Here is a 60,948-nt window from a genome sequence, read left to right as displayed (position 1 = left end):
TCTCTCCTACCCCTTACTGTGCGTCCCTGTGACTGCAGCATCCGCCAATCAGAGCTCGCGGGCCAGCAGCTAATCAGGAGCAGGCCCGCAAGCTTTGATTGGCGGACGGCGCAGTCACAAGGAAGTGAGGGGAAGGAGAGATGCGCAGTGCGACCCAGGACACCGCCGGACACAGACAACGCCAGCTGCAGCAGCACTACAGTGGCACCGGATGACCAAACCATTTTCTCCCTGGCAGCAGCAACAATTTTGAGTGTGCTTCTGCTGGTGAACACCTGGCACTGTGGGGGCATACTTGCTGGCATCATGGGGGGTATTCCTGTTTCTGGCACTGTGGGGGCATACCTGGCACTATATGTGTATCTGGTACTATTTGGGCATATGTATATCTGACACTGCACTGCATATGTGTATCACACCCCCATTTTCATTGGACACACCCCATGTGGCTACACCCAATTTTTGGCGCGCGCAAGCAATTGTGTATATGGCATAGTGTGTCAGGGGCATTACAGTGTGTGCCATAATGTGTAAAGGGCATTATTTGGTTATTAAGCAGATTTTTTTATTTTTTATTTTAGTACCTCTTCGGGTAGTTTACTTTGCCGCGAGTGCTCACACCCCAAAAAAGGGTGGAGACCACTGGCTTAATATATCGTTAAGTCAATTAGGACTTCTGCAGGCATGTCTAAACTATGGCCCTCCAGCTGTTGTGAAACTACACATCCCAGCATGCCTTGCCATAGTTTTAGCATTCCCTAATAGCAAAACTGTGGCAAGGAATGATGGGATTTGTAGTTTGACAACAGCTGGAGGGCCATAGTTTGGACATGCCAGCTCTATGGGTTTGTGCAGCAATTTATCTATCCACTGTTCAATCTCTAAAACCCAAATTTAGCTTTTAAAGCTTTTCTGTAGCGTGTGATAGGATTTAACAATAACATACAAATACCATTTAACCTCTGAATTTTATTTGTAACCATTGCATTACAAACAATTTCTCAGTGTCAGTTTGCATTTAAAGTGACAACCTGCTTTCAGAACCATGGCAATTTTGTTTTCAGCCGGAGAGCCCACATATACTGAAGAATGGGTAAAATAAAAAAAAAGGTGCAAGGAAAGTGACTTGCCACAAGTTCAATACCTCAATGACACAGTAAATCCTCTCGTAAGAACCTTGTCCTATTACAATAATTGATAACGGCTAAATATTTCTCAGCACTATAATATGAAAGATCTGGGTAACAGGTATATTATACAAGATCACCGACTATCTGAAATACTAGTTATTTACAGTTAAATAACAAAGATTTAGAAAATGATCATTTCCTCCACATTACTAATCAATGCGAGGCCAGAAGAGGTACACATTACAAATGCAAAACAGTCATCAATGATGTACTATTTTATTGAGCATTACACAAGTTTGTCATGTCTGTGTAGCCCCTTTAAATTCATAACATTCCTGCAGAAAGCCAAGTGAGCCTACACAGAAAAATCCTGCACAAATGTTCCAGATGTAGAGGACACAGCATCAGTACAGACAGATAGGAGCTTGGCACTTTTCTGGAGACAAGGGAGGCTGTAGTGTAATGCATGTTTTTTATTTTATTTATTTAAAAAAACATATCCTTCTGGAATAATGGCTGGTGTGTCCTTTTCTCGTACTTCATACAGCCGCACAGCACATCACTTTTTATTAAGACTTACCAGGACTAAGCGTTTAGCCCCACATTTACCCTTCACTAAAAAAGGCATCTTTGCATAAAAACCACAACATACTGCAACTTGTGGTCCCACAATGTACGGAGCCATTCCTTTGCCAAACCTGGTAACAGTAGCTAGTGGTAATGAGAAATATAGAATTTGCTAAAAAGATTTTGTTAAACAAAAAAAAAGTAAATTCTCTTCATCTTTCAGTGTTACATAATATATTATTCCCTGGTACAATTTTATCTGGGTGGAATATGTTAACTACTTAAATAGATGATTCTTACTAAATATTACGCAAAACGTAACCTCTGAGGATGGACGAAAAGCAAAAAGGTTGAATGAAGGCGTTTGTTTTTTCGGGAGGAAACAAACTCGACTTAGAGATGGCATGAACATAAAATGAAACCCTGGGTGATTGCAGAAGGCCGTGCCTACTACACATAGAACTCCTGTAGGACAAGGATAACCAGTTTGGACTGTAGAGCTTTTGCATTAGAAACTTTTAATTTTTAAATGATTAAATGCAGCACTCTGCTCTGATTGGCTCTAGCAGCCACTTGCACATGGCAAGGGCAGGTTTTATCTCCAAAGCCAAACACAGAACACACAGAACTGTTAAGAGCAACACAAAGAAGGAGGGTGGTGGGAGGGGTGTTCGTATCAACTTCCTCAAAAACTTCTACACTGCAGCTCTGGCGAACGGAATAGCTCCAATATCACATCGACGTCCATGTGCAAATATTTAAGTTCTTTTTGTCTTGTTAAATTAATCCTCCTCCTCATCTTCTTCCTCCTCTTCATAGCTTTCTTCAAAGCCCTCACTGTCCCCTTGGTCATCATCACCTTCTATGGTAGTATCCCATTGTGGATGGTTTTCAGGTATTGGTTTGGCTTCATGAACTTCCAACTATAGAGAGCAAAAAAAATATATATATGTTATGTTGCATGGGAACAAAGTCAATTTATTTTGCATTTATTTTTAAATCAATTTTTATAAATATATCAAATTGGTTTTGAGTACTACTTTTGTTGTGTTTCAACAGCAAGGGAGTATGGTTTAAATGTAACATGACACCATTTTAAAATTAAAGTTTCTATCAAAAACTTACTAAATTAAGCTTGGAGCTATAAGATATAGAACCCTAAAAGAGTAAAACGTTAAACTATTTGTGCATACTGTGTAAATAAAGGAGTGTATACTTAGTAAACATAGTTAGGTATGAGATTATATTACCTTTAATGGTTTTATTTGATCCAAACCCATGTACGAATCAGACCTTAAAAAGAGCGTGTATTGATAATTTCCAGGCTTACTGGGTGCTGGGAATTTTAGCTCCACCTACAATAAATAAAAAAATTCAATGTAAGCAAGCAATAGGGTTCACATGTGGTCAAATAATTAGTTTTAGGGGGGGGTTATGCAATCTGGGATCACAGCTGTCGATCCCCGCAGAACGAAAGGCGGGATTCAATGTCCCGACTGCTGCTCAGCGCAAAGGGGGCGTGGCCGTGAAATCAGCCACGGATTGTCGATCTGCAGCTGGGATCGTGACAATCCACAGCTGTTATCGGCAGAACGGGCCCCGACAGCTTCCAAAGTCGGACCGTGATCCTGCTTCAATGCGGTCTCTAAAGACAGCACTGAATAGGGAACCGCTGCTATTTCCCCCATCGGAAATAACGGCGGCACATTGCATACCCCCATTAATTGTAACATTAAAAATCAGAACACAGTTTAACAAAAAAAATAAAAAATTCATTTTGCTGAATAGTTTGACTTTTCAGCAGTTACAATTAAAATGTCCCATTCCCTTATGCTAGATCAGGGGTGGCCAACCCGTGGCTCGCGAGCCGCATGCGGCTCTCCTCGCATTGATCGGCAGCTCCGGCACACACAGTACCGCGGGGACACATAAGCAGTGACCCGGCGCATATAGTGGCAGTCGCAAGGACCATGGAGGCCCTGGCGACCACACTCGGAAGCAGGCTACTTGCCGGCATACGTGGTATATGGTGCGCGCGCCGCGCAGAGAGAAACAGTAGAGACAATCTTCCCTAGCCCACCACCAGCGCTGTGACGTCACAGCATCGCACGCTGGCGCAGGGGACGCACTGATCGTGATGTCTATAATGTGGGTGGAAGTGCGGTCGGTAAGGTGCTGCTGTGCTCGAGGGAGTTATGAGGACGCCAGCTGTGACCGCCAGGTAAACTGCTTGTGTGGCATTGGCTGGCTGGGTTTTTCATGCTGCGGCCTCCAGCAGTGTGGGTAGATGAGCAATACATAACATTATGTTTTATAGACATTATTGGGTCCATATGCTCACATCCATGTGCCCTTCTTCACTTACTGCCCTCATCCGTTCAGCCATGTACACCTACTTGATCAACTAATACGCCCTGTACCATTCATGACCAAATGCCCCATGCCCTGCCTAACCAACTACTTCTAACGTCTATGTGCAGTTGGTTGACCAAGTGCCCCATGCATGTACACCTATGCCATGTCTAATGGCTTCCATATGTGAGCCCTGCCTGACTAGTTGTCCCCATACAGTATGTACCCTCCCTTATCAACTGTCACAATGTATGTACCCCTGTGCCCTGCCTGACTGCTCCCACCTATGCCTTGCCTGACCCACTGCTCCCACCTGTGCCTTGCCTGACCTACTGCTCCCACCTGTGCCTTGCCTGACCCACTGCTCCCACCTGTGCCTTGCCTGACCCACTGCTCCCACCTGTGCCTTGCCTGACCCACTGCTCCCACCTGTGCCTTGCCTGACCCACTGCTCCCACCTGTGCCTTGCCTGACCCACTGCTCCCACCTGTGCCGCGATTTGCGTCTGAACCATACTTCCACCAGTCAGCTGTGTCCGCAACTGCATCTCCCCTCCCGACCACTGGCAGCATCTGCCAAAAGGGGGATGACATAAGGCAGCACTATGGAGAAAGCTGGGGACAGTGAGAGTACCCATCTTAACTAAAAACTAGGTTTGACACAAGGTCATTCTACAAACGTCATTCCAAAGGTGTGAACACATAAATGAGATATGGCCTTGTGCCAGCTAGGCCAAAACCCATTTAAAAATTGGGCATAGCCTTTTGTGATCTAGGCCACGCCCATTTTTCATGGTGTCGGCTCTTTGTCTTACCAGAACATACTTTTTGGCTCTCTGCCTCTGATTGGTTGGCCACCCCTGTGCTAGATGTTTAATTGCTGCATTTATGCATATGTTTACCACAAGTAAAACAAACCAAAATATAGGTTTTAAATACTGAAATCGAGGCTCATTTCCAGAGCAAAAAAATAATCAAAATCATAAGGGGAAATTTACGAAGATGGAAATTCTATTTCCGATGGGATGTTGCTATGGGCAACCAATCAGATTCTATTATCCTTTAGAAGGTGCAAAATTAAGTAGCTTCTGATTGGTTGCCCATAGCAACATCCAATACGAAATAGAACTCACAAAATGGATGAGTATATTTTCAACCTCTTAAAAATCAACCAATCCTACAAGTAAATGTATATACTTTTGGGTGATCATGCTGCCAAAACATACTCTAGTACAGCTAGCTGACTTTGTTCCAACACATCCACAGTAGTTATTAAAACTGTTATACCCCTCATTGTCAGGTTAATAATCGCAAGAGTCCTGAGCTGGTGCTTGGAGAGGCGATCTTAAGTGCTGGATCTGCCTACAGCAGGAACGGGTGCCAGAACACATCAAGCAGACTTACCAGCTCACACTGCGGGACAGTTTAAACAAGTGGTCAAACCTGTTTGCTACCCAGGTCCCTCGATCCACCTAATTTTACCTGCGTGCTTTCAAGTTGCACAGTAACCTGGTTATTGATGGCCATGTGAAAGAAGTAGAATTGTAGTAATTTTAATGGAGAGGAGTACTTTCTCAATAGGGGAACATATTTTCATCAGGACAAAAAGTTACACAATTTTATTTTTAACCCCTTCCCGACATTTGACGTATATATACGTCATGGCCGGGAAGTACTTCCCGACACATGACGTATATATACGTCATGGCTTCAAACTGTCACTGCGTCTAGAGACGCAGCGACAGAGGGACGATGTCTGCTGTCCCTGACAGCAGACATGTCCCTGCATGCCCAGGGGGGGCTGCGATGCCGCCCCCCCGTCGGCGATCGCTGTGATTGGCTGTTCAGTGTGAACAGCCATTCACAGCGTTTTCCTGTGTCACCGGCGAATAACGTTCGCCGGTGACACGGGATCGGAGGTGATTGGTGCTGTAAAGTACAGCACCAATCACCGCGGGGTGTAAGGGTGACACTGGTGTCACCCCACCTCACCCCGCCCGCCCCCAAAGGCCGTGATTGGTTCGTCGGACCGACGGACCAATCACAGCCATGGAGGGGGGTTTAAACTAACGGTGACTGCACTGCAGACGCCATTCCAGTCTGGAATAGCGTGCAGTGCGGTCACCGTGCCCAGCTGCCGCCATTTACTGACCAGAACCTTGCTAAATACTTACCTGATCACTGCCTGGATCTTGCTTCTTCTTGTGACATCCTGTGACATCCTGCTGTGTTGTGCTGCTGCGAGTTATTAGATAGAGAGATAGAGAGAGAGAGATAGAGAGGCCTAGTGACAGAGAGTGCTATATTTTGTGCTGCTGCAGTGTAATAGAGTTATAGATAGAGAGATAGAGAGAGAGAGATAGAGAGAGATAGAGAGAGATAGATAGAGAGAGATAGAGAGAGATAGAGAGAGATAGTGACAGATTGTGCTATATATTTTTTATATAACTGACTGCTGCCCCCCCTTTTGTGCTGATCAGTATAAATTAACTGATCAGCAACTTTTTGGGGGCGCAGGTTTTTTTATATATATATATATATATATATATATATATACCTGTCAGTGCTGCTGCTGCAGTGTTATAGAGTGATAGTGAGAGATAGAGAGATAGAGAGAGATAGTGACAGAGTGATAGAGACTGCTATATTTTGTGTCTGCTGCCCCCATTTTGTGCACCCCCAGCAACTTTTTGGGGGTGCAGGGGTTATTTTTCATATATATAACTGTCAGTGCTGCTGCTGCAGTGTCATAGAGTGATAGATAGTGAGAGATAGAGAGAGATAGTGACAGAGAGTGATAGAGAGTGCTAAATTTTGTGTCTGCTGCCCCCGCCTTTTGTGCTGATCACTATATCTGAGGTGATCAGCAACTTTTTGGGGGTGCAGAGGTTTTTTTTTTTTTATATATACCTGCCAGTTGCACTGTCAGTTGCACCAAAGGTTGTGCACCTGCTGCCCCTCACTGGTAATCAGTGTCGCATCACTGATCGCCTTTTTTTTTTTTTGTGGGTGCTGTGGGGTCTTTTAATTTTTTTTTTTTTTACACACACTGTGATTTTGTGGGTGTCCTGTGGCCACTGTGCGCTGATCAGTGACGTACATCACTGATCATCTTTTTCGGCACAGGGTTGATCTATTTTTTTTTTTTTTGATCAAATTCCTGTTGCCTTTGAGCGCTGTTCAGTGACGGACGTTACTGACCAACATCTGTGCTCAATTTTTGGCGCAGGATCTTTTTTTTTTTTTTTTTAACCCCTTCAATTTTTTTTTTTAACCCCTTCAATTTTTTTTTTTTTTAACCCCTTCAATTTTTTTTTTTGTATAAAGTATTTTTTTTTTTTCTGCACTACATACACACTACACACTACATACCCCCCGGGTTGAAATAAAGTTTGTACCCCCCCCTACACTATACACGTGTTGAAACATTTCACTACCAGTAACACAAAAATAAAAATGGCATCCCAAATGTCATCCCAGTCATCCAGAAGAATGTATTCAGTGGAGGAGGCATATGCCATGCTTGCCTCTGACTCTGACACAGCCAGTGAGGCAAGCGGGGAATTTGAAGGATTCGTCTTAAGCTCCTCTTCCTCCTCTGGTGATGAGGGACCCCCTCAAAGACGCCCCCGTAGAGCAGCTGAGACCCCCCCCCCCCCAATAATTGATCTCGTATGGACCCCACCACCAGACAATTTTGAGCCCCAGGTTCCTGAGTTTTTGGCCATGCCAGGAATCCAATTTGATTCCACAGGTCTCAGAGAAATTGACTTTTTCAAATTATTTTTCTCTGATGATTTTATAAATTTAATGGTGGACCAAACTAATTTATATGCCCAGCAGTTTATTGCTCAAAACCCCACGTCATCATTTGCTAGGTGGACCCCTGTAGATGCAGTAGAGATGATGACGTTTTGGGGTCTGGTGTTTCATATGGGCATAGTAAAAAAGCCAGAAATTAGGCAATATTGGAGTACAGATGTTCTGTACAGCACCCCATTTTACCGTATGGCCATGCCCCGGGCTCGATTTGAGACGATCCTTAAATTTTTGCATTACAACGATAATGCACAGTGCCCACCCAGAGATGATCCCACCTTTGACCGGCTATTCAAAGTCAGGCCGGTCATTGATCATTTCAGTGCCAAATTTGAAGAGATGTACATCCCAGATAAATTCATTTGCATAGACGAGTCCCTTATACATTTTAAAGGAAGGGTTAAATTCCGCCAGTACCTTCCCAGTAAGAGGGCAAGGTATGGCAGAAAAATGTATAAGCTGTGTGAAAGCACCTCAGGGTACACTCACAGGTTTAGGGTATATGAAGGGAAGGATTCAAGAATTGAACCGCCAGAATGCCCCCCCTCCCTCGTAGGTGTTAGTGGAAAAATTGTCTGGGATTTAGTGCACCCCTTCCTGGATAAAGGTTATCACCTCTATGTGGATAACTTTTACACTAGCATCCCCCTGTTTAAGGCCCTTGGTTCAAGAGGTACAGCAGCTTGCGGTACTGTGCGCAAGAACCAAAGAGGCCTCCCAAAAACGCACATTGCCCAAGTAATGAGAAGGGGTGAAAGCAGGGGAATATGCACAGAAAATATGTTGTTGGTCAAATATAAGGACAAGAGGGATGTCCTTATACTGACAACAATTCACGGAGACAGTACCACCTCCGTCCCTGTACGAGGTACCAGTACCCACACCTCAAAACCTAATTGTATCCTGGATTACAATAGGTACATGGGCGGAGTGGATCTTTCAGATCAGGTACTGAAGCCGTACAGTGCCCTGCGGAAAACAAAAATCTGGTACAAGAAGCTGGCCGTGTATATCATCCAGATGGCACTGTATAACGCTTACGTGCTATTCCGTTCTACCGGCCAGAGGGGGACATTTATGCACTTTCAAGAGGAAGTCATAAAGGGCCTAGTATTTGGGAACCAGCAGGCAGAGGGCCCCAGTACTTCTAGTACTGGCCCCCGTATTGTACCAGGGCAGCATTTTCCGAACGAAATCCCCTCCACTGCAAGAAAGGGCAGGACACAAAAAAGGTGCAAAGTTTGCTATAAAAAGGGAATAAGAAAGGAAACTATTTTCCACTGTGAAACTTGCCCCGACAAACCCGGCCTATGTATAAAGGAGTGTTTTAAAATATACCACACATCTATGGATTATTAGGTTCATCATTTCACCGTGCTTCGGGGGTCTTGCTAATGCCACATAGCACCCACCAACATTCCACCAGAATCTGAGCTGCAAAATCCAAAAATCACTCCTTCCCTTCTGAGTCCTGCCATGCACCCAACTGGTATTTTTTGGTCACATATGAGGCATTGCCATACTCGGGAGAAATTGGGGCACAGATTTTGGGGTGCTTTTTCTCCTTCATACCTTCTGAAAATGAAAAATTTTGAGCCAGAACTGCATTTTTGTGTAAAAAATGTAATTTTTCATTTGCACAGCCCAGTTGTATCAAAATTGGTGAAACCCCTGGGGGTTTGAAATGTACACTATACCCCTAGATGAATTCCCTGAGGGGTGTTGTTTGCAAAATGGGGTCACTTGTGGGGTGGTTCCACTGTATTGGTGCTTTGGGTGTCTTGCTAATGCGACATAGCACCCACCAACATTCCACCACCAAAAATCACTCCTTCCCTTCTGAGTCCTGCCATGCACCCAACTGGTATTTTTTGGTCACATATGAGGCATTGCCATACTCGGGAGAAATTGGGGCACAGATTTTGGGGTGCTTTTTCTCCTTCATACCTTATGAAAATGAAAAGTTTTGAGCCAGAACTGCATTTTTGTGTAAAAAAATGTAATTTTTCATTTTCACTGCCCAGTTGTATCAAAATTGGTGAAACCCCTGGGGGTTTGAAATGTACACTATACCCCTAGATGAATTCCCTGAGGGGTGTAGTTTGCAAAATGGGGTCACTTGTGGGGGGGGTTCCTACATTTTAGCATCTTATGGTGCCTAGAAACCTACATGGTGCCTAAAAAATAATCTCATAAAAAGGAGGCTCCAAAATCAAGTAGGTGCTCCTTCTATTATGAAGCCTGTGGTTTGGTCAACGTGCACACTAGGGCCACATATAGGATATTTATGAAAACAAAAGAATTGGGGGAATCAATTTTTAGTCACATTTATCTAGTAAAATGTACTGTGTTCCTTAGAAAAATGTATTAAAATTGCAAATCTGCAAAAAAAATGAAATTTTGAAATTTCACCTACACTTTGTTTTAATTCCTGTGAAACACCTAAAGGGTTAACAAACTTCCAAAATGCTGTTTTGAATACTGTGAGGGGTGCAGTTTTAGAAATGGTATCATTTATGGGGGTGTCTCACATACAAGTCCCTCAAAGTCACATCAGAACTGAACTGGTCCCTAAAAAAATCAGTGTTTGAAATTTTCTTGAAAATTTGAGAATTTGCTATTCATATTGTAAGCCTCCTAGTGTCCAAAAAAATTAAAAGGAAGTTGAAATAATGATGGAAACATAAAGTAGACATATGGTCTATGTTAGTTATTAACTATTTTGAGTGGTATGATTATTTGTCTCACAAGCAGAAAATTTAACATTTTGCAAATTGCTAAATTTTCCATTTTTTTACGACATTTTGGTATTTTTCACAAAAAAACACAGACTGTATCGACCCAAATTTACCACTAATTTGAAGTACAATGTGTCACGAAAAAACAATCTCAAAATCACTGGGATAAGTAAAAGCAAAAAAAAGTTATCCCCACTTAAGTGATACATGTCAGATTTGAAAAAAAGGGCTCTGTCAGGAACGCAAAAACTGGCTCTGTCAGGAAGGGGTTAATTTAACATAAAATGCACCGTATGTTTTGGACCATAAGACACACTTTTTCTCCCCCAAAAAGTGGTGGGAATAGTGTGTGCATCTTATGGAACTAATACTGAAAAACCTGCAAAAACACTCCTGGATGCTGGTGCACCAGGAGCTGCAGCAGAGCCCGCTCCCCCACCACTTGTCAGGAACTTAGAAGTGGGGATCATGCAGTGTGCTGTGGGGTCCGCTCAGCGAATGGGATATCATCGGCGGGGCCCCTGCGGCAGATTGGAACTAGTAGCGCAGGGACCCCACCGATGATACCCCATTCGCGGAACTGACCCCACAGCACACTGCATCAGTGGTGTAACGGAGGAGTTGGGAGATCATTACCACGGCCATGGTTGCTGCTCCTGGCCCCAGGTTCCCCCCCCCCCCCCCCTGGGTCCTTGTGGCAGGCGCATCACTCTGCTGCGCCGCATCTCTCCTGCAGGTGCCAGCTGACTAAATAATAAATAGCTAGAAAGCTTAACTTGCGTCCTCTGCTAGGCCACCAGGACATAGTATAAAACGGGCAGCAGGGACATGTTAAGCTGGTTAAGCCCTGGAGAGAAATGTCAGCATAAGGGAGTTTTGGCTCCCCTGTTAGCCCTTCCCCCAGCCGTTATAGACCATTTCATACCCTTCTTCTGAGATACTCAGCAGTGAGTGTTATAAAAAGTCTGCCACAGCGAGTCTCAGGAGCCAGGTTCAGTCTCATTGTACACCTCTCCCAAGGGTGAGGTATACAGCACTTTTCTTACCAGCCTATCAGTGCCCAATTACTGTATGTATGCATTGCATGAGACTTTTTGCTAGCTTCTGCTGCTACTGTTCTTAATTCTGCCGTTATGTTTATTTCTAGGGGTCACAAATCAAATGAAGTGACCCCTAATATGACAGGGAGGGTAATAGGGGATGAAAGAGGTAGTGGGTGTTTAATGTTAAGTTTTCCCCTGGTCCCCCCAACTCCTTCCCCCTTAGTTTTAGGGGGGGTTATGCAATCTGGGATCACACCTGGGGGGGGGGGGGGCGCGCAGACATACAAGTACAAGGGGAGGAGGGGGAGCGGGCATTACACTATTTAGTTCAGAATATTTTTTTTTCTGTTTTCCTCCTCTAAAACTAGGTGCATCTTATGGTCAGGTGCGTCTTATAGAGCAAAGAATATGGTATTTAATTTACTTTTCAAACGCAGGCAGAATCTTACCCCACCTTAACAGAAGCAGCACTGCACTCACCTCTTCTTGATCCCTAAGTGTACACACATGATACGGCATAGAAATTAATGTTTGATCTTTTCTGTCTGCAATGTAAATCCACCACCATTCTTGCTTCTCCTACAAGAGAGAAAATGGTCAGTTCTTTCACAATCCATTTTCTGACAATACAACATAAACCTACTAGAACATGAATAATAAAACAAAAATGTACCTAGCAATACAGCCATAGTTGTTTTTGTGCTTCATTTCTCTTAAGAGTAGCTATGGTTTGTGAAGACTCATCTCATCAAATATTCATGAGAAATATTATGCACCCTTACTGCAACAGTAGCAAGTGTAACAGATTGTACACACTTATGCATTTTCCCACTTTACATTTACCAAATAAAATGGATGTGCAAGTTCCAGGCACGAGGGATCATTGCCCTTATGCAACGTATTGAACAGCATGCTACTTTCACATTTTCTCCACCAGATTGCATTTGCTATAAAACTGCATAAGTTGTTGAGGCTCCTGGGTGGCATTGAATAAACATATTTCTCAACTAGCAGAGTCTAACAGAATTAGTAAGACTCATACTTGTTCACTCAATGCTATTTGCATTTTGTCAAAAGTTACCATAAAAAAAAAAAAAAAAAAAAAAAAAAAGTCAACCCCCCTTCCCCCCCCCCCCCCCCCCCCAAAAAAAAAAAAAAAAAAAAAAAAAAAAATCACAAAAAACACACACAAAACAACCTATAACAAAAAATAGTATAAACGTAACAGAGCATAAAATTCTGGCACGTTATCAATTACAAGTGAGACAAGTTTCGAAAGTGAATAAACAAAAAAAAATTAAATAATTTGTGGGGCTTAGGAACAAGTTTATGAACATGGAGACAAGACCATAGAATTAGCCCATAACACAACAACTACAATGAGCTGATACGTGTGATTAAATAGTGTTCATTCTAGCACCCGCCATCTTTGAAAACCAATGCAGTTCCTGTTCCCTGCCTGGGGTGTCACTGTCTGCTGTGGCGTTTCTAGCACAGGTCTGGTTTGCATATCAGTGCTGATATACAGAGCACACTGTGCTAGAAGCACTACAGCAGACCGCAACGCCCCAGGCAGGGAAGAAGAACCGCATGGGTTTTCAAAGATGGCGGTTGCTAGAATGAACACTATTAAAGACATTAAAAAACAGCTCCATGTAAGAGTCTGTTAAGGTAAACAAAGGGAAATGGCACAGCCACCAAACCACCCCAATGCCAACCATGAAGAGAGGATGTGCAAGAGATGGTCAAGAGTAGTATGCCAATGAGCCTTAGACAACATACCAATAATGCAACGAATAGGGTTTTTAAACTTCTGAGATGCCTCTAAAATAAGCAAGGGCATTATGGGTTTGGGTGTTCCCCAGAAGGGGTGAGCAGCTATGAAATACATAAAACCATGGTTTCACAACAGGATTTTTCACATTATTGCACTCTTTCAACTGTTCTGCATGGAAATCAATTGTGCGATAAGCGCTTTATAGAACATATGCTTATAGTGATGTTCTAAATAGCACATTCTGTGTATTTGAAACTGCAGAGAGCACAAAGGTGCCAGTGCAGTGAGATTAAGCAGACATAGGAAATGTGTAGTTTTACTGTTAATGGCATGGATTGTGAATTCCAACCACACTGTATCTGGTTGCTAGCAAAGAAAGAAAGCAAGCTTCTTTCTGTAATTTTCTATTGCTTCAAACATTTTGGGTAGGCCGACTTGTGTGTTTATGGTCATTCTCTTACTATACATTACCTACTTCATTATAACACTGGAGGCTTTTAATACTGGCAGTGTAGATAAAAGAGACCAGATAATTTGTGTTTCTTTACATCACAGGTAAGACCACACAATCAGACCTGACTCCCACCGCCTTTACTAGTTTCTCCCAAAATCTCATGACACACATCCTCTTAGGCCCTTATTCTGGTTGGTGCGGTAATATCCGCGTGCGTTCGTGCCGCCGATGTTTTGTGTCTGCGCATGTGCAGAGGCGTCTCTGCGCATGTGCGAGCAGGGCGTACGGCCAAATCCCGCATGAAATTTGAACACGCCGAACAGGGGGTGGAGAGGGGCGTGAAGGGCTATTTGGGCTCATTACCATATGCATACGCCCCGCGTTTCATGGGCGTTCCCATGCAAACGCTGGGCGTACGTATGGTAATGCGGCCGTGACGCACGTGTAGGGGGCGGACATATGACATCGCCGGATGTCAGCTGCCCGCCCATATCCCTGCTTTTGCACGGAAAAATGTCCGTGTGGTCTGAGGTTGCGGGAGCTGGTGGACCACTTGGTCCTGCATTCGAATGATGGGGGAGGTTCCCTGAGATGGAGGAGGCGTATTCCGTGAAAAATACACGTGCGGACCGTTCGGCCAGCTTCTTACCGCGTACGGACGGAATTGGCGATCCGTATGGAAGGCGGGGTTTCGCACGCACGGTCCTGGCCGCATATTCGGATCCGGCCTCACCGATCAGAATAAGGGCCTTAGTGACAGGTGGCATAAAATACATAGCAGAAAATAGCAAGACCTCTTCATTCTATGCTATTTTGTATGAAAATCTAGCCTTATCATATTGTGATCTTCATCTAAATGTCATTGTTTATTATTATTTTATTTCCATCTATTGGATTATACAACATTTCTGTGATAGTAAGAGCAGTATATGATGTTACTATTTGAATACATTTCTCTTGACATTTCCTAATTTAAAAAAAAAAATGGTTGTGTGTCACTCCATTTAATAAATACAATTTTAGTTTTATTTGCATCATTAAGTTGGACATTCCCGATTTACATTTAGATCCATCTACAAGAGTAAGGGGTCTGTAACTTTGAAAATGACTGCCAAAGAACTTTTCATATAAAGCTCATATTTATAAGAGTAATGGATATCTTCCAAACCCATTGGCGATTCAATTGTAGTCCACCACTGCTTTCACTAGGGGTGCAAAACTGAGCAATTCCAACTGCCGGCCTGTTGAGACGTCCAGTTGCCAAGGGAATGATATTCCTTTACTGCTGCCTCCTGAGGTGGCGAAAAGAAATATGCACAAAAGTCCGTTTTAGGAGCCCAAACCAGGGCTTAGACAGGCTCAGACGCTATTCGCGGCTAAACAGAGTCTGTAATGGTTGTCCGATCAAAGCAATAATTGAATTGTTCTAATCGGAGCCCATTATTGTAGGTGACCAAAGAAGCATCTAAATAACACCTACTGAGTGTTTTAGACACCATACCTACTGGATCTCAGTGGCGTGCAGTGACGTTAGTGTTTGGGGAGGCACTGGCTTGGTAGAGCCAACACTGACAGGCTCTGTGGGGAGTGCTGGGTCCAGGTTGCTTTTGCGCTGACAGGCAGGTGTGGGAGCTGCCGCCTGCATAAGCAGCAGAGCAGCTCTTGTCTGTCAGCACAGAAGCAACATGGACCCAGCGTTCCCCCCCACAGACCTAGTCAGCGCTGGCCCCACCAAGCCACCATGGGGTCTGTCCATTGTTCTGTCACTATGCCAAAACTAATCTTCCCTCAGTGACAGGGGTGTGCTTTCATATAGGCAGACAGCACATCCCTGTCACTGAGACACTTCTATATGTATACTGTTACAGCCTGCTGCTTGGCCACGCCCACTGCCACCCTTGACTGCACGTCCCTGCTGGATCTGGAATGGGATCATTGGATAGACAGCAACAAGGTCTTCAAGCATTAGGTCGACACCACTAGGTCGACATGACTGAAGGCCAACATGGGTTGGGTCGACAAAAGCATTAGGTCGACAGCCAAAAGGTTGACATGGGGCTCGTCACAGTTTTTTGTCCCGAATGTCGACACCGTTGACATGGACACTGAAACGTAGCACCATGTCCCTCGCATGGCTCGGGCTATTTTATTCTTCCATCACACCCTAGTGCAGGGGTTTCCAAATTCTTTCCAATCACGGCACCCTAGAGTATCAACATTTTTGCACGGCACCCCTAGGCCAAAAATAAAAGTATATAAAATTAAGTAGATTTTGTTTATGTGAATTTTAGGTTCAGTTATTTGTTAAAAGGCATGAGTCGCTTCTGTTTGTACACATATTCTATGATTGGCAGCCACCAGCACTGGTTTTGTCCATAAATAATTGATCATAAATAATTTGAATTGGTCCTGGACCCGTGGCACCCCTTCAAGTGTCCCAAAGCACCCCAGGGAGCCACGGCACACAATTTGGGAACCACTGCCCTAGTGGATAGTAGGGCATGAAATACCGCCTGTCGGCACATGTCTGTTCCAAAAAAAAAATTGAAAAACCCCACGTTGACCTTTTGCTTGTGTCGACCTAATGATCTAATCCCCCTGGATCCTAACACTTTTTCAAAGTTAATGCCAAGATACCCTGATATTCTTCAATAGAATGTATGGTACTTGTTTCCTAGCACGGCGCCCATCGCATACCGTACTTAGTGGTGTGCGATGCGATATTCCCTTTAAATTATCAGGAGTGCTTGTACAATGAACAATGAAATATTTTTTATTTGTACAAGCATCCTGATGGGTGCTTACAATGTGAAATGCACCCCCATTGTCAACGCCACCCCGAAGCGTGGCAAGTGCGGCAGTACGCTTCCTCCGACCTTTTCATACCCCCACGATCCACGTCGGCGTGGAGTTGATATTAGATAGTGTGGCAAGCACAGCGAGCCACAGAGCCCGAAGCGTGGTGAGCACAGCGAGCCCCACGAGGGGACGCGGAATACATGTAAAGTAATCCGCTGCGCTCGCTCACTATCTAAAATCAACTCCACGCCAATGTGGATAGTGGGGGTATGGAATGTTCAGAGGACGCGTACCGCCGTCCCTAGTGGGCTCACTGCGGCCACCACGCTTTGGGTTGGCGTTGATAGTGGGGGGGCGTTGACAATAGGGGTGCATTTAACATTGTAAGCACCCATCAGGGTGCTTGTACAATTAAAAATCGAATCCCATCGCATGCCGCTATATTGCATGCGATGCGATTGTATTAGATGTACTACGATCAAAATCGGGGGCGCAGTGCTAGGAAACAAGTTCTGAATGTACAATCCAGCAAGGATAGCAAACCTTCCTAGTCCGAAGACAGGAAAACAGCCCAAAACCATTCTACTGCCTCCATCACTTCTATTATGGGATTCTGTTGTTGGAATTCCATGTTTAGTTTACGATGTAACCATTTCTCTTTTAAAGCCGCATAGTATTATTTTAGACTCCAGTTGGTCTTTAGCAAATTGTCAATAGGCAGAAATCCTACATGCACAACATTAATGATGCCCTGTGTTTAATGGTTTTAAACAAACAAATTGTTTATTATGTTAATACTAACATTAGTCAGGGCAAAAAAAAAAAAAGAAGAGGCATACCTTTCATTCGCTGGTTACATAGCGGCTGTTTTTTATGACTTCCCAGAAAATTGCTTTTCTTGCTGTTAAATATTTGTTTGATGACTATTCAATTTGTACACTATCTTCCCAACAGTTTATTGGTAATGGCCAAAGCCTTTACCAATATTTTAAAGCCTTTTAAACAAATAAGTTTTTAAAAAAAAATTCTTATGGTCATCCCACATATGGAGACTCTTGACTCAGATTATTTTTTGGATATGGTATGACCCGTGTCTTCCTCATACAACATAAAAAAGGAATATGACTGCAAATGTAAAATGATCCTCCTATACATCCCACGTAAGAAAAATCCAGAGTTACAGATGACACGCACATAGAGCTCTGCGGGTGATGCCAAACTATTGGCTGCCAGTCTCCGAGGACACCATTACCTATAGTGCTTTCAACAGCTGGAAGGGTGTGCAGGGAGGAGTAGGTCCTAAGCAGAAAACTACACCTCCTCCAGGACCTCCAAGGAATGAGAAACGCAGTAAAAGCAACATGCTACAAGAACATATTATTCTGCTTTATGAGTGTTAATTGAATCTGAACCAGACTGATCCAACTGAAACACCATTCGGTACTTGTGTAGTTCCATGTCAGCGCAGCCCAACGGCAGCCTAGCGCAGTCAGCATAGCGTCACCGTATTGTCCCTGCGAGCTGTAGCTCTGTTCCCGGCAAGCCTAGTGAGCGCCTCTCACACAGCGCCGGTAACCGCCAGATCCCCTTCGCTGGCGGAGGCACGCGCCATCTGCCTGAGACGCACAAGAGTTTCATATGCTTGTGCATCTTAGTCATTCATGCGGCAGGGTACGGGGTTCGGTAGCCTGTGGGTCTCATGCACAAAGGGAGGGTGCGGTGCGCAAGTGCCTCTCATGCACAATAATGGATGCATTTGCCACTGATCCATGTTACTTACTGGCAAATGCCTCCATTTCAATCGCCTACTATCCACACTAGCCCGAAGCGTGGCGAGAGTACATGGTACGTGTCCTCCGGACCTGTTCATACCCCCACTATCCACGTCGGCGTGGAGTTTATTTTATAAAGTGTGGTGAGCGCAGTGAGCCACCGAGCCGAAGCGTGGCGAGCCCAGAGAGGGGACGCGGAATACATGTCAAGTAATACGCGTCCCCTCGCTACACTTTATAAAATCAACTCCACGCCGATGTGGATAGTGGGGGTATGAACAGGTTAAGAGGAGGCATACCGCGTCCGCTCACCACGCTTCAGGCTGGCATGGATAGTGGGGGAGTTTCAGGAACACATTCACACCTGTCAGGTCATCCATCTGAAACAATGATGACACATGTTTACGGTCAAATGGATTTTACACTGACTGCGTAAGCGCCGGTTAGCCGTGAACGTACACACAGTCCCAGGGACGCGGACTACGCTGGCTGCGGGAACACGACGCTGATACTGACAGGGACACTACGCTGACGATGTAACTGCCGCCATGAAACTACACAAGTACCCACCATTGTACTTCCAGTGCCATGGGAGGGATCTCAATGACTTTAACCCTATGAGCACCATTAAAAATGCAAACCTCGCTCACCGTGAATTGCTGGGGTTTTTTTTGCGGGGGGAAGCGCAATAGTTAACTAAACTTCAATTAATTGACTTCAGATGATTTGCCGGCAATGTCTACAATGATTCACAACTCTCGACTATGGCCCTGGCATTTTTTAGCGGATATTTTGCACATCTCTCATAGAAACATTGGAACTCTGGGGTAGATGTATGAAGCAGTGATAAGGGAGGAAAAGTGATAAAGTACCTGGTACTTTATCACTGGTGAATCAGCTCTTGACTGTTAAATTAAAAAAAGGGACAGTTAGAAGCTGAATGGCCGATGATAAAGAACCAGGCACTTTATCACTGCTTCATACATCTACCCCTTAAAGAGTTAAGAAGCGGGCATCTTCCTGTGGTGATCCCACATTGGAAGCAGATCTGCTTAGAAGGTGCAGTGGACGGCATCTCCTCAAGTCTATTCTCTCTAGTCGCTAATGAGGAAAAATGAAGAACACCTAAAGATAAAGATTTAGCCCTAACTAAGACCATTTAGCAGCCCCACCAACAATGTAAGGCTCACTTGAGCAAAATTAGGAGGCAATCAAAAGAATATAGAAAAAGGAGGAGTTCAAGTTAAAAACGGTTTATTTGAAAGCTGTGCATGCTCCTGGCACCACTTCTTATGCCTAAAATCTACATTTCCCTCCATGGCTAAATAAACAATAAAAACTCACTACTTTCATTTTTCATATAACACTAGTTGTGGCTCAAAATATAAGCTGGAACTATGAAGATAATATTATGCAGATACATTCATACACATCAATCAGCTCTTTGGAACAAAACATTCATGCTAAATCTAAAAATATGGACATGCAGATATTGTCTTTCATTTTTAATATTAGCTTAAATAATATTAAATACTGTATGACAAGTGATTCCAAGTAACGAAACACAGTGTAATTGAATTGAACTCATTCCTGCTCATCTATAATAGTCATGCGGACTTTAATCAGTCTTGTAATCTATATACTATGATACATTCTTCTATTACCCAAAGGAGCAAAAACAATGAATAAATCAGTCAACTTTATTTTTACTGAACCACAAATGCATTATTAATTGATGTCTCCAGTGACAAGAGACTGTGATAAATTGTTTTGTGAAGTTGTCAACCGTGTTAAAAGGGAAACCCTCTAAGTGGAAAGAACACTGAATAGAGAACGCAAACTTGCTACAAAATTGATCTGAAAAAGCCCATCTCCCTAGAGAATGAAGAAAAAAAAAAAAAAAAAAAAAAGAGCCCCCCCCGACTCAACCTGAAATTACCATATTACCATTTACACACAACAAGCTATTTTCTCAGCTTCGATCCCTCCTATTATGCAAGAGCATTAGTTAACACATTTCTGTCCATTTAAGTTAGTAACCATAACGTAAAAACTCATACAAAGAGAAATTACCTCCCTATAGTCATTAGCAATATAAATAGCATACAATACTGATGCTACAGGGGAAGGTGTGCTAAACCTTGGAGAAGATTATAAAATAAAAAACAGACACCACCATTTTACAAACGGTATCTACAAAATGAAAGGAGACGATTGGTTGATACTTTATCTCTCTCCAGCTTTGATACATCTCCCACTAAGATCCTTTTAATATTCCAGCAAAAAACAGACATTATGAATTCTTAAATCCATATTTAAAATAATGAAAGTAACTTACCTCTGGGAAATATAAACTATATACAGGATGTGTAACCTTTGATTTGGTTTCCAGTAAGGCTCGATCTTTTCTCTGAATGCTTTGCTGTAATTCTTGCCACTCCTAAAATAGAATGATTTCAGCATTAACAAAAATGGCAAACACACAAATTATGATTCACAACAAAACAGTTCAAGAACTGGTATACGGTATTTGATCATTATCAACCAAACTGGATGACCAGTGATCGTGAAAACCTAAAAAAAAAAAAAAATTGAGGGTCACTGGGACTCCTCACATATAAAAATCGGGGTCATACCTGAACTTTTCTGGGGGCCAATGGAATAAAGCCTCCTCTACTCTTCCCTAGCATGGCACATACAGAAGCCTACTCTCCCTCACATGGCATATATCCTGAGCCAAGGGCAGGCCCGAGCCGGTTTTATACATCACACACCATTACTTATTATACCACATGCCATAGGGGTTAACAGGCTGCCTGCCATAGGGGTTAACAGTCCTCCGTGCCGGGCGCTACCCCCTCCCTACCAGCGTCACTGGCCCACGCGCCCGCTATCAAATGCTGCCTGTCCATTCAGAGTGGAGCGTGTCACTCATGTTATATTTATGTGTCATTTATTGAAAGTTACCCAGATCTCAACAGGTTTTGTTTATTCAGACAGATCTTTAACCTCCTATACTAGCAAATTAGTGAATTACATTGTGTTTCTCAAAAAAAAATTGTACTCTTAATATTTTACAGATTGCAAATGGACACATGGGCTCCAAACAGAGTGTGGCAGTCACATATATACATTCTGATGGCTGTCTCCCTGCTGCTTTTACACATTACCGTTTCATCATCTTTTCCCTGTTTTTCATCTGTCTCCCGATCAGACTCCTTGTCACTCCCATCACTCTGGGAATCCCGATTTGTATCTTCATCTTCAGAATCACTACCTTTATCAGAAACATCCTCTTCATCCTCCTTTACCGTGACATCCTTAGAAGAAGAAAAAAATATATATATATAAATATTATATGTCATAAAACAAGTCAAATATGTTAGTATAATAGAGTCTACTTATTAAACTAACCAATTGTTTCTGTGTAAAGGATTACTCAAGAATCATAGGGGTCGATTCAATTCAGAGCACTGTGTATAACATCGGGAGAGAGCTCCCGTAACTATTCAAAGCAGCACTCAAGGTGCAAGCAGAGATCCCAAAAAGATGGATATTCTGGTTTCTGCCCTACAGCAGCACAAACAACATGGGAGGACACCGGGGAAACACATAGTAAGAGAGTGGAGCATGGTAAAATGGCTAACGAATAGGTAATGTTATTTCCCCAGCAGCACAGGCACCCTCTACCCTACACGCCACCCCTTCAGCTGGCTGGTCATATTAAATAAAAAATTGGAGAAGTCAGCCAAACACACACCGCAAGCACTTGTGCTGTACTCGGTATAGTTTGCCAGAACCCAGCACCTGAGGAGGCAAAGGTATCGAGGAATAGAATTATATAAAAGGTGGGTGGCAGGATACCACGTGGCCACTCTACAAAGAGGAAACAGAACAATGCCTGAAGCTCTGGGATGTTGATCGGAAGGAATGCTTCCTACGAAATGGACTGATCCTGACAGGTGTGTTATCCAGACACCAGTCCTCAGCCTCGTAAGCCTACATGGGTGGTCAGAAAGAGCCACACATGGGTCCAAAATGGATGCTATTTTTTACCAAATGGGAGGCCTGAAGCACGGTGACCAATCGTAGCCTGGCCTGTGACAAAGTGGATGCCCATGCTAGCGCTTGAAGGGGACCTAAGACCCAATTACAGTCACACTGAGTCCCTGCAAAACCAGCATCACACAGACCATCGATCTTGGGATGGAGATCAAATAGATGCTGAACAGTTCGGACAAGAAATCATGCATAACACAGCTGCACCCCCTACCCTAGGGACCTTGGCTTCATGACCATTGGCAGGCATAGTCATGTGTTCCAGGCATCATCCCTACACACTTTCTCTATATAAACACTTGCAAGCTTTATATGGCAAAAGGCACTGAATGTATTTAGAGGACCACCTAAAACAGGCTTTCCAAACCTCGGTCCTCAATACATATGTAACATAATTAGTACCTCAGTTACTTTAAATCATCAATCTGTGCCTGGATATCACTAAAACCTGCACTGATGGTGTGCCTTGAGGACAGAGGTTGGCAATGCCTGACTACCCAGTAGTATATTCCATAGACAAAAAACCTTATATAGTTTCACATGTCCCATTAAGGCTTCTTATACATGATCTGACATTTCAGAAACCTGTTGTAACTCTTCCACTCCAAACGCCAAAAAGCAATGAAATTCCGATCATTAAGGCTGGCACCTATTTGGACGTGTTCCTTGCGCAATACAGACATGGTACGCCATCACAGCCTGTGAGATTGCTGTCACTCACACAATGGTGGAGCTGCAAATTCACAGATTTGTGTTCTCATTGGAATACATACATGCAGTCTATACAACTGATGGTCTAAGCAGTTATGTGGTGCACCCATCCCACTCAGTGCCCACGCTCATCCCATTCGGGCACCACAACATTCCCATCTTGTTCCAACATCCTTGTCACTCCATACATCCATCTCATTTAGTATACAAATTTAGCTCCGTCAAACATTTTGGTTAAACTAAAATACCCCATCTACGTATAATTCCATTATACGCTTCCATGCTGCTCTGTCTTCCCCAAACCCTACTGCTGTGTTCTCCCATCTGTGCTAAGTCTGTACTAATTTATCTGCACCATCTGTCTTTCCCCATCTGTGCTTTGTCAGTACCACCATTTTCTTCATGCTGCGCTGCTCGGTTTCCCTCTTCAACATTACTCTGCCACACGGTCTTCTCTCCCATCTTAACCAGTTTTCTACTCAACCATGCCAGTGTTTTCAACCTATCTGCATCTTTACGCCTCATCCAAACCACTCTGTCTCCCTTCTGCATAATCTCCCCCCTATCCTGACCACTCTTACCCCATTTATTTAGCTGACATTGCCGACAAGGTAAGTATTGCGGTCACTGTTAGGGCTATGGCCCAGGGTGTTAGTCCTAGCTAACACCCCAAGGATTAGGCCTAGCTGCCACTCCCAAGGGTAGGTAGAAATACTTAACCCCTCCATGCTGCTCTTGCCCCCCATCCATGCCACTGTTTCTTTCCATCTGTGCCGCTTTGTTCCCCTCATCCACACAGCACTGTCCAACTGCTCTGTCTTTCCCCCCATCCGCACCATTCTCTTTACTACCCCCCCCCCCCCTCCCACCCAAGAAACCTTCTTGACACTTAAAGAAATCTTGCCACCTCCATCCTCTGGTGGACTCCTGTGCATAAAAATCTTGCATTGGCGACTTGTTGGCTAAATCTACAACATACTGCATCCTGCTAAAGGACACCACCTATTGGGATGCTCCACAAGGTTCTTGATATTCCTCCAGCAGTTGTTCAATCTACAAACAAAGTCATCTCCGCATACTAGTGAGAGGACCATGGACCCAAGCCTGGAAATAATCCCTAATTAAAGAGGTGAGACTTTGCATTTGCCAAACAAATTGTTATAAAACTACCGATATTTGCCTAGGAGGACTGACTAAAATCATTTAGTGACCAGAAGAGGGTATCAATTACATTTTAATATTATATTTTTATTACGTGTTTTAATATTGTGTTATTAATAAAATTTACTATAACAGGCAATCCCTTTATGTGTTAATTTTACATGCAGCGCTGCCATTTGTTTGCCGTTGTGTTATGCCCCCACAGATCAGCAACTTTACAGTCCCCTGCACCCTGTGTTTCACCCCACCTAAAGTCACTACACCCTATGGGTAACCCCCAACAGACCCTGCGTGTCACCACCTTTACAGTCCCCTGCACCTTTCCTTTTAACACCTATACTGCACCCTGCACCGTGTGTGTCACCACCCCCCCCACACACACAGTCCACTGCACCCTGTGTATCACCATCTATACAGTCCCCTGCACCCTGTGTATTACACCCCCCTACAGTCACTACACCCTGCGTGTCACCACCTATACAGTCCCCTGCAGCGCGTCACCCCCCACACACAGTCCCCTGCATCCTGTGTCACCCTCCCTACACCCTGTGTATCATCATCTATACAGTCCCCTACACCCTGTCACCCCCCCCCCCCCCCCCCTATATTTCCCTGCACCCTGTCTGTCACCACAACATACAGTCATATCGTAGCTGTGCTATGTCTCCTGCCCCACGCCGCTGATCTATGACACTCAGCGGGTGTCATAGATCAGGGGGAAATGATATCCCTGCAATAACGCATGGGGATAGCGCATATTCCCCTGATCGACCTTTAATAAATCTACCCCTCAGGGGCAGATTTATTAAGCTTGGTGAAGTGATAAAGTGTCTGGTTTTTATCACCGGCCAATCAGCTCCTTACTGTGAAGTTACAGGCTTGGTTTGAAAAAATGACAGGTAAGAGCCAATTGGCCGGTGATAAAAAACAGACAGTTTATCGCTTCACTAAGCTTAATAAATCCCCCGTGAAAATGGCTGCCCACCTCCTGCCTGGCCCACTCCAGGGAATGTCTTGGTTACAGCTATCTTTACTGATGGCCTAGTGAGGTTGCGATTACAGACATAAGATCCCTTACCTGTTAATTGGTTTTGTGGTTGCAGCTGGGCCACAGACCCAGTCACCAGCGCTCCAGCCCGCTTCTGGAGGCCAGAAACTTAAACTGACTAGCCGGCAGAGGGGATGGGATAAAGGGTAGTGGGAATCTGTGCTGCTGGGAAAACAACATTAACCATGTGGTGCTCAGGCTACCATGCTCCACTCTATACCCATGCTCAATGTCCCCCATGGATAATCAGAAATAAAAAATACTGGTCGACACACATCACATATTAGTACAATATGCAAATCCCCACTTGCTCCTATTACAAACACCACCAGAGAGTGGGATTTTCAAAAGTGTAAAAAAGATTAAATAATATATGATGTTATTACAACAGATGATTATTACATGGCATTTTAGGAGAGATTTATTTTTCCTTTTAGAACAGATAATGAAAGCATTACTGTAAAAAAATCCTTATATTGATCCTATGCTATAGAAACTGGAGATGTCTTTGTACACCGTAGTGAATATACTTAACAGAATCAGCTGATATAATGGTATAATGGTGGAAATGGGGAGGAAAAGCACAGCACGAGATAGAACACTTACATTCCCATTTCCCGTCACATCATTTGCTTGCTTTTGCTTTATTGGTTTCGGCTGCAATACAGTTGGCGTAGCCACCTTCTTTTTTACTGGCTTCTTTTTCTTGGATTTGGAAGACTTTTTGGCAGTTTTATTTTTTTGCTGCCAGCCTTTGTTCTTTATTTTGCCCCCTTCTGTTTGCTGAAACACACATTAAAACTTATATAAAGCTTTGCTACACAAATCTAACATAGCATGCACAGGTATGAGGCAATACATACATGATACTGTACTGCCTTCCAAAAAGTCTAAAGTCTCAAAGTAAATGAAAGTTAACCATTTACCACCCACGATACAAAATATTGATATGCCGATCGCATCTGTCAATATATGATTCTGGTCATCAAGGAATCTAAAACCACTTATCCATTAAAAGAAGCAAAAGGCTCCCATATAAGTACTCCCAGGTGGACAAATTACCCATCATACAGACTGTTCTGAGAGATTGGAAGAGAGTCCCTTTGATGACCAAGCTTATTTCCCTTTTTGTTGTACTCCATGAGGAGCAGAAGATTGTTCTATGGACAATGAACATCATCCCTTTGCTGTGAAACAAAAAGGAATTAACTTGGGATCCATATGCTTAGACATCTTAACGGGTACAAAGAATCTTTTGCTTAAGACTTCCGCTTCCCATGACATTGAATACACAGTAATAAAGTGTAAATCAGTCTTGCCAAAGACAGCACAGTTAAAGCAGTGCCCTCCTACTATATGAAGTTGAAAAGATAAAAACGCTACAATGGAAAATTATATAGAAAGAGTATGTTCTTGCACTAGATGGTGGGTACAGCTGAGTTCTGAAAGAACTGCGCCCATCTCCATCTCTTAATCAGGCTTAGAAGCCTACGTAGTGTCACAGGCATGAGCAGTTAATGGATTGGGTGTACTGTTATAAAAAAAAAAAAGGGTAACTAGAAGCCTCGTCGGTACTTGTTTCCTAGCACGGCGCCCGTCTGGTTGATCGCATGCCTTAATTTTAAGGTACTTAAGGCATGTGATCAACCGATTTTATGTCAATCACCAGTGTATTTGCTGATGAAAGACAAAATCGCGTTGATCGGGTCCATCGTGGCCCATTCGGGCTCGGTGGCTCGCTACACTATATAAAATCAACTCCACGCCGACGTGGATAGTGGGGGTATGAAAAGGTCGGAGGACGCGTACCTCCGCTCCTCGCGGGCTCGCCACGCTTCAGGTTGGCGTCAATAGTGGGGTGGCGTTAAGAATGGGGGGGCCATTTCAACCATCAAGGGGGGGGGGGGGTTGCTATTAAAATGGGGGGGTTTTGGGGCTTTTTACATTGAAATCAATGTAAAATCGGGTCTCAGGGACCATTTTACATTGATTCCACTACACTACAATCAAAATCGGTGGCGCCGTGCTAGGAAACAAGTACCGCCTTGTCTTATTATATGAATAGAGAAATTAGAATCCGCACTTACTCCTTCCTCCACTGGCTGATCCTCTGCAGAGCAAGTAGAGTGTTCCTTTTCAAACACTTCCTACGTTTGGGGAGAGATATGCATGAAAACTTCAGTAAGTTTTTAGGTTTTTAAGTATTTTAATAAAACAAGCTGCTTTAACTTACCGCCATGGTTTGTCTTTTCAGAGTTACAAGGACAGTGACAAGGGAACCCACTGTAATGTTGTTACTATCTTCATCATCTAGCACTGTAACAGTAATAAACAAACTGAATACTGGGGGCATGCTCATTAGATGTCCGCTTAGGTGGTCAATATTTAACAGTGGTAAAGTAGCAAGAAAACTAAATAAATCAAATAAGCGCATACTACAAATATTAGGATTATTAACATGACAGTAATACAATAACAATATTAACAGACAAAGCAATGAGAAGGGATACAAGCCTAGTGATGTCAATATTAGAAACTTTGAACTTTGTTCACATTGATTTGCAAAAGAACATTTCCAGATGTATTTTAAGTGGTTTGTTATATAAATGAAAAACAAAACAAAAAGCAACACAAAAGAAAAACCACACACAGCAGCTTGGGGTTTCATCTTCATTTAACTGAGTTATGGCTATGCAAAACCAGGGGGTGCAATTAAAGCATAAAGGCATTGGTAATCCAGCGCACCACTGTGTACCCCGAACTACAGTTTGGTGTTATTTTTGTTCCTATGTCTTAATATTATTGTATGCCATGAGTACATCTATTGTTCTATAAAGTTAGACAAGTTATTCTTAAATGTTTCCAGGTGAAGTGTTTAATTGTAAATGAGAAAACAAAAGATCTGGTTTGGAAAATTTGCATATGCAGATAAGATACTGTTGACCTTTTCATGTTTAGCTAACAATTGTGTGCTGTTCCCAGTCACCAAAACAGAGGACAGAGGTAAGGAAGCATACACACGGGGCGATTATTGCTTATTCTATAAGTGATCTGTCTAGTATGGCCCAGTCCACGAGGTGAGGAAGTCTGATATAAATATACCTTTATGCACCTGATCACACCTGTTCTAATTGTGAGTGGGGTACGCCACCTTTCTATAAACATTCCACACCTTGGGGGATTTACTAAAATCAGATATACTACACGATATGCCCTTTTCCTTTCTAATGTGGGCCACACCCAAAGGAAGAGTTGAATTAATTAATCTACTTTGTGGGACATTTTCTATGTTTTAAAAGGAGGACAAACCTGAGCGCCATTTTGCACTACAAAACTGTATTACACATTGCTACGCGTGCATGGGCGACCTAGCCACCGGGGATATTGCCTGTCCTACTTCACTTACCATACATCACTAAGCAGGATTGCCCCATGTGTATGGGGCTTGAGTCTTATCTGGCTCAGGAGAAGGTGTCAATTGTGAGATCACTGTAAAGGTGCATCACTCTGCTTTTTTTTCGTACAAGCACATTTTGGCTATGTACGATTCTGACTATGATTTTCCTTGATCTCCCCGGAGCCATACAAGATTTTGAAGATGGATGCTTTTGAAAATATTAGAACACTAGATGGTACACAATATAGTAACAATTGGCATGCCTGCAGAGTCTATTTTTCTTGCACTATCGATCCCACGGTGCCGTGCATCACCATCACAACTATATAGTGTATATGCACATGAAACTTGCCCCGGGCACTTTGATTGCAATCACATTCAGCCAAGATCCAAGTGACTAGCTTGTGGCACATAGAAAACGATCATTTATATAATATAAACTATCATTTCCCAGGGTAAATATCAAGCTTTTAATCCTCATTACCCTGCAATGTTCTCACGTGGCCTATTGACTGGAATAGGTGTACAGCTGTAGATTGCATTTCTAAATTAAATACACATAGTCGAAGTGGAAGAGGCACAGGCTAAGATAAAGTCAGTACTTGAGTAGGTTTAAACCTTTCATATTTATACTGATTCTTAAATATACTCAGAAACAAAAGACTGTATTAGCAGTGGGTGAGCTCACTAATTTCTGATGCCAATACTGTGGGAATCCTTGGGCAAAAATACATGGAATAAAGCAAAATCAATTAAAATGTTACAGTATGCTGTAATCAGTTGCCCACATACCCTGAGGCTTTATCTCCATTGTGATATTTGGAAAGCTGCCGAGAACGGCTACTAGTTCATCATAGCTGCTATCTTCCAAAAAGCTCAAAAGCAGACGGCGATCTGATTTCTTCATGCTAACCAGGTCCCGAAGCGTCTTGATTTTGAACTATTAGTAAGTATGAGACAAAGAAAAACAAAACTATAACAAAAAAGTCAAGCTGCAGCAACATTTGCAAAGCAAGACAACAGCCTCAGAAACAAGTCTTCCCAATTCTTAAGGGGCATACACACACGTAGAGATGTCTGCTAAGCAATTTTGCTAAGCTATTTAGGGTAGGCGATTTCCCTGTGTCCATCTCCCATGGGGAGCCCATACACATGCAGAGATTTGTGCTAAACAAAAAAAAAAAAAAAAAAGCCGGGTAGTGGTTCAGAATGAGAGACTGCGATCAGTATCTCTCATTCTGTACACACAGAGATTTGCAGTCATTTGCTAAGCAATTTGACTAGATTTTGACTGCATGCACTGACTTAGCAAGAGATAATTAATCTCTCTGGGCATACACCCGGAGCGATCTGTGCTTACTTTCTAAGCAATCTAGTCAGATTGCTTAGAAAATAGCACAAATTTGACAGGGTAATAAAAAGTCTTCTACATAAATGTGTCCTAATTACTACAAGTCAATTGTTTCATGACCAACATGATCATGATTAATATTATTATTACTATGATGATGCGTGGCTTCATTATTCTATTTAAGAAACTAAACTTTATAAGAAAAATATAATTTTTAACCCAACTGTGCCCATACAGCCTTAGAAGCTAATGCATCACTGTAAGATAGTGTATAAACTTCCATACCTTTTTATGGTTAAAAACTCGTCTTAAATGATCCTCCTCAATAAAAGGCAGCTGCAAAAAGGGAGATTTGAACTGTTGGAGGCCTTGTACAGTCATCTGACAGAGCTTCATGCAGTTCTCCAGAGAGGACAGTGATGGTGGTCTGAGTTCCCTCTCTTCAGAATGAGAAGAAAATGGAAGACAACATAATGATATGTATGAGCTAGAAATATTACACAAGGATAGAAGACCCCAAGCTGGCTAGAAGAATGTTTGCAAGCAATGATTTTTGCCAAAGGTATTGATACAAATGTCCTGTTAATACTTTTTTTTTCTATCCCAAAAATAGCTTACCAGTTATCAGTGAAGCGGCTTAAGCATTAATAGTGGCAACATCACTAGTCTTACCTTCGCGACTACGAGCCATGATTATCAGTTGGCATATAACATTAACCATTTCTTGAAGCAATGCTGGGCATTTCTTTAAAATAAACTGCTGATCTGGAAGACCACACAAATTTTTTTTTATTAGCAATGGGAAACGAATGGAATTAGTGGTTAATTTCATAGCCAGCAACATCAAACGCCTCACCTTCTTTTAGGATATCTGGAATTTGCATCCGTGACAGGTGAGCCAGTAAAAGAACCCTGGCCTTAAGACTGTAGGGACAGGTTAACGGAGGCTCATTCTTTTTCAGGTTGATGCTACCAATTTCTCTTATTAACTAAATGAAAAAATAAAAAATGTAATGTTAGCACACAAATGCATTGTTTAACCCTTTGAGTGACAAAGTTGCTGTGAGATGTGCAAAATAGTCAGGGTCATAAGTCGAGGAATATGAATCACTTTAGTTATTGCCGGAAAATGATCTGAAGTCCATTAATTGAAGTTTAGTTAAATATTTCGCGGAAACAAAAAGGTTTGCTGTGAGCGACCCTGGCAATTTTATAGGATATTTTGCACATCCTACAGCAACATTGGCACTCAAAGGGTTGAATAGAGAAAAGTAAATGCAGAGAAGAAGGCTCTTACCTGTGGAATCTGTATATTATCTGCAGGCCTGCTCGTTGCATCCTTATTATATTGTGGATCAAACTCCGAGGCCCCAGCTAACACCATAATTAACCCTAAAGGAGATTTACAGAAATACATACATTCCAAATGAACACAAAACAAGTCTTGGCCACATCTTAATACACCAATAAAAACAATGCAATATTCAATGGAATGTTCATCTTTAAATCCAAGGAGTTTGGTATTCTCTTTAATCAGGAACTCTACATTTTAGTCATCACTATGCATGGAAATTCTCTGGATATACGGTTTTACTGCATTACAGTGCTCATTTAAGATACCAGGTAATTATACAATGAAACCAGGAGTAAGGTTGGAGCCGTCCAGCAAATGTCTCAGCATTAAATCTTTACAGATAAACTAAGCATTTTCATCATAAAAAAAATTCTAAGAGGGCTGGTAGGAAGCTTAAAGCACTCAATATTGGAGTGTACTGTGTGTACGGGCCACCCACCAACCACTGTTACACTCGCAACTAGGTGGGCAAATTTAAATGCCTGTGCAGCTGGGATGTTAGTTACAACTGATCTGGCAGTCAGATCTTTTTTTTATCTGGGTGTATACCCAGATAAAAAAAAGGAGGGTCTAATTCAGAGATGTACTCAAACCTGAACAGACATACTGCACATGTGCATATCTTGTTCTGCAAGATAACATGCCACAGCATGATTGAAGTGCAGTGGAAATGCAGGGGTGTGAAAATTATGCCCTCGAGTAATGTTCTCAAAAGCGGGGACGTCATCCCATATTTTAGGCCTGCCGAGGCCAGTTTCTACATCTGCTGACAGATTAAACGACGTGGACAGTGTGAAAAAACACGGGCTACCCTGAGCATCCCCTCCCCCCATATAACCTGATTATTACGCAGAAGACTGATGAAGGGCTTGTTTATACAAGCTGCTTCCTGCAGCATTAGCATGGGACAGGTGGCACGGCCAGATACACTGAAATGAAAAATAATTTACATTTAATGCAATATAATACCAAACACTCACGTTTCATATCCATGGTGCGGGTCTTGTATACAAAATACGTGTAGATCTGCGTAGTGCGGATAAGGATCTGATCTCCACTGTAACGGATTGATTTATACCACCAAGAACCCTAGAACAACAATTGTTATAATCAATAAGGTTTGAGACGTTAACAGATGCTAGATGCCCATTTCAAGTGTTTTGTATTTATAGAATTTTTCCATCTTGTGTTACTATAAAAATCAGACCTGTAGAAAAAACGCTGTTAATTATAGAATCACAACAAAACCACCATGAAGTCAAGTTTGCCAAAACTGGAACATGCAAAACACATTGCACATTTATTAGAAAGCATCTATATAACAGCTAATTATGACTATGGCAGTGGTAAGTGCATTCTATGTTTTGGCCCTGCACAAGCTAGAAGTACAACATGGGCCTGTGTGCAGTTGAAGAGAAGTCTACCACGAACACTACTGCATTGGGTGCATGGAGGTAATTGCAAATGTATGCCATGATAATTATCAGGGCACACTTGCACCAGCACCATACTAGGTGCTAAATACTAGTCTAAAATCAGGAATAATTACATGCATACACAATTCTGTATTGCCTGCAATTGCACTCGAGATATATGAGAACACCCAATACACACTACAGAGCACAAATGGAATTCACTTGGGAACGGAAATGCATTACCCGTAAATATGGCTCCAGAGCAGAAACACACATAAGGTCCATAAATGACTTTCATTCAACTTTGCATCCAGCTCTAAGCATGTTGTATCTGTGATATCTATGCTCTGCAATATTATCAGCTTTTTTAGACAGGTGCATCAAATATTCTGTCACTACGGTCATGCCTCTGTTGTATTGAGAGCCAACTACTATGAATTAGTGATGCTGATCAGGGACTGTGTCAGCTGGAATGCAAGCAGCGAAACTGCTATGAAAACAGGTCACAATAAAAAAAAAAAAAAAAAATAAATACAGTGGCTGGCACTGGATATCTAGTAATAAAGTTTTGAAAACCTTACTCGAAATGCCATTCCCGGTTCTTGTGTACTTGTTTACAAAAAATAAAAAAATAAATTCAAGTATAATGGTTTACCTTCTGATACAACTAAAGAACACCTCCATGCCAAATAATATAGCAAAGGACTGACTGAGCCTAGTGTAGGCTCGGCAAGAAAGAACCTGCAGAATGAATGTGCAGGCTGAAACATGCACCCACGTGCCTTGAGGGACCTCACCCATTGAAATACTGACAGCTACTATTGTTGCAGAAATGATAGAAAAGTCATCTAGAGGGGTAAGCGGACCTCATAGGGGTTATTTTTATGAGGAATTTTATCGTTTAAAATTGTATAAGGGGTACAGCAGGTGGGAAAATTATACCAAATTAAAAACACGGGTTCTGCTAACAGAGGCTTTTAATGGTATAGGATGGGCATTTTCTCGAATCTCCGTAATTATGGAAATTTCAAAGTGATATGTGTATTAGGCATGAAATGTACAGCAGTTTGAGGCAAATGTGGTAATATCAATTGTACATATGGGTAGGGGAGAGGATAGGTGCATACGAGGAGGCAGGGGTAAGAGGCACTCCTGGGGAAGGCTTGTCTATATTATTGATGAGCCATGGAAGCAGGAGAAGGATGAGCAGTGATAATTCCCTGAAGCCTTCTATCAGAACACACTTGGCCATCATGTGCATTGTACAGCATTACCATTCCCTTACTGAAATGGTGACTGCTCAGTTCAATCTGTCCATCTAGCTAGAACACCCATCACTAACAGAGAGACATCCCGTATATTGTGGTGACCACACTGCATTTCCAAACCAAGGATTTTACCCCCCCCCCCCCCCCCCCCCACCTCCAAGTTAAGAACTCAAAGCAATGGTTTCCAGCATCAACACAATGGAAAACTGAGCATGTGGCCACCAGCTCCCATTGTAGCCAGGACAGACCCAGCCTGTGCTAGGAATGGTGTGTAATACAGCAGATAGAAACTGGACAGCGGCAGACTAAAGTGACCCGTAACATAACAGGAATTTTCCAATATTCTACAGAAAAACAAAAAGTTTGGTAGAGCAGGTAAAGGAGCTACTAGTATCAGCCTATACAGAAGTAACATTTATGACACTTGTACTAGAAAATGTTTGCTGTTAAGAGGATCTTTAAATGATGTCTAGACAATAATTGATAAAGACTCCCCCCCAAAGGCACTGAAATCTAGAAATTTCAACTAGAAAACTAATTTTATTGCATTATATTACACTTTAAATGCAAGACGCCTTACCAGGAACGTGATCTAGTCCATTCAACACACACACACACATAAAAATTTATTATATTACACTATGGTTAATATGGTTCTGAACATGAAGGGGTATTTTTTATCAGCTGTTTGTGTAATTTTACTATTATATACATGAAATTGCATAGGATTGACAATGCAAGGATACCAATGTAGCACTTACCACAACAACTGGAAGGATAACCATAAAGGCGAGCCCATACACAAACAAGACCTAGAACAAAGGCATACAGATATGTCACTTGTAACACAAACATATGTATTAATCTATGAGATTACAGTTCATTTAATGACCGGAAACCCGATTTCAAAACTATTGCAAGAAAACAAACTAATCTATAGAAATAAAAATGTAAATGTTCATTTGTTCAAAATATTAAATCTCCGAAAGTTCTTCACTGATTGCTTTGAAATTTGAACACAACATTGCATTCATATACGCGTATATTCATACTATTATATAAATGAAGTTGCACATCATCAGACTGGAAGATACATGAGCAGCAATTTTCCATACATGTCCAGCTGTTGTTCACTTAACAGTACATCTAGAAAATGGACAATGCATTTATTTCACAGCTGCAAATGTGCAACAAGCACATCAACGGCTACCGCACACATAATTATCGCATAAGCACATACATATGCAATAATTATCACAATAGGACAGCTCTTGCGTTAAGAGCTGTCCTTTGTGTTGTGGCCAGCGAGGTGCAGCGGGTCCTCAGCGGCTCCCCATCCCTCCCTTACGCGGCTGCTGGCTGTAGGGCATGGCTCCGCCTCCCCCTCCCTGCACCCGGAAGGGGGATGTAGGAGCTAGGGAGGAGGTGGCCACTGGTATGGCCAGCACAGCATTGTGCTGCCCGGAAAGAAGTGAGGGGTATCGCGGTAAGAAGCCCATAGGCTTCTACGAAGCAAAAACCTGGTGTGCGGGTTTTCCTGCATATGAAAATGCGGGAAAAACCCTGGTAACAGAGTTTTTAATGGATTTTCGGTTTAGCGCATCCCGACCATGGACAATTATACGTTGCATGTTTTAGAGCAGGCATTCCCAACCATGGTCCTCAAGGCACACCAACAGTGCAGGTTTTAAGGTGCCCATACACGTACCAATTACCCGGTACTTTTTGTGCTAAAATAGCATCGCATCCCATGCACAACATATGCACAACGATGCTATTTTAGCACAAAAAGTACCGGGTAATTGGTACATGTATGGGCACCTTGAGTGATATCCAGGCTTCAGCCCAGGTGGTTTAATCAGAATCCCTCAGATACTAATTAAGTCACCTGTGCGCAAGCCTGGATATCTACAAAACCTGCACTGTTGGTGTGCCTTGAGGACCGTGGTTGGGAATGCCTGTTCTAGAGTCTGCAAACCAGACACTCTGTATACAATGGAACAACAAATATATTGTATATCCACAAGCATCGTAAAATAAACATATTACAAACATGCACGCTTTTCTTTCTTTTCCATTTAACCAGACTGAGCCTCAGCAACGCGTGGCCGGGTACAGCTAGTTAAATCTAAAGAGATAAAATCAGTTTTACTAACTCACCAGCACAGAATTTTTCTGGTCCACAATCCATGCCGGCAGGGCAATGCCAAAATTTGTAGCTTTAAAAAAAAAAAAAAAAAGGAAATGAAATGAGAACACAATATGTATGGAAACATTTATTTATTCAACTAGCAATATTCAAAACTAAAAAACTAAAGATAGATTAATAGGTTAAGATAGTAATTTAAAAAGGAAGTGTGACAGAATTATACTTTATGCTTAGACTATAAAAGTAGTATAGCTGCTTACCCTGTGGTCCATCAGGGTTACCAAATTCTTCCCAATTCTTTCTGGATTGCTCATCTGTTAAGCTAAAAATGAGCAAAAATACAGTGAATCATAATTCAGAGAGACAGAGTATACCAGATTCAAGATGCTATGGGCCGTATATGCAATTGTTGCTGCCCATCCCCACACCAATGTACACCAGCAGGTGGTATTCAATGGTATCCAGGTCCCGCAACTAGCATGCTAACATAATTTCAGCTCGCTAAACAAACCCCCCCCCCCCAGGGATGGCAGATCAGACTTAATTAAGCAATTGGATACGGCCCTATATGTCAAATGCATTATTAACAATTAATTAAACTGTTAACATGCAGACCAAGAATAAGAGTGCTTATGTATATGGTACGGTTTATTATTTACTGGTTACATCACACAGGTTATATCTTCTTGTTATAAGTTTTTTTTTTATGTTGAATTTTATGAATGAATAGCACATATTGAAGACAGAATATAAACAATTATAGATTACTTGCCTCCTAACAAATCAGGTTACAAATCAAGCACACACACACACACACACAAAACAGGTGACTTCTTTTTTGAGCTGAAAGTACCGACATCCAGTAATTGTGACATTTGCATACATAATAGCTGGGCGTACATAACATCCATGTACACCCAGCGATTCTACACCCCCACTGACATTAATTGTTGTGCCTAAAAAAAAAAAAAAGCTACTTGTGTAGTTTCACAGCTGCACTGCCCGCAGATCGCATCATATGCAAATTGCATGCGATTTGCATGTGATGCGATTTAGCACACCCCCACTATCCACATCAGTCCAAAGCATGGCGAGCGCAGCTAGCCCCGCAAGGGGACGTAGTACGCGTTCTCCCGACCTGTTCATACCCCCCCACTATCCACGTCGGCATGGAGTTGATTTTATAAAGTGTGGCGACCGCAGCAAGCCCAGCGAAAACGAGCTCCGTGAGGGGACCCCGATTATTTGACGTGTATTCCGCTGCCCTCGCTACACTTTATAAAATCAGGTCGGGAGGATGCAAATTGCATGCAATTTGCATACTATGCGGTCCGCGGGCAGTGCCGCCGTGAAACTACACCAAAAAAAGTACCAAAAAAAACAAAAAACTTTATAAGTATTTATATGTACGTCTACCCACTTATTTCTGCTACAATTCAGGGTACCTAGGTCAAGGTTTCTTACTTGCAGTGCACTTGATAAATAAAAACCAGCTGACAATTACAAGGTGTTAAGACATGCAAGCCATTTTCTAGAAAGCATGGATTACAATGGGGCTAGTATTGTCAGCAAGCATAGCTCGGTATCAACACTGAGCTGTATAGCTATTAGCATTAAGTAAATATAGAATAGGTCAAAAAAAGGTATGTATAGTAAGAGATTGTAATTTACAATCCAAATAAATGAAGGTGCTGTTTTCAATAATTATATAAAAAAAAAAAAAAAAAACTTATAGATAACTGCACAGAATCTTGTATAACCAAAAATATATTAGAAACACAAATAAAAGCCATTATAATTATGCAAATGATACTAATAAGATAAGAGCATTTATGACTGACCGGGGCTCCATAAAACCTAAAAGTGGTATGAAATGCTTACGCTGCATAAGCCTTCGCTATCCGCATAAACATGACTTCATCTCCTCCTTTATCTGGATGGAATTTCAGAGAAAGCAGGCGGTATTGTTTCTTAATTTCTGAGACAGTTGCACCCTAAAAAACAAACCAACAAAAAGAAAAACCATAAATTCTGCCAGCAAAGAAAAATATTGACAGTAGCCTACTGTGATATTAGCCAATAAATAAATATATATTAACAGGCAAACTCAATTGTTAAAAGGTTACATTGTGCATTCTGTTCCCCCAGCTGTTGCAGATCTGTGATCAAGCTGCAGGTAGCCCAAATTGGAAGCAGTCTAAAGTTTGGAATTCCATGGGGACCATCTTCCTTATGCCATTTGAAGAGGACCTGTAACTTTCTACGATGTGGGTTTATTAAGACTGAGGAACTCACTTTTATACAAAACCACCCTTGCGAGAATGTCAAATGTATTCTTTTCTGTCACTGGACTGGGTACGTAATCGCACCAATTAGGATCCCAACAGTCTGAATACAGACAGTGGGATCCTAACAGCAAACTCCCAATAGATTGCAGCAAGTATTTTTTTTACCCTACCCATAATCTAAACCCACCCATTCCAGAACCTAACCTCCCTCCTAACACCTTTACTTACCTCGGAGATCCGACGGTACTCTAACCATCAGGATCCCGCCAACATCGCCTTTACATTACTGACCCATTGAGTAACGGGAATTGGATACGCCTGTTTGGGGCTGTTGGGTGGGATGGAGAAACGTTGGAAATTAGTAAATGTATTGTATTCCTAACTTCCCAATGGTCTGAAGATTTCCCTTCTTATTCTGCCTCCATTCAACCTAGATTCTTTTTACGTTCCTTACTTTTTATGTATGATGTGCTTCATAACTTTGCAATGTGTGGAGATTATAAAGAACTCAAGTGCAATGTCACGATAGCCCTGACAACATTACTTTACTTTTAATGGCCAAAACTGAACAATTAAATTTCAAGGTTTAGTGGACCTCTAACGTACAGAACATTTACAAATTAATCAATGAATTTAGTTACTTACCGGATCCAAGCCTAGCACTTCATATGGGTTGTATTCTTGATATTCTTTATCTGTTTTGGAAACTTTGTAGGCAAGAAAAAGGAATAATGCCCATCCAATCAGCAATATTATTTTCCTGTTCAAATATACATAGGGAAAACATAAATAACAATCTGAAACAATGCAGAAGACCAGTAACTCTCAATGCTCATACACCGCTACTGCCAACTAAACATATTAATACATAGGTAACATCCAATTCGGAATGAAAGGTGTGAAACAGAAAGTAACCATTATAGCACAACTATTATTACTCAGATACAATAACTGATACCAGAATACAAGAAATGCAGTTGTGGGAAATATCACAACTTAGGAAGCCCAAATAACATGAAGTACTATGGGGCAGATTTATTAAGCCTGGAAGTGGAAGGTGATACAACTCCAGCCAATCAACTCTTAACTCTCAAGTTACAGGCTGAATTTGAAAAAGATCAGTTGGGAGCTTGCTTGCTAGAGCGTTATCTTTTACATTAGCTCTTCATTAGGCTTAAAACATCTGCCCCTATGTACCGTATTCAATTCTTGCCGCCTGTCCCTGCTTCCATACATGCCCGCTGGCAGTATTCACCTGTTTCAGGGGCAAATGGGACATTTCACATTGCGCCCATTAGTTTAGTTGGGTTTAGCCGCTGTTTACAGCTAAACCCAACCATTATGAGTTCTATATGCGTGAATAAAATTGGCATTTAAATATTGCCCCATAAATTCCACTCGCTTTAGATGGGACGCGATACAGTATATCAACGGAATACGGCCTTATGTGTCTTTGCATACGGATTTTATGCTGTTTTATAAATAAGTAACTACAACATTTAAAAGGGATTGGTGCACCAGCATTAATAAAAAATAATTATGAAATACATTTTTAAGAACTACCTGCTAATCCTGACAGACCGGTAAACACTAAAACATCCAACATAGATTTCTGGCCTCCTAAAATACAACCCTTATTTTTGCAGTGGATACATATTTTAACCTGTAAGCAAAATGAAGTTCCTGTTCCTAAATAGTATATTTTTTGCTATCCCATGCCAAAAGTGATTATTTCTCTTTTGCACTATTATTTGATTGCACTTGTTCAAGCTGCAAAGCACGTGACACAATATAGAATATTCCATCAGAATATGACAGAAGTGACAATATTTCTATTATTCACTTTAATTATTGCTTTGCAAACTGTTTGCATATTTATTATTTTTTAATTAGTAACAGTAATGTCTACATCAGGCATGGCCAACCTGTGGATCTCCAGCATGCCCTGCCATAAAATTTTGCTACTAAAGAATGCTTAAACTGTGGCAAGGCATTCTGGGACATGTAGTTTTACAAGATCTGGTCTACATCATCATATAGGTGAAAGTTACATTTAAAGACTAAGTTCAGCTTCCATGGTACTGGGAAAGGATTAAACGGGCCACTTCTATTATTAAGGCACAAGGCAAAATCATGCATATTATATGAAGAGGAGGGAAAGAGATAGGAGGGCTAGGAACATCCTGTGAAACACTGAATTGTTGTCATTAAGAACACTGCAGATGCACGGTCAGCGCAGTGTGCAGGGTATATTTAGCCTGAACACCTTCGGGCAGGCATGTCCAAACTATGGCCCTCCTGCTGTTGTGAAACTACACATCCCAGCATGCTTTGCCACAATTTTGCTATTAGGGAATGCTAAAAATATGGCAAGGCATGCTGGGATGTGTAGTTTCCCAACAGCTGGAGGGCCATAGTTTGGGCATGCCTGCCTTAGGGAGGCAGTTGTGTTTCCCTGTACAGGAACATAACTGGTCTGCCATTTGAATGTGGAAGGCTGTTAAAGAGCACCATGATCTAGAATGCTTATAGATCCTAAACATTAAGATAAAAAACACTAATACATTGCTATTAATAAAAAGTGCACATAAATAAAAAAACACATCACTTACTTTAACGTTGGAATTATATTTTGTTGTGGTTTTATAGACCTCAACTGATACCATAAACAGCTTCTGTATACATGGCGTATATTTTTCAGTCGAACGTGTTCTAAATATAAAGAGAATAAAAGAAAAAAAGAACACATCAGAAAGAAATTCAAAATAAAGAGCCAATACTCATTTAATGTGCGTCGAAGACTAGTGAAAACAAGTCCAAAAAATAATGTAAGTGAAAGAACCTGTACGCACGTGTTTGCTTGACATCAATTTCAATGTTGATGCAACATTAACATTTTTTAGATACCCAATTGTACAAGGCCTTTAAGAATACAAGTCAATTTAGTCAAACTACTGAGCAATTTTTAATTTTTACAGTATACCAATAATGCAGATCTCAACAAAGAGTATAAGGCTGGGCACACACCGAAAGACTTTCCAACCACCCAACTGTGTGGAAGCCAGAGAGTGTTTGATAGCAAATATAGTTGATTGTCATCGGCTCACATACATTACCAGTTTGATAGTTGGAAAGAATCTTTAGGTGCATAAAGCCAGATTTATTCGTTTTTTTGTTGTTTTTTTAACAAAAGTTAAAAAATTCATGATATTTTGACAACCCTAAACTAGAACATTTACTGTATATACTCGAGTATAAGTCGACCCAAATATAAGCTGAGGGAGCTAATTTTACAACAAAAACTGGGAAATGTATTGACTCAAGTGGAACCCTCACTCGAGTATAAGCCGAGGGGGGCTTTTTCAGCATAAAAAATGTTCTGTAAAAGTAGGCTTATACTCGAGTATATATGGTATTCTCTTTAAAAATTGTATGTAATATTGAATTGAATATCCAACATTATCTTGTAATAAAGTTATAAGGATGTGCAAAGTTCACTGTGGCTTCAGTTCACATAACATTCTGTTAAAACATCTTTAAAGAAACTTCACGTAAAGCTCTTTGCAATGGTTATAATTATCGTAGCAATTATACGAGATGCCTCCCTAAATGCACAGAACAACTGGAGCAGGAACATCTGTCGGCAATTTTTAGATGTGCCAGACTACTAAATGATCTTTCTAGTGACACATTTACATACAAAACAGGTTCAACTTTACACCACCAAGAAACTCTTCAAAAAACACAGAAATGGCAGAATTTTTTTCTGCAAAAAGCATAAAATTTGGAGTCAGTAAATGGAAAATGGCAATTATTTTACTATTACATGAAAGCAGTAAAAACTGGAGCATGTGTTGTCCTCAATATCCATATGTCTGATGGACAGGTCAGCAGGTCTACACAATATGGCCTCCACGGGTTTTTTGGGGATATTTCTCTTCTTATTCATAATTTATCATCCCCTTGGACTGAAGTATCGAGCGTGAAGGAGGAAACGAATTAGGGTTCAGGTGTTGACATGAACACCAAAAAGAAGTGAAACACTCACGTCAACCCTTGTGTGTCAACATTTTGCAAGTGTCAACCATGTACATGCCAACCTAATATATCACACACCCACTAAGTATGTTCTACAATTTCGGGTGGCTTCCTCTGCCAGGCACACAAGCATAACAAGATTAAAGATCTTTATCTTGCCAAGGCATAAAAAATATAGCAATAACATCTAATAAACAGTACATATGCAATTCATAACATATAATAGTGGTTTTCCAGATAACAGAAAAGTGCATAGTGTTAAGATACACAGGGTCTAATTCAGAGTTACACGTAAGCCCAATATTTGATATCTTTAGATCTGCATATGCATAGAAACCACACTATGCATGTGCAGACCAGAAATGTTGCTTGCAGTGTCATGCTGCAGGTATTTGGATGCAGCGACAGGAAGTGCCGGGGTGTCCAACAGACATCTCGGTATGCCAAAGTAATTGGTTATATCCTTGGGTGCTACTGGCCACATCTGCATGATTTAACCAGACATTCAGGAGTAATCTTTAAGTTACAACGCCCAATGGTCACGCACAGGGCATAAAGTGGTCATGGGGGTGGGGGTACTCATTTCTCTATGCCACCTAAATAAGCACTGGGAGAATATACAAACGCTTTACAGTTAGGGCCATGATCTTGACCTCAGTGCTGTGAGTAGGTAATGCTAATCACTACCCCGCCGTGCAGGTCCACATACCGATACATTACATAGCACGTCAATGTAAGAGCTGTACAGCATAATTCAAGCTCTTTGGGTGGAAGTAAATAGTTTATTTCAGTATATCAGATCTCCCACCTAAAGTGATGGGAGATCGGAAGGATGATATTCAAATTTGCCGATTGTGCCCAGACAGCCCAGGTCAAGCTGTGTAAAATAACTGAAAGCAAACAAAGTGCTTGGCATAATGTGAAAAGTGCCATATGGGTTCCCAACTGGACCACTTTTTGCTCATTTCAGCTCACCACCTCTGGTAGGCGGCAGAAGACAGGCAGGTACAATGAGCAGTTTGCCCTCCAATTGGAACCACAACTGAATTGCTATGTCAGGCACCCAACACTGATAGCTACCGGCAGAAAAAAAAAGGATTGCATTCTGACCTTATCTTAAGATTCTTTTGCTGCGCAGAATGTGTGGGGTGACTACAGCTGTTACTGATGTAGAGGAGGAAATAATTTATTGTTTACTTTTAGTTCTGTATTTACTCAGCTAAATGGGAACACCGGTATAGGAATAAACAAATTATTTTACAATGTGTATTAGTACATTACAATGTCCATGTTTCGGTAAAATAAGTAGGTATTTATGAATATCCAAACCGTGAAATACAAAAAAAAAAAAAAAAAAAAAATGTATTTACTACATTATCTGGTTTAGAATGGAATATAATAATAATTTATTGTCACTACAACTTTAAAAAATGTAAAGTGAAATTCACAAGGAAGAAAAGAAGAGAAGAAGAAAATACTCATATTCAACATTCATATATCACAATTCAAACACAAAATAACAGATGGGAAAAAACTGTTCCACAACCGGCAAGTACGGCAACTCAAGCACCTGTAACGTTTCCCAGAGGGCAACAGGGAGAAAAGAGAATAGCAGGGATGACTAGGGTCTAAAATGATTATTTTAGCCTTCACTTTCCCCCTTCTTAAAAAAAATGTCTGCCATCCTAGGCAAAGGTTGGCCAATGACCTTTTCAGCAGCCCTAACTATCCTATCTAGGGATCTACTATCAGAGCACTTTGAAACAAGGAAGTATATGATTTAGACTATTTCCCACCAGAATATAACTGCAAATATCCAAAATCAAGAAACACCCTTAAAATACACAAAACTGGAAATTTAGATTATATATTGTGCTGCCATTTGGCAAGTGTGTAGGTCTTGTGTGTAGGACATACCTTCAGACCTGAGTCTGCGATCCCCTCCTGGCGGCGGCAGGAAACAGGGGTCGCATGTGAAAGAACCTCATGCCACTGATCGCATGTGATCCTGCCGCCTGGGAAGGTCTGCTCGTGGGGGATCGGATGGCCATACACTGCTGCAGTGTATGACCAGCTTTAGTTTCACAACCTGTGAGAAGTGTACCCAAAAATAATAGCTTTTGATATGTATTTTACCCTAGAGTGGAACATGCTTCCAAAGACAAAACCTTATTGGAGAGAGGGTCTCACTTAAACTCAATGCGAGAAAGCCAATTGTCCATTTCCTCACACATTGTTTAAAGCCGCGTACACACTATGTGGTAAAGGCAGTCAGCGATATCATTAATGATTTCCTTTGAACTGCCTGGAGCTACAAGTGAACAATATAAAGCAGTGCTTTTTAAACTCGGTCCTCAGGACTTAACGCCGGTCATGTTTTCCAGGTCACCCAACAGGTGTAGTCATTATTGACTGAAACATTTTAAAAGATCCACAGGTGGAGCTAATCATTTCACTTGATTCTTTGAGGAGACCTGCAAATCATGCACTGTGTGGGGTCCTGAGGACTGACCTTGAGAACATGTGATATAGACAATGATTTCAAACAATAAAGATTAAGATAAATTGTAACTGGCCATCTTGTGTTATGAAAAATGTACCTTAGTCATTTATACACAATGACCTATATGCTCCTAGACATAAACAACAAATGCAAAATTTGACTGCATGTACAGACAAGAAAAGGGCACAACAACCCGGATGAGCCGATGTGGTTATCGCTCGTACGCAATATGCATGATATTGTTATTAATGTCGTTACTGTGCATATCTTCTGCCTTGATTGCATGATGTGTACTGGGCTTTACATGCCTTAAGTGCCAATAGGAAGGTATACTTCAAAGAGAACTGGAACTATAGGTACTAAGGGCCTTATTCTAGTTCACTCTTTCTGACAAAATCCTTCTTAGATGGACAAAATCATGTGCACTGCAGGGGGGCAGATGTAAAATGTGCAGAGAGAGAATTAGATTTGGGTGAGTTATTTTGTTTCTGTGCAGGGTAAATACTGGCTGATTTATTTTTACACTGCAATATAGATCTCACTTTGAAGTAAAACCCAACCCGAATCTAATTTTCTCTGCACAAGTAACATCTACCCCACCTGCAGTGCACATTGTTTTGTCCATCTAAGAAGGATTTTGACAGAAAGAGTGAACTGGTGTGATGTTAAATGGGTTACCGGGGCCAGCAAACCGGTAGCAAGACGGCAATATGAACCAGTAAAATAGAAGGGTTCTTACCGGTTCGTTGCCATGTTGCTTACGGTGTGATTAATCGAGTGAACCATTTCCCATTCACACTAATATAGAAGGCAGTGCTTGGAGCAGCACCAGCTCTAAGCGCTGCCTCCTCCCCAGATGATGCTCCACCGCTCTGCCACACCCCCGCATGATGTCAGCAAACCGGCAATTATGCTGGTTCGCTGAAGCGATCTGAACCAAAGCAAATCTGTTGGATTATTATCGGCTTGATAACTAAAGTGATCAATGAGGTTTAAGCAGTGGGTACAGCTGCATTAGATTTTGGATAACTTGATACAGTAGCTCATAATTAACTAATTTTTTTATTAATTCAGTAAACACTGACTTGAGCTCACAGATAATGACATACAAAAAAAGGTTTGTTTTAATGGCAATAGATAGAGTCCTAAGATCCAAACAGTTTTGTTTTTTTAAGATAAATCAGTAAAATCATTCTGATTTTTACAAGTAGCATGCTGGAACACTGTCAGCTAGCTGCTCACACCAAACAGTTCAACATTCATTTCTGTTGCCACTGCTGTTACTGTTTACTAACAATTTTCTCTAAAATAATATGTAAAAGGGTGTTTTCATAATTGCAGTGTTGAATATCCTGGGAAGGGAGCTTTCAGACTGCATGCCAACCAGGGTTAGAGCCATGTTCAACCCTGGTCAAGACCAGGGTTCAAATGCAGGGTTGCTGGACCCGGGAATTTTCACAGTGGCGCTTGGAGATACAAGAACACGGCAGTAACCCAGGTCCAGAGTGTGGTCTGAAAGGGGTATAAGGGGAGTGCTGGCAATGTTTATGTCAACACATGCACGGCATTGGGGTATTTTTCATGAAAAGTACCCCAATAATGCTGTGGAGACCCATGGCAGGCCCATCACAGGGACAGAGCTTCATCACAAGCTCTGTGTCTGTATGAGATAATTGATACATCCGTGTAACATGATTTTTTTGTAGTCACACCCCCAAATAGGTTACTACGAGGGAAGCGATGCTGCCCGATGTATCAATTTTGTGCAGCATCGCATCAGATCTCACAACTACCGGCATTCTGAGATGGTGGTAGCCTATTGTAGCCCACTTACCGCATCGCCAGCAGGGTAGGGCTGTCAGCGGGGATCAGCGCTAACTGCACATGTGCAGATCCCCCGGGCATCCGGCATAGAAGATTGCAGGGACGGGCTCCTTTTGAAGCCCCTGGTCCCTGCATACCACAATAGCATCACATACTGCAATGCGATCCTGGCCAGTAAGATCACGGCCAGATTGCACTGTATACGTGATCCATAGCATATGGGCCCCTAAGCTCATCTTTCCAGTTATTATCGTCTTCTAGGTCTCATTTAAACCTACCAGATCATGGGTAGCTACACAAAGGCTGATAAAAACACTTTCATACAGAGGCCACATACACTTTTCCCACTAGCATCTACAGTGATTCTTCTTAAACTGGGTTCTCAGGACCCCAAACGGGCCAAGAGGCAACCCCCATCCACCCCCTCCGGTGATCCCTGCTAGACCCCCGCAGCGCATCAGCCTAATGATTATCCGGTGTCTCTACTCCCAGATGGCTCCAGTGAGTATGCCTAAAATCTCGCTTGCAGCCCAGCAGATACTACAATAGCTGTGAATGACCATTGACATCTGCACTGTCAAAATCGATAGCTGCAAGTGTCAGAACAGTCAGTGCCTTTGACACTGCTCGGTTCCTGCTGCCGGTCCCCAAAACTTGCCGTCTCCCTGAAGCGGAGACAGGCAGGGTCCCGCCGCCAGCCACCGACCGACTGACTGGGACGCTCGTGCCACCCAGTCTAATGGAGTCCCTTCTCCATTAGCACTCACCAGCGGGGAGGTTCTGGCGAGCGCCGGTGATGAAAGAAAGAGAGGGGCTCCATCTGTAGTAGTATAAAGGAAAGAAAATCCAAAAATCTAACATTGCGTACAAATCCAATGTTGAACCATCTGTAGGGCTGTGAAGAAGAACACACAGCACTTATACCAATATGAAATTCTGGTATAACTTTAATGATGTTCTGAAGCAGATTAGTTATGCTAACCCAGGGGGTCCTATGTTCTGAACGTGATCCCAAACATCACACAGCTGCTGAGAACACAAAGCAAACACAGGTGTGCTGTATGAATGTAAACTTGTTAAAACATTAGTAAGCAACTGTTTAAGATAAATAAAATGTATATATATTGTCTGCATAATAATTGTGTTGCTATATTCTTGTCATATTAGGTTCAGGTCTACACACTAGCAAGTGTTTCTTCACCATTTCCACTGATCTAGAGATACATGGATCACATTGTGTACTAGTGATGCACTGCTGGCGAGAACTGATCTCAGATTTACTAGGTAGAATGTTATACAATTACACATTATAGGAAACAAGGCGTCACTGGGAAAATATATACGTTGTATGCATTAGATGTAGTGTGAGCAAGGAGTGGAAGATAACACATCAGTGTGACCCCTGTGTACTATGACCATATGCATGAATAGGAAGACGTGTAGGTGGTGGGGAGCTGGGGCAGCGGCTTGCAGCCCTTCCCATAGGCTGACAGCAGGAAGCGACCTACACATGGGGTAACAGGATATTAGAGAAGGAACCGGCGCGGCCTGAGTAACCCCCACACAGCTGTGCGGCTACACACCACGATACCCGGCACTGCCGTACCCCGCTACACAGCCGAATAGCGCCCCTGTCGGGCACTCACCCGAGTTCTGGTCTCGGGGCCACAGGTAATATGTGGCCGGGATGACGATTAGCCCCACGAATGAAGTCAGGAAGTAGAGGAACGTGTTGCCGCTGTCATCATACTGAAACTGTTGCCCGGCCATGGCTCCCCTTCCTCTCTCCGCCGGGATTTCTGCCGGGAACCGGGACCCTCACGGTGCCTGAGACAAGGCCACTGACCGACCGACGGCCGTTACCCGGCGAAGGCCCCGCCCACCTCCTCCTCATTGACACGCCCACACGTGACGCCATCCCCCAACAAAGCCTCGCGACAGTGGCTAGAGGAGACGTGTTATTTTTTCAAATAAACTTTATTGGAAAGAAACAGACAGTAGCCGGCTGCCGGAGTAACACGGCACTGCTGCTGCTGCCGCTGCTGTCTAGCTATGATCATTATTAAATTGCATGATAGAATAGTGAACACACACAGGTGGTAGGAAGGTGAGGTCTCTCTCACGTGTACAGCTTACTTCTGCTGTGCGGCAGTGATTAGTGTACTGTCGGGATACATATCCCGCTAGAGACCAAAACGTGTAACGTTATGTCGGGGTCAGTATCGTACCTCCCAGAATTACCTTCTCCAGGAGGGACACAATGCTCTGTTACTGGACTTTCCTCTTACTTTATGATTGTCATCACCTGTGTTGACCAGGTTAAGCGATACGAAAGGTGTATTAACACAAGGTGATGGTAATCATACATTAAGATGGAAGTCCAGGAGCAATGAATTTTGGAGGTTATTCTGGTTGATTCGCAAAAGTAGGAAATTCACAGTTCATGATTCAATGCCGTTTGCATGCATTAATGTCCTCCGCCCCCCGCACGGCGAGTTTCCCTGCACGCATGCGAATGGATATTTTACATAAACATCCATTCGCAGTTTGCATGCAGGGAGGAAATCATTCGATGGTTGCTGACCATTGAATGTTATGCGCTGACCGCACTGCCGCTCGGGCAGTGCGATGTGTAGCCATAGGCTACAACGTCCTATCGCCACAATAGAATGGCGATAGCCCAGGGCTGCGATGCCGGGCTGCCCGATGTTGATACATCGGGCAGCTTCGCATCCCCCATAGAAACCTATGGGGGATGCAGCCGGCGGCGCTGCAGGGAGGATCGCAGCAGGGATCGGAGATCCCTTCTGCGGTCACCTTTAATACATTTAATACTTAGTATTTGCGGCTAAACACGTTTTCGGGGATTTAGCCGCAAATATTGCTTGATAAATGGGCCCCTTAGAATGTGTAATTAAGAAGGTGGAAGAAGCAACTCCCCCAATGACAGATGCACTTCAGGTCATGCAGGAAGTAAGGAACAAAGTTGCCCCTGGACAAATTGTGGAATCCATAGCCAAGAAGTTGGAGGTTGTGCTGGCATGAAATCCCAATTTAAAGAACATTTTAAAAAGTGGCTTCCTATTCTCTGTGGAGAGAGTGTGCAAGAAACACTGCCTTGAGAACCTATGGAGATTGCAACCATGATATTCGAACCCATTACCTCATGTGATGTGGAGCGCAGCTTTAGCATATTAACACTAGTGTGAATGCATGGCATGTGGTAGGGAATATAGATTGTAAGCTACACCGAGGAAAGGATTGTTCTCTGTTAGGTGCTGTGGTATATGTGTGCATTATGTAAATAACTGGTAATAAAAACCTCAAACTTCAACAATGAGATGTTGTGTGCTTTTGTTTTATTTTCATTTAATATATACATTTCTAAATTGAATTTTTTAAAGCCTATACAATACTAAACATGGTTTGTGCAAACATAATTTTAGTTTTTTACATCCTTAAAATCTAGGCCAAGTAATATAGTCATTGCACTATATGGAAGAGGGCTGTTACTGCTCATGATAAAAGATTAAGATAGTACTGCTTGCACCATTATACCCAGGGCTTAAATTGGCCATGCAGAGGTGGGGGAACTCATTTCTCTATGTCACCTAATTAACCCCCCTCCCCTACCCCCACTAGGCAGATATAGGGCCAATGGTACGGGTTTTGGCATCCCCCTGCAATCTAGAATGATTTTCTGTGAGAATTACTGTGCAGGGCAAATGTAAAGGTTACAATGTTCCACCTCACCATTAGAGGTGGTGGAACTCAGTTCCACCTCGTTCCCCCTCACTTTCACCCCTGGTTATACTCCTTTCTCATGGCAAATGCCAGGTCACACTCAGGATTCGGAAGCAAGTCGTTCCCAGGAGCAACCCAGCATTTGCGTTGATTGTTCCCAGCAATATGCCAGATAACTGACATCAGAAAGGGGGCAGAGCTGCAGTGCATCACCAGGGGGTTGAGGAGGAGGCAGCGCTTGGAGCTGACATGGCCTCCTCCCTATCGCTCGACTTGGGTTACCCGTTCACACTGCAACCCTTCTTTTAACCCAGGTCAGAATGCCGGGTTGCTGGACCCAAGTAATTCGTAAAGGCCCTTTCACACCACACATCGACCTGGCAACAACCTGAATCAGACCCCAGTTATTTGTGCAATGTGAAAGAGGTATTCTTAGACATGCTAGAAGTGGTGGATCTGGGGTGTGTGTGTGTGGGGGGGGGGGGGGGGCAATAAGGGCAGTCACCCTTGTAACACAGCCACGCCCAACTACTGATGCTGCAGGCAGCAATGCAGCACCATGAAGAGCAAGGCTGGGATGAGGTCAGCGAGCCAGCTTTAAGCCAGAGGCACCTGACTAGCCAGAAAAGAAGTGTGGCATAGGATTTCTGGAGCATTGTGCTCTTTTCAAAGATGACCATAGCTGGAGCTAGCTGGCAGTTTTGAGCATGCTGGATGGGAATTGGAAGATTAAAGGTGATATTTCCTGTCCTGGGAATGGTATAGAAACAAAGTGGTATTCATTGTAGAATGAGCTCTGGATACCAGTATGAACTTAAAGATGAAGGAGCTGTCACGGCCGCGGTTAGGACGCGCCGCTCACCTGTTCATCTCCGGCGGCGGGGCCTGCGGGCCATCCGTCCGGGTGCAGGGCGGGGAGCGCGGCGTCTAGGTCTTCCGGCCGCGACCATCCTTCTGGGGCCTGCGGCACACGCGTCCAGCATGAGAGCTAGCCAAAGTTGTTTGTCTCCAGTCCGGGCGCCGCCATGTTGTCGTAGCCAGCCAATGGTTCAGAACCCCAGTTCAGCTCCTCCAATCAAGATCTGCCCTGGGGGATAAAGCAGAGCCCTCTGGGGCATACAAGCGCCAGTGCTTTGTTGTCAATCCCTGTGGAGGAAGCTTCAGCCTGTGCTCCTGTCCTTGCCCTGTGATATCCCTGATCCCTGTCTTCGTTACCTGCAGTTCAACACCTGATATCTGGATACCTGCATTTGCATTCTGCTCCCAGCCCTTACAGCGTCACACCTGTTCCCTGGACTTTGCAATTGCACTCTGCCTCCAGCCCTTTCAGGTTTGCTACAGTCTCTCAAGCCTCTGCACATGCTGCAGTCCTGCGTGTCTGTTGACACATCTCCACTCCTGCTGTCGACCAGCTGCACCTGTTGCCAGCCCTGCGTGTCTGTTGACACATCTCCACTCCTGCTGTCGACCAGCTGCACCTGCTGCCAGCCCTGCGTGTCTGTTGACACATCTCCACTCCTGCTGTCGACCAGCTGCACCCGTTGCCAGCCCTGCGTGTCTGTTGACACATCTCCACTCCTGCTGTCGACCAGCTGCACCTGCTGCCAGTCCTGCGTGTCTGTTGACACATCTCCACTCCTGCTGTCGACCAGTTGCACCTGCTGCCAGCCCTGCGTGCCTGTTGACACATCTCCACTCCTGCTGTCGACCAGTTGCACCTGCTGCCAGCCCTGCGTGCCTGTTGTCACATCTCCACTCCTGCTGTCGACCCGCTGCTCCTGTCGTCAGTCCTGCGTGTCTGTTGACACATCATCACGTCTGCCTGTGGTCCAAGTTGCACCTACTGCCAGTCTTCCGTGCCTGCGGACGCCTCACCATCCAGCTGTCTGCCTCCGCACCTACTGCCAGTCTTCCGTGCCTGCGGACGCCTCACCATCCTGCTGTCTGCCTCCGCACCTACTGCCAGTCTTCCGTGCCTGCTGACGCCTCACCATCCTGCTGTCTGCCTCCGCACCTACTGCCAGTCTTCTGTGCATGCTGACGCCCACTATCCTGCTGTCAGCACCTGCATCTACTGCCAGCCCTCCGTGCCCGCTGACGCTTCTCCATCCTGCTGTCTGCATCTGCACCTGCTGTCAGTCATCGGATGTCGCTGACTTCCGGCGTCTACTGCTCATTGCCGTCTGCCCCCACAGTCAGTCTTTGTGTTCCCCAGTAAGCTAACAGAGACTCTGGGATCTCTCCCATCATTCTGGACTTTCAGTTGTTGCCCAGGTACTTCACTGGGTTTTCCGATCTACAGTTTCATATATGGTCTTGCCTTCTCATGTTGGTGCTACAATAAAGAGTTATATCAAACCTGCTATTCTCCAGTCTCCTTCAAGCCGCAAACACCCAACCTCCAGGCCTCAGACAGATCCACAAGGTACCCCTAGCGTGACCGTAAGCACTGGCCCAATGGATCCGTCCGCCAGCCAGGAGTTCTTCCAAAATGTGGTCGCTCGGCTGCGAGCACTGGAGGAATCCCAGCAGCAAGTTACTCAAGCCCTCCAAGGCATATCTCAAAGGCAAGCATCAAATCCTCCGTCACAGACTGTCTCCCCGTCTTTACGATTGTCTACCCCTTCTAAGTATAATGGTACCCCTCGTACCTGCCGGGGGTTTATCAATCAATGTGAAGTACATTTTTCCCTGCAACCAATGAACTTTCCTTCTGATCGTGTTAAAGTGGCTTACATTGTCTCTTTATTATCAGATTCTGCATTGGACTGGGTCTCCCCACTTTGGGAAAGAAATGATCCTCTGCTCTCCAAGTACTCCGACTTTATTTCTCAATTCAGAAAAATTTTTGACGAACCGGGACGAGTATCTTCTGCTGCTTCAGAAATCCTGCGGATTCGTCAAGGCTCCCGCTCCGTTTCTCAATATGTTATCCACTTTCAAACTGTGGCATCTGAACTGAAATGGAATGAGGAGGCGCTAATTTCCACTTTCTTGGCAGGGTTATCTGAACGCATGAAGGACGAGTTAGCCACCCGAGATCTTCCTACCTCGCTGGGTGAGGTCATATCGCTCTGCAATAGGTTGGACCTCCGTTTCCGTGAGCGTCAACTAGAGAGATCCCGGCAAGAGCGAGGCAAGTCTATTCCCGTTTCTCCTCGCCTAGGGCCTACTCCTCCTCCAAATTCTTCTGATGAGCCTATGCAGATCAATCATACTCGCCTAACTCCCGAAGAACGCCAGAGAAGACGGCGACAGAATTTATGCTTGTACTGTGGGGAATCTGGTCATCTATTAGCCAAATGTACCCGTCGTCCGTTAAACTCCCGGTCCTAGTTGGTTGCGGAGAGGCCAACCTAGGACGAGTAGAAACTTCTCCAATCAAGTCCGACTCTTTGCTGTCCATACAGGTGGTGTTACCCAACGGGTCACTCGCAGTATCTGCTTTACTGGACTCTGGGGCAGCCGCCAATTTTATTTCAGCCCAGTTTGTGTCCTATCATGGCCTGGACTCTCAGAAACTTTCGCAGCCACTCCATTTATCTGCCGTAGATGGGAGTCTTATTCCTCAAGCCTCCATTACTCATCGAACTCTGCCCATCAAGATTCAAGTTGGGGCGTTGCATCAGGAAGAATTGTCTTTTTTCATTATTCCTAAAGCGAACCATCCTGTAGTGTTGGGGTTTCCTTGGCTCCAGCAGCATTCTCCAAAAATCAATTGGAGTACTATGGAGGTCCTGTCCTGGGGTACGAACTGCCGTCATACCTGTCTTCCCGAATTAGTGCGCATCCAGTCCACCTCGCCTACGTCTCCTGATCTTCTTCCTCAAGCCTATCAAGCCTTCTCCGACGTCTTCTGTAAAGGTTCAGCCGACAAATTACCTCCGCATCGGTGCTGGGACTGTCCCATCGACCTTATTCCAGGTAAAATGCCTCCAAAGGGCCGAACCTATCCGCTTTCTTTGCCAGAGACAGAAGCCATGTCCCAGTATATTAAAGAGAACTTATTAAAAGGCTTCATCCGGCCTTCCACGTCTCCAGCAGGAGCCGGATTCTTTTTCGTTAAAAAAAAAGATGGAGGTCTGAGGCCCTGTATTGATTATAGGGGACTGAATAACATAACAGTCAAAAATAAGTACCCGTTACCCTTGGTGACTGAGTTGTTTGACCGAATCAAAGGGGCTAAAGTCTTCACTAAATTGGATCTCAGAGGAGCCTATAACCTTATCCGTATCCGAGCAGGCGATGAGTGGAAGACAGCTTTTAATATTAGAGACGGTCACTACGAGTACCTTGTTATGCCGTTTGGTCTCAGCAATGCTCCAGCAGTATTCCAAGAATTCATGAACGAATTATTCCGTGATTTACTGTATTATTCCGTGGTTGTTTATCTCGATGACATTCTTATTTTTTCTCAGAATATTCCGGAACACCGTCAGCACGTGAAGGAAGTGTTACAGCGATTGCGATCCAACCAGCTATACTGTAAATTGGAGAAATGCGAATTTGAGAAATCTTCAGTTCCTTTTCTTGGTTACATCATTTCAGGTACCGGGTTAAGCATGGATCCTTCTAAAGTGCAAGCAGTTCTTGATTGGCCACAACCTCATACCCTAAAGGCGGTTCAACGCTTCATTGGCTTTTCCAATTATTATAGGAAATTCATCAAAAATTTTTCTTCCATCATTTGTCCCATCACAGCGTTGACTCACAAAGGAGCCAATCCTGCCAAGTGGCCTCCCGAAGCGGTGGCTGCATTTCAGCAATTAAAAAGTGTATTTACTTCAGCTCCAATTCTTCTACAGCCTGATTGTTCTCGCCCGTTTATTCTGGAGGTAGATGCCTCTTCTGTTGGGGTGGGAGCTGTACTTTCACAGAAGTCTGAGGACGGTCACCTACACCCATGTGGGTTCTTCTCCAGGAAGTTTCTGCCAGCCGAGATGAACTACCCCATTGGTGAACAAGAATTACTAGCCATTAAATTGGCCTTTGAAGAATGGCGGTACTTGTTGGAAGGGGCTAAGTTTCCTATATCCGTCATCACAGACCATAAAAACTTGTTATATTTGCAGAACGCCCAGTGTCTGAACCCCAGACTAGCCCGATGGGCCTTATTCTTCACGAGGTTCGAGTTTGTGTTATCTTTCCGTCCTGGGTCTCAAAATGGCAAAGCGGACGCACTCTCCAGATCTTTCACGTCCTCTACAGAAGATCGTACCATAAGCCCAGTTCTCAGCCCTACAGTGTTTGCCAAGACTGCTGTAGTATCCATTCCTAGAGGAAAGACTTTTGTTGATCCTGGACTCAGATCATCTTTGCTTCAGTGGGCACACTCCTCTCGTTTTTCTGGTCATTGCGGTATAAAGAAAACTTTAGAATTCATTAAAAGAGCGTACTGGTGGCCGTCCATGAGGAAAGATGTCACTGACTTCATAGCATCCTGTACCCAGTGTTCTCGTCACAAATCTTCTCGTCAAGCACCAGCTGGTCTTTTACAACCATTATCCATACCTGAGTCACCCTGGTCACACATATCGATGGACTTTGTCACCGATCTGCCTCTTTCACAAGGGTTCAACACGATCTGGGTCGTCATCGACCGTTTCTCCAAGATGGCCCATTTCGTTCCACTGAAGGGCCTTCCATCTGCTCCTAAATTGGCCCAAATATTCATAGCTGAAATATTTCGTCTACATGGTCTTCCGAGAGAAATTGTTTCTGACAGAGGGGTACAATTTGTATCAAAGTTTTGGAGAGCGTTGTGTAGTGCTTTACAGGTAAAGCTGAATTTTTCTTCATCTTATCATCCGCAGTCCAATGGTCAAACAGAAAGAGTAAATCAAGATTTGGAGGCCTTTTTACGCCTGTATCTGTCCTCCTCGCAAGACAATTGGAAGGAGCTTCTGCCTTGGGCCGAATTTGCACATAACAACTCTTATCATTCCTCCACCGAAAAGACTCCCTTCTTCATTGTGTATGGCCGTAATCCACGTGTTCCAGAATTCCAAAATCTTCCTGTTTTTGATATACCAGCAGTTAATTCGTCTGTCCAATTTTTCTCAAGCGTTTGGAGGAATGTTCATGCTTCATTAGAGAAAGCCTCCCAACGTTACAAGAAATTCTCTGATCGGCACAGACGGGCAGCTCCGAAACTCAAGGTGGGTGACAGAGTTTGGCTCTCCACCAAAAATATTAGACTCAAAGTTCCGTCTATGAAGTTTGCACCTCGATTCATTGGGCCATATACAGTAATTTCTGTGATCTCTCCATTGGCTTATAAATTACAGTTGCCTCGTTCTTTGAAAATTTCTAATACATTCCACATCTCTTTATTAAGACCATTGATATTAAATCGATTCCAGAATAAAGTACCCAAATCTCCTCAGCCTCAAGCTCATCATGATGTTGCTTTTGAAATAAAAAAAATTGTGGACTCTAAAGTTCGTTCAGGGCAAGTCCAGTATCTGGTAGACTGGAAAGGCTTCGGTCCAGAGGAACGATCCTGGGTGGATGCTGCTCGCGTCGATGCTCCCACTTTGGTCCGTAAGTTTCATCAACAATATCCAAGAAAACCATGGAAGTGTCCAGAGTCCACTTCAAAAGGGGGGGGGTGCTGTCACGGCCGCGGTTAGGACGCGCCGCTCACCTGTTCATCTCCGGCGGCGGGGCCTGCGGGCCATCCGTCCGGGTGCAGGGCGGGGAGCGCGGCGTCTAGGTCTTCCGGCCGCGACCATCCTTCTGGGGCCTGCGGCACACGCGTCCAGCATGAGAGCTAGCCAAAGTTGTTTGTCTCCAGTCCGGGCGCCGCCATGTTGTCGTAGCCAGCCAATGGTTCAGAACCCCAGTTCAGCTCCTCCAATCAAGATCTGCCCTGGGGGATAAAGCAGAGCCCTCTGGGGCATACAAGCGCCAGTGCTTTGTTGTCAATCCCTGTGGAGGAAGCTTCAGCCTGTGCTCCTGTCCTTGCCCTGTGATATCCCTGATCCCTGTCTTCGTTACCTGCAGTTCAACACCTGATATCTGGATACCTGCATTTGCATTCTGCTCCCAGCCCTTACAGCGTCACACCTGTTCCCTGGACTTTGCAATTGCACTCTGCCTCCAGCCCTTTCAGGTTTGCTACAGTCTCTCAAGCCTCTGCACATGCTGCAGTCCTGCGTGTCTGTTGACACATCTCCACTCCTGCTGTCGACCAGCTGCACCTGTTGCCAGCCCTGCGTGTCTGTTGACACATCTCCACTCCTGCTGTCGACCAGCTGCACCTGCTGCCAGCCCTGCGTGTCTGTTGACACATCTCCACTCCTGCTGTCGACCAGCTGCACCCGTTGCCAGCCCTGCGTGTCTGTTGACACATCTCCACTCCTGCTGTCGACCAGCTGCACCTGCTGCCAGTCCTGCGTGTCTGTTGACACATCTCCACTCCTGCTGTCGACCAGTTGCACCTGCTGCCAGCCCTGCGTGCCTGTTGACACATCTCCACTCCTGCTGTCGACCAGTTGCACCTGCTGCCAGCCCTGCGTGCCTGTTGTCACATCTCCACTCCTGCTGTCGACCCGCTGCTCCTGTCGTCAGTCCTGCGTGTCTGTTGACACATCATCACGTCTGCCTGTGGTCCAAGTTGCACCTACTGCCAGTCTTCCGTGCCTGCGGACGCCTCACCATCCAGCTGTCTGCCTCCGCACCTACTGCCAGTCTTCCGTGCCTGCGGACGCCTCACCATCCTGCTGTCTGCCTCCGCACCTACTGCCAGTCTTCCGTGCCTGCTGACGCCTCACCATCCTGCTGTCTGCCTCCGCACCTACTGCCAGTCTTCTGTGCCTGCTGACGCCCCACTATCCTGCTGTCAGCACCTGCATCTACTGCCAGCCCTCCGTGCCCGCTGACGCTTCTCCATCCTGCTGTCTGCATCTGCACCTGCTGTCAGTCATCGGATGTCGCTGACTTCCGGCGTCTACTGCTCATTGCCGTCTGCCCCCACAGTCAGTCTTTGTGTTCCCCAGTAAGCTAACAGAGACTCTGGGATCTCTCCCATCATTCTGGACTTTCAGTTGTTGCCCAGGTACTTCACTGGGTTTTCCGATCTACAGTTTCATATATGGTCTTGCCTTCTCATGTTGGTGCTACAATAAAGAGTTATATCAAACCTGCTATTCTCCAGTCTCCTTCAAGCCGCAAACACCCAACCTCCAGGCCTCAGACAGATCCACAAGGTACCCCTAGCGTGACAGGAGCCTTCGCTGCCTGGCAGGACTACCCAGCGGCTGATTCAGAGGCATGATCTCTTCGAGCCTGCAGGCTGTGTAATGACTCAGGTTTTTTTGTTTCTATTTGGGCAGACAGTCCTTGGCACTGAATGGGTTGTTGCTGTTTTTAGACTTTTCTGAACTTGTAAGCATTAATGGCTTTAGTTCTCCAGTAAGAATACTGTATGTGATGACACATTTTGGAAATTTCAGCATTGTATAAAGAAAAGGAATAAAAATAATGAAACATGAGACTTGTATATTGTTAATAACCTTTTATTAGTGCTTCTGTTTGTTTTGTTTTTTTATTTTTCCACATTCTACTTAAAGATGGAAGAATCTGCACCATCGTCTGGGCTGTATAGAGTGATTTATCTATATTTCGTTAACATTCTTATCTTATTCCAAGGAGACATCAGTGCTAGCAACTCCAACAAAAAATCAGGCCCTCTGTGTAGGGCGGCCATTTGTGTAGGATACAGAAAACGGGACCAAAAGAGTCAGAACTGAAAATGGAAGTGGACAGGACTTTAAGCGGAATAGGTAATGTATAGAGAGAGACAAAGTCAAGATTAATTCTTGTACCACCCTTTTTTTAAATATAAAAACCCAAAAGATTACCATGTATTACAACCAACATAAGGTTTATCTTCATGTTTTATTTTGAACTTACAGTTGGGGACAATGAATGAGATTTCTGTAGTTAAGAATATTGAAAGGAAAGGGGAATTGGGAGCCTTTTGTACTGGTTGGTACTTAGTGTGCCCAGAGATATCCCCAATGACTATTATGTATTGAATTTAGTTATTAGTTTTTGGGGGTGCTGCCAGGGACAATGAATATGATGCAACAAAGAAAGAGAGAAAGAAAGATTGTTTCTTTGTTGGCGCACTAATGAAAGATAGAATTGATTAAAATATACCTTTTATTAATTTAAATAAAATTATATTACGTGAAATATTCAAACTTCTGTTAAAATGAGTATTAAATTATGTATATCAAGCTGTGTGTGTCTTTTGTATTACTTTTTTTCCTGATGGTTTATTGTTTCAATACAAGCATACACATATAAAGGGACGGGTGACTAAAATTAAATAAAAGAATTATCATCCAAATCAACAGTGTGTATTTATATAAGATTCAACAAAAGCACTTTATTTTTCATACACTTGTGGTTTAGGATGTTCTTTCTGTATCACGGTGTTGCAATAAAATGTTACAGTTGTTTTAGAACTGTTGAAGGAGGTTTATAGGGCTTCAGTAGTTCAAAAGCTCCTTAATAAATTGTATCACTTTATTTCTCAAAGTTTCATGTCAGCCCTTTAATTCTGTTATAATCTGCAAATAGGTATTTTTTTTAGCAATTTACTAGTTAAATGCAGGTTTACACATATATAAGGAGAGGTGATCAAAAAAAATGGGTACTTGTGTATTTGCAGAGCGTCCAATTAACATACGTACGCTAAGGTAGGGAAATCGCATCGCACAGCTCGGTTTAGTGCCGTGCCGTGCGATGCGATCTCAGTAGTTAATATGGTATGGACCTTTGGCAGTTAGCGTAGCTGTGCTTTCAGAATAAGTGTAGGCTGCACAAATAGCGTAGTCAGTCAGAACTTGCGTAAGTTTTCCCGGTCCCTGTCAGATTCAGTCAGAGCTAAATAACTGACAGTAATGGCTGCATCAGGGAGTGCAGAAAATGCAACAGAAGTGACAGTGATGGCTGGGGAACCTGTGGCCAGGTTCACCTTGTCAAAAACAGAGGAGGAGGCTGTTCTATTTTTCCAGCACCACAATTCGCTACCAGTCACGCAAAATTGTGTGAAAATATCCAGTATACAGTACTGTACAGTAAAGTAGTTCTGGCGCGATAGTGTATTTCAATGGATACTTCACGCATGTGCAGTGGTGATTTTAAAAAGCAATATCTGGTGTATGATCGCTGATA

The 60,948-nt window shown here is 43.3% G+C and overlaps 1 protein-coding gene across 1 annotated transcript; it reads right to left on the bottom strand.

The window, feature by feature from the left end:
* Positions 1-1,387: 1,387 nt before the first annotated feature.
* Positions 1,388-48,921, bottom strand: SEC63 (SEC63 protein translocation regulator). The gene is made up of 21 exons (XM_083176937.1): positions 48,663-48,921; positions 41,264-41,363; positions 39,297-39,411; positions 38,245-38,357; positions 36,624-36,685; positions 36,375-36,433; positions 34,976-35,026; positions 32,512-32,620; positions 31,475-31,569; positions 31,034-31,166; positions 30,850-30,942; positions 30,463-30,617; positions 29,619-29,766; positions 27,663-27,745; positions 27,517-27,576; positions 26,036-26,212; positions 21,621-21,770; positions 20,789-20,890; positions 12,129-12,227; positions 2,948-3,052; positions 1,388-2,620 (listed from the first exon to the last, which is right to left on the bottom strand). Exons 1-21 carry the CDS (start codon positions 48,784-48,786, stop codon positions 2,480-2,482), a joined length of 2,274 nt encoding a protein of 757 aa, XP_083033063.1. The 5' UTR covers positions 48,787-48,921; the 3' UTR covers positions 1,388-2,479.
* Positions 48,922-60,948: the final 12,027 nt, after the last annotated feature.

This window comes from Crinia signifera, chromosome 3, assembly GCF_055691185.1.
Source record: "Crinia signifera chromosome 3, ASM5569118v1, whole genome shotgun sequence".
NCBI classification, from domain to species: domain Eukaryota; kingdom Metazoa; phylum Chordata; class Amphibia; order Anura; family Myobatrachidae; genus Crinia; species Crinia signifera.
This window is presented reverse-complemented; position numbering and strand designations above follow the sequence as displayed.

What these genes read in the sequence shown, in the direction of transcription:
- SEC63 (XM_083176937.1), bottom strand. Translation starts at nt 48,786, where the DNA reads ATGGCCGGGCAACAGTTTCAGTATGATGACAGCGGCAACACGTTCCTC. An exon ending in TTATCCTTCCAGTTGTTGTG is followed by an intron (nt 32,621 to 34,975) that starts GTAAGTGCTACA and finishes TTGTTGTTCTAG; the next exon opens with GGTTCTTGGTGGTATAAATC. An exon ending in ATAGTTTATATTTCCCAGAG is followed by an intron (nt 12,228 to 20,788) that starts GTAAGTTACTTT and finishes TCTCTCTTGTAG; the next exon opens with GAGAAGCAAGAATGGTGGTG.